Raw genomic sequence first — 72,089 nt, 5'->3', positions numbered from 1 at the left:
CTGCAAACAGTCCTTAACAGGTCGGGGGGGGGGGCTACTCGAATTATAACATAATACCTATTTGCCACATCAAAGACGAAATGGGGGGACTCGGGAACTAAATCTTGGTCTTAATCGACTCTTGGATCAACAATTGCTCAAAATTCTATGATCTGGAACTGACCATATCTAAAAAGGGGGTATCCGGAACTCATTATACACCCTACTTTAGCATGAAAGCGGCCATGGAAGCCCACTGAAACACAAACTTTATGGCCTATGGAACGGGAAAATTAGGAATTTCTATGGCTTTTTAAATTGGTGATGCTCTGGAACGGAAATTTAGGTACGGAACAGGTACCTTGTCGATCAGACCAGAACGTATGATTACAAGTTTCTGCTCACACTCGCAGTAAGTATATAGTTACTTACGCATCTTGTTCAAGATCAAAAGCATTGTAAAGGATGTTCAATGTCGGTAACAAAATCCACGAGATTTCCCAAAATAATTAGCTCGCGCTTCGCGCTCGCACTATCTAAATAGGGTCTATGAGATTACTATATAGTATGTTGCTTTATATAGCTTAGAAATTACTGTTCGGACTACCTATCCAAAAAACAAACCGAAATCAACTTTGAGCGAGCAATCCTGGAAAATATGGGTGAAAAAGAATGTCTCCCCCACTGGCAAAATCCGGATCCGCCCCTGCATATTGGTTGAATTAGCATGAAAACGGATCGACTGCTCCATCACAAGTGATGGATATAATCCGTATTCCCAACAGACGTTGATCCTAGCTATTTGATCTTAAATGCGACAGATCCTGGCCATCAGTTAGTTGACATTCAAGGAAATTCATTTTTTGTTCATCTAGCAGAGAAGTGCAACAGAGTAAGACGGATTATTTGAAGAAAGAGGGAGGAAGAGAGAGATGGAGAGAAAGAAGTTTAGGATATCGGAAAGAGGCAGTGTGTGAGAGAGAGAAGGTTAGTGAAATAGGTATAAAGGAAGGGGGATATAGAGGGGGGGGGAGAAATAGTGGAAAACTTAAGGAGACAAGGAGGGAAGGAAGGAGAGAGACAGAAAAGAAAGGTAGGTAGGTAAAGAAAGAAAGGTAGATAAATTGATAGATATAAATAGATAGATAAATAGACAGATAAATAGACCGATAGATATTATACATGTAGATAGATACTATAGATAGATAGATAGATAGATTCAGATGAATATAATATAGAATGAGGGGGGATGGGTGCAATCCTTCATGTGACCAGAGATGTATGTATTGTTCCCCCGTGAAATTTTCAAATTTCTTTTTTGTGTGGCCTATTTACACCTTAGCGTGATCGTTTGCTTTAGTGTATGTCCGTTGCTTCGTAATCTTTAGGATTTTACTTACTTTGCCATCCGTAGATAAATATTTCTTCCGGTCGTCATGGGATTACACAACACCCCTTTTCGAGGGAAAAATAGATTCATATTTCCCAACTTGTTATTTGTACTGGTAGATATTTCAAATATTATTCAAACACCGCAAGCCATGATTTGGTTTCTAGCTAAATATCAAAATTCAGAAACGAGGCTTCTCCTGCCTTGGTGTTTTCATGGACCTTGAAAGAGATTGTGTTACAGTCTAGATTCAAAATGAACCTAATGGTTTATTCTAAAATCGTTTGAACACTTATTTGGAGTATGTGTGTTGAAAGACAAAGGAAATCATATCCCTCATACTAATGCAACAAGAATCTTGCCGATTGATTGGTCGAAGTAAATCACACGATAAAATCTTCGGCCTTATGCCAAAAGGGCCTTAACTGCTTTTGGCCATTCCGAGATAATGGCGTTTATAAAGGTTTTGGCCTCTCTAATAATCAAAAGTTTGTGGTCGTTTTTTTGCTTTTGAAGCCAATTTCGATAAACGTGTTAAGTTATTAAGTTTTACATGAAATGTGTTAAATTTATTATAAAATATTCAGAACCCCTAAAATCGGGTTAAGGCCCTTTTGGCATAAGGCCGACGAAATTTACTTTTGCATATTGATTACCCTTATTGAGTTTTGCATTTGTGAGATCAATTAAGCAAGAGCCTTGGGAGATGTTTAAACTACTAGTACCTGTAGTCATCATTATGGATCAGTTCTCACTCTATCAGTCATCTGTTGTCGATATGTTGTGGGCCGGTCGTCACTTTTTTTTGTTATCGATCTGTTGTCGATCCTTGATTGATCTGTTGTCAATCTGTCTTGGGTCAGTTGATACTTTCTCATCGGGCTGTTGTTGGTCAGTCATCACACTTTCATTGGTCTGTTGTCGATGTATTTTGGGATGGTCATCACCTTGTCATTGGTATGTTTGTAGTCAGTCGTCACCCTGTCATTGGTTTGTAGTTGATTTGTTGTGGGTTGGTCGTCACCCTGTCATTGGTCTGTTGTCGATCTGTTGTGGGTTGGTCGTCACCCTGTCATTGGTCTGTTGTCGATCTGTTGTGGGTTGGTCGTCACCCTGTCATTGGTCTGTTGTCGATCTGTTGTGGGTTGGTCGTCACCCTGTCATTGGTCTGTTGTCGATCTGTTGTGGGTTGGTCGTCACCCTGTCATTGGTCTGTTATCGATCTGTTGTAGGTTGATCGTCATCCTGTCATCGGTCTGTTGTCGATCTGTTGTGGGGTGGTCGTCACCCTGTCATTGGTCTGTTATCGATCTGTTGTAGGTTGATCGTCATCATGTCATTGGTCTGTTGTCGATGTATTGGGGGTTGGTCTGTTGTGTCTTGGTCTGTTGTCGATCTGTTGTGGGTTGGTCGTCACCCTGTCATTGGTGTGTAGTCGATCTGTTGTGGGTTGGTCGTCACCCTGTCATTGTCCTGTTGTCGATCTGTTGTGGGTTGGTCGTCACCCTGTCATTGGCATGTTGGCGATGTGTTATTTGACGGTCGTCACTCCTACATTACTCTGTTGCCGATCTGTGGTCATGGTTGTTGGTGAGTTGTCAATCAGTCATTGGAGTGTTGTCGATGTGGTTCGGGTCTTTTGTCACCCTGTCACTGGAATGCTTTTATTCTGTTTTATATTAGTTAACCACAAATTGTTTATTGTGGGCTTCCAGATTGATTTCAAGTCAAATTTATGTTTTATGTTTAGTAGTGTCTGCATCAAGCGACTTATCAAAATCACCAAGAATCTCTGTCCAAAAGTGTTGTTATTCCAACTTTGCTACATTCCAATTATTTTGTCTATGAGGTAACGTTAGAATTGGTGATGACAAGCTGTTTGCAGGATTTTTTGCTTAAAAACATGACTTACTCTTTGACAATATGCCTGAAGTTATCCAATTGCTCTCTGTTTTGTACATCACTAAGTTCAAAATTAAAAGAGAACACATTATATTATTCCATTAACTATCCTGGGATATGTCCTCAGCATCAAAGTTATGATTGCCGTGACCTTATTATCGTAATATTGGAAATTCCAGACCCTTTTCGTGGCCAAATGAATCCGAAGGAACATCTAATATTTCTTGCTACAAGGAAAATGTACCAACAACCATCAACCATGGATGGAAATTTATGCATAGAACATAGACCTCGATGATTTCATTCTTAGTGTGGTGAATTCCATGGTTTCTCCCAGATGGATTGCCTTTCTGAATATTGATTGTATGGTATTGTATCACCTTACTGCGGTCCACATATCTTGGTTATTTTGTCAATTATATGGTGAACATGGAAGATGGAGAGGAGACAGAGAGATGGACAGACAGATGGAGGTAGAGAAATGAGGAGGGGTAAAGAGATGAACAGAAGAAGAGAGAGGGGAGGCAGAAAGAGATTGATATGGGGATATAGAAAGGAAGTTGCAGAGAGAGAAATATACACAGAGACGGGGAGAAGGGGAAAGAGAGAGAGGGGTGAGGGGGTAGAAAGATGGACACAGAGGGGGAGATATAGGAAGAGGGAGAGCAGGATGGACTGATAGGGGAGAGGCAGTCGAAAAAGGGAGAAACAAAGAAAGAGGGAGAAAGAGAAAGAGAGAGGGGGAGAGAAAGAGGTATACAGCATGAGAAATCTGGATTACAGATCTGGTTTGATGATACCCAGTCACTCGTAACGGACCGATGATATATCATGGGTAATAACGTAATTGTTTGTTTTTGTCTGGAGTCAGTTGTTGTGACAGTGACATGAACTCTTACACGAATTCAGAGCGGAAGAAAAGCATGAAGAAAGCTAGCGGTTTCGATGGTAAATTGCCAATTGCCAACTGGTCCACTCGCCACATGGTCTACTTTAGCCATGCCGTCCATCAGCGTGTCGTCTAACAACCATTTGGTTCAATTATCACTTCGTCTAAATCACCATTTCGTCTTTGACCATTTTGTCTCATAGCCAGTCGGTCGATTTATTTCCAATCATTTTGCACGATTAGACACTTATTTCAATTAGACCAACTGGAATATGGAGTAAATGGCTATTAGACCAACTGCTTATTACAAATGATGAGTGGACGGATTGGCGATTAGACCATATGGATAGTGGACTCACAGATGGTAGACCAAAATAATGATAGTAGACGAGTTGGTAATTGGACGAATTTGCATTGGACGAATTGGAAATAAACCTTTCCTAGCATGGCTCTATAGATGTGTTGTTAGTACTTCGGTCTTAAAAATGCATGGATATTGAATTTGTTTAATTAGAAATATGATGACCCAAAATCAAGTAATCTAAAAAAGTTTACACTATAATGAGTAAAGAGGGAGCACGGCTGTTATAGGTGTAAAATTATAGTGAATATGGTGTAAAATTTACCCAATGACGCATTAGAATTTACCCATAATACACACATTTTACCTAATTATTGGACAAAATTTTATTTAAAAAAGACATGCATGTTCCCTTCTTTACCCAATATTTGACAATGTTTTATTCGAGCTTTTTTTAGAGTTTAGGCCTATAAGGTCGATTACACTGCTGCCGATGATAAAAATGGCGATGATGGTATCAATAATAATTATAATGATAAAAATAACAATAATAATAATAAAAGTTATAAAAACAAAGACTGCAATAATCTTTAACAATAATAACCAACAATGGTCATTGATAATCATAGTAATGATAAGAATTGCTTGAAAGATATCAGCAATCACACAGTATTCATCAACAGTCACCAATCGGTTTAAAATATGCAGCAGTATAATAACCCTGAAACAAGAAAATAATTGTCTGCTCTTTAGTCTGTTAGTAACCAAGTAAAATATTGTTGGGTTTAAACCAATCCCTTGCACTGAACGCAACGTTTAGATAATGTAGGATATCAGATTTATCAAGCTTTTTTGAGAAAAAAAATAATAGGGTGGTACATTTTTGATAAAATATTTCGTCAATGTTCACATTAACGTGAAATATTTCGCCTCCGAAGAAGATTCTGCTAGGATCGAAAGCTTAGGCCCCTTTTGACTCTCTGAAATATTTTAAAACACACATTCGATTGTGTCTTGAGGAATTTCACTATTTTTTGGTCACACCAGCGAAGCCGACTCTTAATCGACTGATGGTATGTCATTGAAAATAATGTAATTGCTTTGATCGGTTTGGAGACGGTCTCGTCGGTGTGACCGCGACTTAAGAAGTGGTTATATCCGTGAACCGACGTCATGTCGTACATTCAAACCGGCGAAACCGACTCGAGACCGGCAAAAGCTATCATTCTATATCCAGTGGCACACTATTGCTTGGTTTGCAATCGGTTTCGTTGGTGTGAATGTGAAATTAGCATCGCTCGATATTGGATAACCAGAGCGAGACAAATTCATCACTTCAAAGGGACTTGAGCAAACATGGAATGTCAACGCAACATTCGCCTGCTCCAGATAGTTAAACCCCAAAAGTTATTAGAATTATGTATCTTGATTGAGTCAAGAAAATGGAGTTGTCGGGATGATAATCATCAACCCAATTTTAGGTGAGAAAAACAGTTAAAGACGGAATCGATGCGGTTAAAAGGAAGATTATCTCACACAAAATATGGTGAATGAATGGGAAAAGAGGATAGATGAAAAAGGAGGTTGCAAAAAGAGAGTATCAGTGAAAGAAAAGTTAAAGATCATGTGATAGACAGATTGATAGAGATGAATAATATTACAAACATAGAAACATTAAGATATAAAGATGGATAGATAGATGAATAGACAGTTAGATGGATAAATGGATGGATAGACGTACGGATAGATAGACATTATTTGATCAATAGATGAAGAGAGAGAGAAATTTGAGGAGAGAGGAGACTCGTATAGAAGCAAGAAGGAATAAGTGTGAATTAAAAAAACAAGAGATGGAGAGAAATTGATAGGGGAGAAAGAACAAGAGAGAGAGAGAAAGAGAAAGAGAAAGGTGAAGATAGGGGGGGGGGGGTGGGTTGCAGAAGATGATGAAGGAGAAGTTATTTTGTGGATTATGCCATTGTTCTCATTTGCTCTAGATGTATATTGGGTCAGACACCTAAGTAAGTACTTCTAACCTAGATAATGCTACGTAAAGTTCATGCTCAATTAGAGTTAGGGGCCACCCATGTTAAAAACCAGTTCGCATCATTTGCTGACGTTCATATCAAGTTAAGGGAAGGAACATCACTTTAAAGTTATTTCACATCTTCGTTAGATTATGTCAATGTTGAGGGGCCCGTTGCAGAAAGAGTTGCAATCAATCGCAACTCTAAAAATCACGCGCAACTTGATTTTCAACCAAGCAACAGCGCGTATTTGGGACTTGCGATTGATTTTTTGACTTGCGTTTAAATGCAACTCTTTCTGCAACGGACCACAGGACACTCAATTAGGAGACCATGAATTGTTAAATGATTTCATTTCTGTTGCTTGATGTTCAAACCAATCCTAGAGGCCACCTTTATTAATTACTTAAAATCGCATTCACATGCCCGTGTACATGTGTTACATCGTTCAAGATATTTATATGAGTGAGTTCAATTTTAGAACCCACATTTTTGTAAGTTCATTCATATCTACTGTAGATCATTTCAAGATGACACATTCTGTCAAGAGGACGTAAGATTTGAGGAATTTTCGAATATTCCATAAAAGCGGCTTGGAATTGAAAGAGGTAATCAACATGTAGGAATATATATGCATGAATATTCATTATTGTATTTTCTTTTATCATAAATGACCTTGTGAATCGCAAACTCTCCAAATATTGTGATACAAAATTAATGAACTTCGTTGAGGTTTTAAAACGAATAGAGTTATGTGTATGTGTGAGTATGGAATCTGTGGGTGTGTGTGTGTGCGTGTGTGTGTGTGTGTGTGTGTGCGTGATTTTTTGATAAGTTATTCGGATCACACAACGCTGTCCCTAGCCATGACCATGCACTGTTAAAAGATCGTTTCCCTTCACTGTATGGCGAACACAGTTCTCGGCTTAACCGAGTTTCATCCTTTAAAGGGGAAATTCACCCTGACAAAAAGTTTATTGTAAAAATAGCAGTAAAAATTAAAAAGATATTGCCGAAGGTTTGAGAAAAATTCATCAAATAATTAAAAAGTTATTAGAATTTCAATTATTTGATTTGTTTCGTCATATGCGAGCAGCATTCTTACATAGCGAATGGTAAAAAATCAATTAAATGTCATTTTCTCAGAAAATTGAAAATGGTTTTTACTGTACCTTTTGTAAATCATTTCACACCCGATCATGAATAGAAAACAAAATTAAGTCATACAGGAACCATACAAAATTTGACATTTATGCATTTTATATTACATAACACATGGGGCAGCTGCTCGTTTATGACGTCACAAATCCAAAACTTTGAACTCTAATAACTTTCTTACTCTTTAACGGATTTTCCTCAAACCTTCACCAATATTTTTTACTATATTTTCTGCTATTTTTACAGCAAAGTTTTCTTCAGGGTGAACTTCCCCTTTAACCATCAGCAGCAGACGACTTGAACCGATTACGGTTCTTGCAAAGAGGGGTGCGCTAACATAATTCCCTTTTTAAACACCTCATGTTCCATGTCTTCCATCATATGTCGCCATAGCAACAGGCCATTTCTTTTATTAGATTATCGTGTGTCTAGAGGCCTTGATGCGATAACACCTTTACCGACCGGGGCATTGATTGATCGAGATGTATGAAAAAACCGAAAATATATAACATTACAATGGTCCATCGACAAAGGATGCCGATAACATCATAATTCAAATAAAGCTGTACCATAAACAGAACGAAACAAAATTATTATGAATTACAGTATAACTCTCTTACTTGCTACAGGAAAGCTTCCTTTTACCACTTGAGGCAGTTTTCCCCCTTCACAGTCTATACTGGACTCTTACCACTCTTTGCGATATGATTTGGAACAAAATAATGTCACCGGCTTGCCCCTTCTCGGCATTTGAAGCGGGGATCTAGACTAGTTGTATGAATATCTACGAAGAGATCGATTTCTTCGCTACTTTCGAACTTCTTTCCAGTCACTTTTTCATTTATAAACATTGGACTTTTTACAAATTCTGTTCCGGAAAAATTGCACCTTAGTGAACCATGATTTACAAGGGTCTCTTTTGGACATTTTGACGAGTGAATCACAATTCCAACATTTTTTCCTAAAGTCATAGCAATTTGTCGATCTGTTACGAATTGAGGCAGATTTGGCATTTACTTAATCTAAGCTGACGTGTATGAGTGGAACAAATTTAGATTTTTATCGTCTGTTCAATTCAAAGCTATGTGAATAGTTATTCATATATTTTTTTTCCAAATTTGAAGGTGTTTTCCTTATTCGATTTCGGAGATTTAGAGCATCGTTTTAAAGTTGCGAAACAGTGCTGGTAAAACTACATGTAGACTAATCCATGCGATTATGACACTTTGGGTTTTAAATCGGCAGATGCTTTTTTCAATGTTTCGAAAAAAAGATAAAGATTTAGTGGACACACTTATCGTATTATGTAATATGTATTAACGTGAAATTGAAGAAATGTAAATGGTACGTGCTAGACGTTTAATTTGTCCCGAAGTGTTGAAAAGGTAATAAGATATCTGGCCTCCAAATGCAATTATCACGGTACAAGCTTCGATTATGATCAAATACTCTTGAAGATATTTCGCTTGCTTTATCGTACTCACTGTCTTTGTTAGAAACTTTTTTTCCAAGATTGTTTCAAAGATGGTGATATTTCACTGTATTTTCATCAATATTCATTGAGGATGAAAAATAGACTGAGGATGAAAATAGACTACATATTTTCTAGTTTGTGATCTCTGGGTAAAGCCAAAGTTTGCCGAAGGATGTTACATCATTCTTATCTGCATCTTTAAGCCATTTTTTTTTCAAATCATTTTCAGCTTTTCTTAATTGTCGCTTTCTACAATTCTTCTATCTGACAATCGCAGTCATCATCATGAGCATAATGAGATGATTATGATAGTCCTCATCATCGTCATTATCATCGCTATCATCATAATGATCGTCATCATCATTACCACATCTTCATTGCCATTTATACGACCATCGTTATCATCATCACCGCCGCCACCACCACCACCATCATCATCATCATCATCATCAATCATCCATATCGCTGTTATCGTCGTCATCATCTTTATCATAACCACCATTATCATCGTCGTCATCATAATCATCGTCATCCTCATTCCATCACCATTAACATCTCCCTCCTCCTCATCATTATTATAATCATCAGTTTCAATCGTCAGCTTCCTTTATCATTATAATCATCGTAATCATCGGCGTCATCATATTTATCATCAATATCAGAGCCCGTTCCAGGACCATCAACACCCTCCTCTTGCTCCCTATCATTATCATTACGACCACCACAACCACCACCATCATCATCATCATCATCATGTCATGTCAAGTTCATCGTCGCTCTCATAACTATTACTACGATCAACGTTGTCACAGAAATGAATTTGATGGATACCTGTACACTGATCCCTACTCAGTATACGTTTGATTCAGTCATTCACTCTGTCTTGTTTTATTTAGAACATATTGCCAGAGGTCGAGTGAGCCATCGAGTTGTCATGCATTTTCCATGGGGAGACATTACGAAGATGAACTGAACGGAAAAAAGAGGTAGATACAGAGGGGAACAGATAGAGAAATGGAGAGAAAGATAATGGGAGAGTTAGGTAGAGGAGAGAGGAAGGGGATGGATAAGTATAGAGGGATATGAGAGGTAGGGAGAGACGGGAGTGGAAGAGAGGAGATAGGGGAGTCGGGGAGTGTTAGAGAGAAAGGGGAGATGAGGAGGGACATAGAGAGAGAGAGAGAGAGAAACACAATAGGAGATAGAGAAATAGAGACAGAGAAAGCGTGACAGACAGGTAAGTAGGAAGAGAGAGAGTGAGAGGGGGGCATAAAAGAAACACAGTGACGTCAGGATCTACCCATTAGGTGTTGGGATTAGGAATAGCCTCAAACATTTGCGACTGACATAAAACGCCACACTTTGACAGTTGATATGAAATGACATAGGCGTCACCGGGAATGCGGTCATGTCCGAACCGATTGAAAGTAGTATGGCGTGAAGTCCGCAGTGAGAGAGAGAGAGTACCTTGATCCCACTGGCCGTGACAGTTGGCGGCGCTGCCAGAAAGGCGCAGGGTGCTGGGTCGTCCTCACCCTTCTCTAGGCTGTCTCATGTCCATCCTTTAAGTCCTGTAATTCACTAAAAAGCAATTTCTGAATCTGTACTTAAAATGTACTGTCTACAGTACTTGATTATATTTTTTAACTGTACTATTTTTTGCACTCAAGTGTCACCCCCTATCCCCTATCTCGCTGGTCATATGATGCCCTCGTTCATGCGTTTTCCTGCTCGCAATGCCCGGGGCTTAAGCCCCGGGTTTAGAAATAGCGATTATTTTTAGCAGATGAAAGCGGCAAGATTGACACAAGTGCAACGCCCTACGTTCTCTTCAATTGCCGAACTGGCCAGAAGAACGTCATTCGAGTAAAGGGAAAGAATGGGTTATTGACAGAATGTCAGTAGATGATTCAGTACTTGGAAATCCTAATTTAATTACGTCAACCATAATTATACATGATATTTGTAACATATTTCTTTGTATTCAATTGCAATATGTTCGTCGGTACATATCACAAATGAGCTTCTATATGGTTATGACTGTCAACTATCCTAGTTGTATAATGTAGGACGCTAATACTTGGCTGGAAGAAGTACAAGTTTTTGCTCCGCGACGCAGAAAAAAATCAAGAACACAGTTAATGTTTTGAAAATGCCTGTCATATGACAATTAACAGCTTGGAGGTCTTTGTCGAATATTGGTGAACCAGAACAGCAGTTTCATCCTAAGATCCGGAGCTGACGGAAATTGCTAATATTTTGTTTGTCCAGAGTCCAGGACGAAACTGCTGTTTTGCTTCAGCAATTTCCGACAAAGACTTTGTTGGTCATTATCGTGAATTGCATTTGGCAATACTTTTTATATGCCCTTTCATGCGTCTTTTTTCTCCTGCGCTGCCGCCGCAATTGATGCTTAGAATTCTAATGACGACACAAACTGTTACTATTTACTATAATGAACTGCCTAACATATGGATGCACTGCGCGAGGGTATGAGTGTTTGGTAGGTTGTCTGTCAAGGCCTAAGGCGAGGCTAGAGTTTAACACTACAAGATAAGTGGTGTTCTGGGATGCTACAATCCCGTCTTTCATCGTATGTCCGCCGGGTGTTGCTGGAGCGATGCCTGTCGATGTTCGACCGGTGACACAGCCTGTCATATGGGCATGTCCTCACAAATTGAGCGCTAATAATAGAAACAAGATTATCGATTTGATATTTGTGATTTGTGGCTCAGCGCCCAGGGGAGGTAAAGGAAAGGGATGGAGGAAGGAAGAGAGAGAGAGAGATAGTGGAAGGGGGAGGGGGATAAGAAATAAAAGTTAACCAGTGAAAAGCAACCACCAAATCAATCAATCAATCAATCAATCAATCAAATAATAATAATAATATAGGTACATTTACCCAGGGAAGCCGCTTCAGTTCCGAAAACTGTTCTCCCAGCGGGCCCTGCTATTATTATTATTACCCCGGCTTTAGCTGGGCGGCCTAGGCGCTCAAATTATTCAAGGAATTTCTTCCTACCGGGTACCCATTCATCTCACCTGGGTTGAGTGCAGCACAGTGTGGATAAATTTCTTGCTGAAGGAAATTACGCCATGGCTGGGATTCGAACCCCCAATTCGAATCAATCAATCAATCAATAAATCAATCAATCAATCAATCCATTATTCTATCCATCTGTCAACCATTTATTCACTACTAATTTAATCAATCCACATTATAATCTGTTCCAACCTGGTAACTGTTTCCCTGTATTAAATAAAATGAATCGGGAGTGCTCAAATTTGATGCAAAATAAATCCAAATCTGGTCAAGTGATCAAAATAGATTACCTAAACATAATGGTATCACCAAAGTGAATAATAAAAATAGGATTTGTATAGCGCACCTATCCACCTTGCTAGGTTGATAGGCGCTCCTATATTACCCCGGCTAATCTAATCTACCTATTCTGGTGCGCACACCTTTTTTGAGGAATTACTTCCTGTCGGTACTTATTTACCTCATCTTGGTCGAGTGCAGCAAAGTGTGGATAAATTTCTTGCTGACGGAAAACACGCCATGGCTAGGATTCGAACTCACGACCCTCTGTTTGAAAGGCGAGAGTCAGAACCACTAGACCACGACGCGCCCTCATACTGGCATATGAATACGCTATGCAAGGAGCAGCAACTTAACCCCCCTCAAACTATTACTACATGCATTAAAAAAATCGAAACGATGATGTACTATCCTCCATGCCATTCTTCCATCCGTATTATAGTAAGGGGAGGGGGGATAGGTCTTTGGTGGTAGGGTCAATGTATCGATAATAAGAGAAAACTTTCCATTTAAAAAAAAAAAGTCACCTGCGAAGTGCTATCATAGCCGTGCTCCACATAACCACCGTTTTCACATCTCGGTTTATCATGTTGATCTATTACCTCAGCACGTTCGCGTTTGCAACACTCGAGCTAATCACCAAACTCAGGAAGAAAATACTCTCCTGACAGATGTATACAATTTTAGGGTCTTGACTGTAAAACGATAAACATGATAAAAAATAAAAGGGGAACAAGACGGTTTGTTAGGACAGCAGTGGTTGCATGGTATTTAGTGCCGAAAGAATGGGACTTTCTTTTTTTCAATTCCATTAACTAGATCTTCTGAGCTTGAAGGAAGCCATGGTCACTTTGATCGCTTGAACGCGATGTGGAGAGATGAGGGTAGTGAGAACGATGCCTTAGGCGGTGTTGCAAGAAAATATCTGCAATCAATCGCAAATATTCTGTTTTAATTTTACAACTGATAGATCAACACTAATAATTATAGCAAATCCGATTAAGCGTTTTGTTTCAAGGAGCAGATGAGCAATAAATCACTAATTTGCAATTAACTACAAGACATATGATTGATTTGGGGACCAAAAATAGACTTGCAATTGATCGTAAGTTTCTTGCAATGCCCCATTAGACACCATTCTTACTACCCTCTCAAAACTAGTATACTGGAAACTAAGACACCGTTTTCACTACCTTTCTAAAATTTGTTTACTTGAAACTAGTTTAACGTGTAATGAAAATGATCGAAGCAACCTTGGAAGGTCGCGATGTAGTTTTCAAGATCGCTTTGCCTCGTTAAACTGGTGTTAGCGTAGGTGAGGACACAACCGTTCGTCGGGAAGCAATCGTCGCATATTTTAATTCACACACTGTATGTTGAATGCCTACGCTACGGTTTCAAATTTCGCGCGTAAAATGTTACCTTATTGAGAGCGTTCCCAATGGCAAGCCGTATTGATATATATTGTGATTTTGTGATATCACGAATTTGAATTACTGATATCACTAATTCGAATTACTGATATCACTAATTCGATTTAGTGATATCACTAATTCGATTTAGTGATATCACCAAATCGAATTAGTGATATCACTAATTCCCATATGTTTTTCACACAAATCCCTTTTTTGATATCAAGAAATAGAATTTGTGATATCACTAAATCGAATTAGTGATATCACAAATTCGAATTTGTGATATCACTAAATGAATTTGTGATATCAAAAATTCGAATTAGTGATATCAGGAATTGAATTTGTGATATCACGAATTCTATTTCGTGATATCAAAAAAGGGGTTTGTGTAGTAAATGAATAGAAATTAGTGATATCACTAATTCGAATTTGTGATATCACAAAATGAATTTGTGATATCACTAAATCGAATTAGTGATATCACTAAATCGAATTAGTGATATCACTAAATCGAATATGTGATATCACTAATTCCAATTTTTGATATCACAAATTCATTTAGTGATATCACTAATACGATTTTGTGATATCATTAATTCGACTTAGTGATATCACTAATTCGAATTAGTGATATCACAAAATCGAATTTGTGATATCACAAAATGTACAAACATTTAAACATTGATTTTACGCAGAATTTCACTTTTGTTTTCGAGCATTAGTATTGTGCTCAAATTCATTTTCTAATTGTCCATAAAACATGAAGAGATAATTAATGATGGATTGGCACATGAAGATTGTGGCAACGTGAGTGTAGTTTAGCGAGAGTGTGTAGTAGACGCGATGTCGAAAAAATAATAATATTTAAAAACAACAAATTGGCAACATATCACGAAATGAATTACTGATATGTTGCCAATTTTTGCACAATTAGCGTTCATTTTTTTTGTCTAATGTGCCACTCAAAACTAAATTTCAACCATAAAAATGCAAATAAAGTACAGGTTGTTCATTTTTTGTAATAAAAAAAAAACCCCAAAATATCATACGTCAAAAGAGAATACTGAATGATTACATAGAAATTGGCAACATATCCTTAATTTCATTCTTGATATGGTGCCAATCGATTTAAACGAATAAAGTGCAAAAAAAATAAAAATCAGAACTAAATTATTGCACTAATGTAAAGGTTTAGATCACAGGTTATTTTTTGCATCAATGTAATAAATACCAAGTGAATTAAAACGCTAAACTAGCGATAGAAACAGAGCTGAATTTGAGCACTAAAGTAAAGCTCAAAATACCACGTGAATTCTAGCACTAAAGTAAAGCTCAAAATACCACTTGAATTCTAGCACTAAAGTAAAGCTCAAAATACCACTTGAATTCTAGCACTAAAGTAAAGCTCAAAATACCACGTGAATTCTAGCACTAAAGTAAAGCTCAAAATACCACGTGAATTCTAGCACTGAGGTAAAGCTCGAAATCAAAGCGATATCTTTCACAACATGAGTGCTAAATTTCTTTTGTCATTTTGTGATATCACTAATTCGAATTAGTGATATCACTAAATCAAATTAGTGATATCACTAATTCGAATTAGTGATATCACTAATTCGAATTTTTGATATCACAAATTCATTTAGTGATATCACAAATTCGAATTTGTGATATCACTAATTCGATTTAGTGATATCACTAATTCGATTTAGTGATATCACAAATTCTATTTCTTGATATCAAAAAAGGGATTTGTGTGAAAAACATATGGGAATTAGTGATATCACTAAATCGAATTAGTGATATGCAGTACAAACAGTAAATCTTTTCAAAATGAACAATTTTTTGTTCATTTTCGATACAAAACAAAGAAATCAAATTCTTGGCATTTTTGTACCTAATTACCACAAATAGATATGCGCCACTTCAATTCTCTTTGATTTTTATGCTAAATCAACCATCAATGTATTTTCATTGCTAACTTTAACATGCTTTAAAAACCTGATCTGTGATCCCAAGAAACTTTTCTTTCATAACTTTGTCTTCACAAGCACCTTTCATTCTCTAAACACCGACTGCACCGACTGAATATCACACGTCAAAACCTTATGTTTCACATTAGACTACATACACCTCTCAACATTCACTTCGATCTCCATACGACACAATGGGGAATAGAGACACAATAAACTTCAGCTGTAGTAGATCAGAATAGAATATATTTATTCACAACATAATAAATAAATCATGATCCAATGGTAATTCTTCTTAAACATACATAATACCCTATCGAGGGGTAATTTCCTCCTAACGTGATATACAATTTATTGAAAGTAACAAAATATAAATTTATCTCATGGGTACGCTGCAAGGTATAAATTTATCCCATGTGTATGCTACAAGATATAAATTTATCCCATGTGTATGCTACAAGATATAAATTCATCTCACGGGTATGCTAGAAGATATAAATTTATCCCATGGGTACGCTACAAGATATAAGTTTATCTCATGGTATACTACAAGATATAAATTTATCCATGGGTACGCTGCAAGATATAAATTTAGCCCATGTGTATACTACAAGATATAAATTTATCTCATGGGTACGCTGCAAGATATAAATTTATCCCAAGTGTATGCTACAAGATATAAATTTATCTCATGTGTATACTACAAGGTATAAATTTATCTCACTGGTATGCTGCAAGATATAAATTTATCCCATGGGTATGCTACAGGATATAAATTTATCTCATGGGTACGCTGCAAGATATAAATTTATCCCATTGGTACACTACAAAGTATAAATTTATCTCACTGGTATGCTACAAGATATAAATTTATCTCATTGGTATGCTACAAGATATAAATTTATCTCATGGGTACGCTACAAGATATAAATTTATCTCATGGGTACGCTGGAAGATATAAATTTATCTCATGGGTATGCTGCAAGATATAAATTTATCCGATGGGTCCGCTGCAAGATATAAATTTATCAGATGGGTATGCTACAAGATATAAATTTATCTCATGGGTGTGCTACAAGATATAAATTTATCTCACTGGTATGCTACAAGATATAAATTTATCTCATTGGTATGCTGCAAGATATAAATTTATCTCATGGGTACGCTACAAGATATAAATTTATCCCATGGGTACGCTGCAAGATATAAATTTATCTCATGGGTGTGCTACAAGATATAAATTTATCTCATGGGTATGCTACAAGATATAAATTTATCTCATGGGTACGCTGCAAGATATAAATTTATCTCATGGGTATGCTACAAGATATAAATTTATCTCATGGGTATGCTACAAGATATAAATATATCTCATGGGTATGCTACAAGATATAAATTTATCCCATGGGTATGCTACAAGATATAAATTTATCCCATGGGTGTGCTGCAAGATATAAATTTATCTCATGGGTACGCTGCAAGATATAAATTTATCTCATGGGTATGCTACAAGATATAAATTTATCCGATGGGTATGCTACAAGATATAAATTTATCTCATTGGTATGCTACAAGATATAAATTTATCCGATGGGTATGCTACAAGATATAAATTTATCCCATGGGTACGCTGCAAGATATAAATTCATCTCATGGGTACGCTACAAGATATAAATTTATCTCATGGGTACGCTGCAAGATATAAATTTATCTCATGGGTGTGCTACAAGATATAAATTTATCCGATGGGTACGCTGCAAGATATAAATTTATCCCATGGGTATGCTACAAGATATAAATTTATCTCATGGGTGTGCTACAAGATATAAATTTATCTCATGGGTACGCTGCAAGATATAAATTTATCTCATGGGTGTGCTACAAGATATAAATTTATCTCATGGGTACGCTGCAAGATATAAATTTATCTCATGGGTGTGCTACAAGATATAAATTTATCTCATGGGTACGCTGCAAGATATAAATTTATCTCATGGGTGTGCTACAAGATATAAATTTATCTCATGGGTACGCTGCAAGATATAAATTTATCTCATGGGTGTGCTACAAGATATAAATTTATCCCATGGGTATGCTACAAGATATAAATTTATCTCATGGGTGTGCTACAAGATATAAATTTATCTCATGGGTACGCTGCAAGATATAAATTTATCTCATGGGTGTGCTACAAGATATAAATTTATCCGATGGGTATGCTACAAGATATAAATTTATCTCATGGGTATGCTGCAAGATATAAATTTATCTAATTGGTATGCTGCAAGATATAAATTTATCTCATGGGTATGCTACAAGATATAAATTTATCCGATGGGTATGCTACAAGATATAAATTTATCTCATGGGTATGCTACAAGATATAAATTTATCCGATGGGTATGCTACAAGATATAAATTTATCTCATGGGTGTGCTACAACATATAAATTTATCTCATGGGTACGCTGCAAGATATAAATTTATCCGATGGGTATGCTACAAGATATAAATTTATCCCATGGGTACGCTGCAAGATATAAATTTATCTCATGGGTACGCTACAAGATATAAATTTATCTCATGGGTGTGCTACAAGATATAAATTTATCTCATGGGTACACTACAAAGTATAAATTTATCTCACTGGTATGCTACAACATATAAATTTATCTCATGGGTACACTACAAGATATAAATTTATCTCATGGGTGTGCTACAAGATATAAATTTATCTCATGGGTACGCTGCAAGATATAAATTTATCTCATGGGTACACTAGAAGTTATAAATTTATCTTATGTGTATGCTACAAGATATAAATTTATCCCATTGGTATGCTACAAGATATAAATTTAGCCCATGTGTATGCTAAAAGATATAAATTTATCTCATGGGTACGCTACAAGATATTAATTTATCTCATGGGTATGCTACAAGATATAAACTTATCTCACTGGTATACTACAAGATATACATCTTATGGGTATGCTACAAGATACAAACTTATCTCACTGGTATACTACAAGATATAAATTTATCCCATGGGTATACTACAAGATATACATTTATCCCAAGGGTATGCTACAAGATATAAATTTATCTCATGGATTGGCTACAAGGTATAAATTTATCTCAAGGGTATTCCATTGTTTGTTAAAGGACAAGTCCACCCCAACAAAAACTTGATTTGAATTAAAAGAGAAAAATTCAACAAGCATAACACTGAAATGAGTTTCATCAAAATTGGACGTAAAATAAGAAAGTTATGGCATTTTAAAGTTTCGTTTCATTTCACAAAAACAGTTACATGCATATTTTGGTCGGTATGCAAATGAGAAACTGATGATATCACTCACTCACTACTTCTTTTGTTCCTTTGTATTTTATTATATGAAATATTTTTATTTTCTCGTCATTGTCATGTGAAATGAAGTTTCATTCCTCCCTGAAAACTTGGAATTACATTATTTTAACATTTTGTGCTACAGGCAAAGAGGTCCAGGTCCTAATTGTAAAAATTGAAATATTGCATAATTCTAAATATAAAAAACAAAAGAAATAGTGAGTGAATGACATCATCGACTCTCATTTAGATGTAACTGGCTCATTCATATAACTATTTGTTCAAAATAAGCGAAAGTTTGAAATGTCATAACTTTCTTATTTTACATCCGATTTTGATGACACTTTCAGCATTGTGCTTGTCTGATTTTTTTCTATTGATTCAAATCAACAATTTTCTGAGGAGGACTTGACCCTTAAGTCATAGGCAGATAGTCCTCTACGCATTCACAGATTACTAATTAGAGTACAGAGATATGATCTCAAAGTACATGTTCACTGCTGATACACTTTCACAAGCAGTAGATCCAAAAGCAGAATTGAATGATGAAACTGAATAAGATATCAGAGTCTATGTAGATATGATTGTACAAGCAAAATGCCAGTAACATCAAACAAAAAACAATAAATTATTGAAGAGACCAAAAAGGATGTAGAGCTTCATGAGTTGCTAGCCACCATCAGAAATGGTTGGCCAGAAAATATGCAACAATATCCAGCAAGAATCAAACAGTACTGGAACATCAGAAGTGAACTCTAGGAAGCAAATGGAATCATCTTCAAAGGTTCTAAAATAGTAGTTCGAACTTCCATGAGACAGTACATACTAAACCAAGTACACGAAGGTTGAAAAATGTAAGGCACGTTCAGGGAACTAATCTATAGGCCCAGAACCAATGCAGACGTAACTGAAATGGTCCAAAATTGTACATCATGCCTAATGTACAAACCAAAACAGGCTGAAAGCCTAAATCCTCAAACGTGCTCAATCGTCCTTGGAAAAAAGTTGCTGTAGATCTATTCACTTTGAACAAAAGAGAATATGGTCGTCGTCGTTGACTTCTACTCACAATTCATTGAAGTATGTACAATGACTTCGACTACAAGCAAGGCCATGATAAATCACATGAAAGCAATATTTGCTCGTCATGGTACACCATGTGAACTGATGTCGGATAATGGTCCTCAATTGCAAAAGAATGGAATATTCACCACACATCAAGTCCACATTATGTGTGGAGATCATATGATACTTAAAGACATGAAAAGTAATACAGGTCACAACGTGGTAGCATAAAGTCCGTCAATGATCGTTAACAAGTTGAGATAGCTACAGGCGTGATACGTCGCAGAAACAGACGTCACCTCAGGCCAGATCCTACACACCAAGCCGAGTCTATTCCACTACCAACACAGGATGACTTCGAGCTAGATGACAACACAGAAGCAGAACCCGCATCTGATGTTCGCACATCTTCATCACCATCCCGAACAACCAGAAGCGGACGAGTCGTTAACCCGCCAGATCGTTCAAACTCGTAGAGGAAAGTGAACTAAACAGAAAAAAACTTTTGTGTTTCTTTTTGTAAATAGGCATATGAGTTCAAAGATAACTTTAAAACTGTAAATGGTTTGAACTAGATTACAACCTCATGATAACTGCATGATTGCACGTGCATGATATGAATTTGCATGTTAAAGTTAATCAGCAATACGGGATTGAATTTATCGGTATCATAAAACTCAACTCAACAGATGTCTCTACTGGTTCAATGAATTGTCGCATCATGAACAGCAAAAAAGGAATACATGAACTGTTATGTTTTTATATGTTGAAATATGTGAAAGCGACAGTACTCCAGCTTTACGGGGCAGAATAATTCCCTAGTATTGTTGTAAGTGTACAGGTAATCTACCCTGTCACTCTGTAGTTTAAGGAGTATTATAAATGTGTATATAAACCTCTTTAAAGAAAGGGAGGTGTGGTGATAACTGATAAAGGTCTGCAAGCGTAGACTATACTATGATATTACACATTGACCACTTTTAGAGAAAACGCTATGGCTGCTACTAAGGTGACGCAGTAATGATTTGTTGTTGCAGATAACCTAATAAATGTCTGTTGTAAAAATGTTAAAAGGAATTGACTTCTGGCCTATATTGATAATGACATAATACATTTCAAAGCCTTTACATCTCTGTTTCTTTATTTATTCGTCAAAACATTACATGCTATAGGCAACACAATCTTATCTTATTTTACCTGGCTTGCACAAAGTTGGTTAACCCCTATAAGGGTGCGTTTATCCGCCACTTTTTTACCCTAGAATCATGATCTAAATCATGATTCAAATCAGGATTCTGCAGAATCACAATTGCGTTTAGTCGAAATTGAATATAATGATTAGAATCACATACATGCAACAGAAAAAAGGGGCGTTTGGAAAGACATTTCTGCAGAATCACGTAAGAAAATGTTCGAATAAACGATATCGTGATTACAATATGATTCAATGACCCCACTGTTGTGTCGGGCTACTTTCGGTTTTTGACTCTTACCAAGCTCAAGGTGCTCTATAGCTCATTGTTTGTTCATGATTATGTACTATGCATGTATTTCTTGTCATGTTCAAGTTCTGTGTTGGTCATCGAATCATCCACTACTTTTCAATTTTTGGTCATGTCTTCAACTTCAAGTTCTAGTAAATGAATTAACTGGACAGACAATGATCTCAGTTGTTGTTGAGTATACGGTACCAATATTAAATTGGATCTACGCTGAATTCACTTCCAAACACCATTTTGGATAAACCAACAAGATGAATAGAAGCATATGGACCCTATGATAGAAGTAAACCAAATGAGGTATAGACTGAATTCTGGAAGCAAAAGGGTTTTCGAGAGCCGAAACACGTGCGAAAAACTTCCTCTGTCAAACTGAGCACTAGTGATGTGCACTGGATTGGCCCGAATCTGAGGAGAAACAGCATTGGAATGAAGGTCGTCTAAACGCTGATTCTGTGATATTGTGATTCATGTTGTGTTCTTAATCATGATTCAAATCATGATTCTGGCTTGAGGTCGCATAAGTGAAGCCCAAGATATTGTGAGGACTAGATTTTCTGGTAAAAATGAGATCTATGACCTTCAACCAATGATCCAGAGACTCTAATATCTAATCAGTTCATTGTCCCTCCCTAATGAATACATAAAAAGAAAGTTCAAACTGAACCGTAAAGCAGTTCCAAAGTTATTGCGAGAATGAAAATAGGATTGACAGATATAGATGTACACATGTAGAGATGTTCAGACAGATGACCCAAGAAACACAATGTAGCATATCATATCCTCCAGTACTACGAGTATAGTTCTTCATGTTTTTCTCGAAGTTGGCGCTGCACTTCCTGGGGAAGCTTGTCTGTTCCAGTGAGATGAAATGGGTGTGTGATGGTGCTTGCTGATGGAATGGTCTGAATGTATGGTTCTTGTCCTTTTCTAGCTTTTCGGTACAATGGCGTCCATGCAGATGTTGCTGTCCCTGAAAACCAGTGTAATGTGATGCTCTCCTGCCCTATTGCGGTGACTTTCCCAACTTGTGGCCATTCATGCCTGTATTCTCTCAGATAGACCCCTATCATACAGTCGACTCTCAACTGAGGAGGAACTCTTTCAGGCCGTTGCTTAGGACCGATGTTAACCTGGTAAAGACACAACAAAGAAAGGGAAATAATTACTTCAAGTTAGAGTCTCTGTCCAAATAATTTCAAAAATATGATATTTAATATTATTTTGAATTGACAAAATATTTCAAATGTTTGTAATAAACTGCTCTTTATAAAATAAACCTTTATAAATGAGAACAGCCTCTCATAAACAAGTTTGAAAATCGACAGTTCATGTGTCAACCACATTAAGCATTATTTTTTTCTTTTTCATTTCATTTCATTTATTGGTTTTTGCAACATTTTTCATAACAAAATTCTGGACAAGAAAATACATATCTGAGACTTGACATCAAAATAATGAACAATAGTTTTGTATATAAATCCTCAAACATATCTTACATAAATGAAAATCATTAAGTGGTATTTCCTGTTACAATAAGTAGAATAGTTGCAAGTGTCGTCACAAAAGCAAAGCTTGAAAACGTAACAACCCTGGAAAATAGCCAAAATAATTAATGTCTACTGTCATTAAACGTCATTTGAGAGAGTATAACCAATTATGCATTTGAAAACATGAACATAATTACAATGATTTATATTTTCTTTCTAAACAAGCTTGAATAAATGCACCTTAAACTTTGAGTTCATGATCCATAAATCTGATCATTTCCCTTTATTCCCAAATAATATTTTGTATCTTCCAAAGTACAGTCCAGTAAGTATCATAATTGTGTCTACCCTAAACTGTGGTGACTTTGGACAAGGGGTTTACTTTGAACAGTTTTAACATCATTTCCATCTTTTTGCTGATGCTTTTTACGAAAATAATTTTTTTCATGTCATTTAACCTTTTACAAATTTTGCATACAAAAACAATTTCAGAACCCTGCCTCCCCCCCAAAAAAATAATGATAAATAAATACATTTAATGTCAACATGGTATACAGTAAATACAATTGAGGTAATGGATCCATCCAGGGGCGCAGCTAGGGGATGTGCACTCTGTCTCTATTTTTAGAGCCATCCATTCAACATGTGCATATTAATGTAAACTTCACCCTTTTATAACTTTTTAAGAAATTCTAAAAATGAATGAACAATGAAATACGTTAGAAATGGATATTGATTTGGATTTCATTTAATGTGTTCTTTTAAACAAATTAAAGAATAGTTATAGCATTATAAAGTATTTCTTACATTAAGCAAAAAATGTAACCACAAGTTTGAAGTAAATAAACTTACGGGTATAATGGGTGCCTGCTCATCATTTGAGAAAGCCACATTATTCTCTTCTCCATTTTCAGGTCGTTGTTGGATTGAAGCTTGTGAATCCTTGCCCATGAGAATGTCCAGCAGCATCCAAGTGTCATTTAAGTTATTGTCTAGAAGGAAGACAGAAAGTATCATTTCAAAATACAGTTTCAATTTCGTTTTAAAATGTTCCCTGATTATTTTAATGGCATAACAATATAAGCATATCTCATTATGTGTGTAAGGCCAAGAAAATGATAAAAAAGTGAACTCCTATACATGTAATGTATACAACTACTTGATATAATCAGAGTAATGAGAAACACATGCATACCAGACTATTTACTAAGTAAATATATGATTTTGTAAATTAGAAAGTACATGTGCATTAAAACTAAAATATCTAAACGTAAAATCACTATGCATCTACTGATCAAAATCTATTGTTTTGCCATTCACCTTTTTATACAATATCTGTCCAAGGATGCTCTTGGTACTTGACCCTAAAAAGACTGGTCTATTTAAAAGGTATTGAGGACTAGGGGGCCCATGATGCCCCCCCCCCCCTTCTGATCTCATCTGCCATTTGCGCGATCACGCCGGACTTTGGAACACACATACCTTACCACATAAACTACAAGATAATATAAGAAAATTCCAAAAATAATTTTTGTTTTATTTATCATGAATAAAACATGCAAATTTATTCATGAAAAATATTATTTGCGTATTTAACACCCATTTCACTTCAAATTTTCTTTTTTTGCAGACCTCATCTTTGTAATCTAATTTAAAGGTTTCCAAAAAGAAAACTTGTGAAAGCCAATTTTTACCTTGTGTATTTCTTTTTTTTTTTTTCTTATGTATTTCTTTGCTTTTTCATCTTTTTTAAAATTGTTATTCAATGGAAATCATTACAGACCATTTAACACAAAATTAAACCCTAAATTAATTAAGCAGACCAATAACAATAAAAAATAATAATCCTTTTACGAATTTCATCTCCCATAGACTTTGTACACAGAGTATAAAAATGAGCTATTTTCGGCATGTCTCGTAAAAAGCCATGTGACATCGCAATGCTATACCCATATTTTGCGAATTTGGTCTCAAAAGTTGAAGGTGACTTCAAAGAAAAAGTCATAAAATTTTGCGGCGCTATCTTTATGCATTTTGGAAATATCGAAGAAGAAGGGCTAAGAAGTTACAAACAGCTACATGTAAAAGCAAAGTAATTGGAAAGAGGTCTTTTTATGATTAACCAAATAAGTTCATTAGATAATTAAGTAAATATAAACAAACCATCACTGCATTCCAGAGAGCTTAAAAGCTCTTCCCATTCAGTAACTTCTACTTGGGTCAGGTAAGGTTTGTATTTGGGTAGATCTCGCCGAAGATTATTAAGATCAAGTTCAGCTGTAAACGGTTCTACAATGTGAGGTACTCCTTCTGGATGAGTCTTGATGATGTAATTTTCTCCTGTTGTGCACTGCCACTCAGAAGTATTACTCCATTTCTTTGTATGTAGTACAGCCTTTCCATTTTCATCCTTGGTTATTCTGAACTGGTGAGGGTGGCTGTGGTGAGACACTTTGTGCATGTTGGGTTGGAGCCAGTCACGTATGTTGAAAATTGAAGTTAATCTCTCTGATGTCGTGTTGGGTTTATTATACCCCTGTGTGATGTTGGTCATTAATGATGATAGGGTTGGAATGTTCTGCTTGGATGTGTGCACTGAAACTCTGCTAAATAGTTGATCCACGTCTTCATGTGTGTGTCCTTTCATAAGGAAGCCTATTTTTACCTGTAGTACCAAGAAAAAGGGTAAAAATCTAGTTAATCCCAATGCATATGATGAACAAGCATAAATGTACAGTAAAGGAGATTATAGGAAAATAATGAATTTGAAATATAATGCAAGCTAAATGCTACAATTTAAGTAAATTTTTAGTTAATTTAAGTTAATTTCTGCTATAGGAAATTTTAATAAGACATTTCTATGAAATATTTTATACACTTCAAATAAAAGTTGCATGTAACTATCGATCAATTCCAGCTTTGTATAAATCACAGAAACATTTCCTTTAACTGATATTACTATGCTGGTTTTAGAATAATTACTTTCATTCAAAACATGAAAAGTACTGTACAATGCCTTCAGCACCACTGACTTCATTTGTATACCTACAAAGTTTTGCAATAAAAAATTGATTTTTTTTTTATGGAAAGGAAGCAAACAACCTTTCATTAGTGCAGATCTCTTTAAGCAAAAAACGGTAAAACTGTCAAAATTCTTTCCACTTAAGTGACCACCACTTACTTTTGAAGTTTTATGGAAAATGATTTGTGCAGGACTTGGAAATAGTTATCTGTATAAAAGTAGGCATAAATTTTGAAGAACACATGGACTTAAGCTAAGAAGATCGATTTGAAGATATCTTTTACCTTTTTAACTTACTTCCTTGCCCAAAACACTCCGTAGAGCACCATTGCACCCTCCCCCCTCCCCATACATTGAGGCCTTGTGTGATATCTGCTTAACATGGAGCATGTGGCTCACATGAAATGACTTGGGATTGAATTTGTTTTCTTAATCATTCCAAACTTGGGGAAAATGTGGAAAAACAAATATTGAATGAATCATGAAATATGGTACCACTTTTAATGATAAAAACTTAGTGAAAGAATGCTGGAAATGTCTGAAATAAACTTTGGTTTACATTCTCCAGTTGGCATAAGAAAGGTATAGGTTGTGCTTACCCCAGGTTAAAATGTTAATTTGGGTGCCAAAGTTGTTACAAAATATGTATCTGTTTATTTCAATTTATGAGAAGAATGGCAAGAATTGTACTGCAGTCAGTTTTTCTTCACCTTTTTCTTTTACACAAGGTGAAAAATAAGCATTTCTGCACAAACCAATTACAAAAATGGACAGTGCTCACTCAAGTGTAACATTCTGTCAAAATTGTTTCTTTCAATAGTGTAGTAGGTTTCACGGTACACCATGTATCTTTCTTGGGCAAATGTTGGTCCTGAAAAGGAGATTGGGTGGTCCTTTTTTTGTTCTTCGCCATGGAAACCTTCAGAAGTTATATCATTTGTTTCTTTCATTTGATAGATGACACCTAAACCCAAGAATATATGTTAAAAAGTTATCCCCATGTGGTATATTTATCAATTTCCATGACTTTTTCAAAGTGTAACTTTTTTATTGATTCTCACTGTATAAATCCTATGTATTATTGTTATTAACACCTAACTTTATATCTTAAAAATCTTTCATCTCACCTTTCGAAATACATTCAGTTCCACTAGCAGAGCACAAAGTGCTATGACACACTGGTTTTTATTTTCCCTTCCGCAGTTGTCCATCTGCAGGTAGAGAACATCAGGCAGAGTTTTGTCGTATTTCCGTAGAATGTTGAGCAAGATATTGGTAGTCAAGTTTGAATCATGGGGGAATTCCTTCAGATCGACAAAGAGATGGGTTCCTCTTCCATGAACAAGAGCCCCAGTAATATGTGACTGTAATTTCCAAGCTGAGCTCGTTGACTTGGACTGTCGGTAAAATCGTGGGATGCTTGTTGCCTTCTGATCCATTCCATCAACGATTATACTCATATACTTGGTCGGTTCCCGTCGAGCCTTTTGTATATGTTTGTAGTATTTGTGTCTCTCATTTCTGACGGAAAAGCAAAACAAAGTAAAAAATTTAAGATGAATATTAAAGTGTAAATCCTGGGCAAAACAAAACATTTGAGAAATTTCTGAATTATTACTAATAAATTACTATTGTTTGGTTATCATCTAATACTCCCACAGCCCTTTTATAAGGGAGGGTTGTGTCTCGCTTAACATGCCCAACATCATAAAATTGAAAAATAAAAACATCTCAAAAAGATGACACGGAAGCAAGCTCTGTATTTATTTTTTGTCGGTATACCACCCAGGAAAGTTATAATCTTTTATCAGTTGCAATCAACTAAACATTACAAAATAAATGCTATGGATCCGGCTCAAACTAAATGAGTTATGGAACATTTTTAATGCACATCATTCACAATATTGGAAAAGATCAATGATAATTTTGAAAGTTCCAAATAGAAATGCACGTATTTATGCAAAAGACTAATCTTGATGAGAAAATGAGATACAAGGTAAGAGATGAATTGTGGAATATAAAAAAAAAGATATTCCACTTAGGGGATTATCATCAGATGAGCCTCGGACCTTGCACTTCAAACCCCCAGAATAATTCTTAATATGAAGATTTCTATAGACACGAAATTTGACATGTCTAAAGGACACAGATGCCCTCGCTTAACGCGATCAGAAATTCATTCAAACTTAACAGCGTGCAGGAACCAATAGGCAAATATGTAATGAATAAATTTAGACCTTTGACCTATAAAAGATTCACCCTTTCCGTAGTAATCTCTGACAGAAGATATGACAGTCAGGTCATCTGATGTGACCTGACTATATTTGGTGTCAGCTATTCAGACACCAAACATTTTTAATATCTGGTGAAAATTTCCGAGATTATCATGGGGAAAACAGCTTGCATATTTAATCAGCTGTGACCTTTGACCTGCGAGCTCTGAATTTATACTTAGCCTGTATTTTGTTGTCATCTACCTACACACCCACATTTTTTTTTAATCTGCTGAATATTTCATAGGTTATCATGCGGAAACCAACTCGCATATTTAATGAGTTGTGACCTTTGACATGCGGACTCTGAATTTCAACTTACATGTACCCTGTATTTGGGTGTCATCTACATGTACCTACACATGAAAGTTTTTATCTGTTGAGTATTTCTTGATTTTTTTGCGCGGAAACCAAGTGGGGAAACGAAAGGACGGACAGACAGCGTCAACGTTTAATACCCCCTCTGGACTTCCTCTGCAGGGGCATTAAAAAATGATGGTCATATCTTATGTTCATATCTATCTTGTTCAGAATAACAGTCAGAGGTGTTTCCTTACTTCTGTTGTTCTAGATGTATCTCTCGTTGTTGATACAGGGTCTGCCTTGCCACCTTGTCAGTTGTCTTCTCAATATTGGTCTTCAGTGTAGTGCAAATGTCACATTTCGAAAATCGGTTAACCTGTTTTTCAAAGAAACACAGAGATTATTAAATCCATTTATGTTGATGAATCCATTTACACGTACTTAAAGAAAGGGATTACATTGTTTGAACTAAACTAAGAAAGTAATAGAAAACGCTTCTGAACATTTTATTTGTGTACTTATCCAATGAAAATTGTAAAATGCATCATTATATTTTGTTTTACTAATGAAAAACAATCATGGTCCCCCCCAAAAAAAAAATCTATCCAGCAAAACACATCTAAATATTGTATCCTTCAAACCATATAAGGGCATACACATTCATACAAGCTAGTAAAAACATGACTTTGACATTCACCTTTGGAAGTATTTGACAGAGAAGGATAAAAATATGTACCTTTGGAATGCTAATATGTGACATTTCCTTCCTCCAAACATGGAAAAAACGTGACTTGCTGCACACCTCTGCACATTTGTTTTCCACTTCCTCCTTCATGAGTCTGTATATACTTTCTCTCGTAAGACATGATGGCAGGTGAATCTTTTGACATGTAGGTAACTTCTCTCCAAAGCGATTTGAAAAGTCTGAGAGCCAAGCAATTGAATTGAGTACTTTGGAAGACTGCATCCCAATACGATGATAGTTTGGTGCCATGTATCTCCTTACCCCATCTGCAAAACAAGTCGGAAATATTGCGCCTTGTAAGATAATGCAATTAATGTTTATGAAGTATCCCTTAACGAAAGAAAGCTTACTTGGATATAACTCAATTACACTCAATGTCTCAGTTATAAGCAAGTACGTTCTTTATCTTTTATTTTTCAATTAAAAGTTAACCTTTGATCAAAGCATTCAATCAGTAGTCTTTACGCCTTGAGCCTAAAATCCATTTAGCCCTAGCATACATTTCCTGAATAGGGTCTTTCTACCTGCGCTTTTTGCTGCAAGTAGATGACCGGTATTGGAAAAGTTATCGGTAAACACTACATGTAAAGCATATCCCAGATTTAATGGCAGTTTACATCAGTTCAGTTGGGTAAGTGTAAGAGGGCAATAAATTAAGGCATATTCATTTATGGAAGGCAACACTGTATATACATGTTTGCAGTATTTAATGTACACACTTACTTTCGAAATCACGTTGCACCTGCCACATCCTTGTTCTCTTAATACCAAGAGCAAGCCTCCAACCTCGTTGGCAAAGGTGTGTTGTTCCAATGTTGAACATGTATGTTATGAAACTGCCACTTGTTTCATGGTGTTCGTAAAGGTGTTGCAGAAGCCATTGCCTTTGCTCTGATTTGGACTTTGCAAGGAAGGAGGTACGAAATTTGAACACTTCACCTCTGGAAACTTTATGTAGACAGAATTTCTTACAACACTTCATCCGCAGGATGGCAGACAATTCAAGGCTTTCTTTATTTCGTTCTGGAAAAAATAACAGGAAAGAGAATATAATAGTGAATGAACCTTGGTCATGTGATATGAAACTCTAATAGGATGTTTAGTAATACTTGATTAACCTTATGGCCAAGTTTTATTAACCAGGTCCATATACTTTCTAAGTTATGACGTCATTTCAAAAACTTAACCTCAGGTTAAGATTTGATGTTGACGCCGCCGCCGCCGTCGGAAAAGCGGCGCCTATAGTCTCACTTTGCTTCGCAGGTGAGATAAAAATGGCCTGAATAAGAAAACTAGAATTTCATTTGTCATGCGAACAAATTAGGTGGTCTGTCGTAGCTAGGTAAATACTAGTAGATAAACAGACATAATTATTAAAACAAAAGAGTTGATATTAGATTGAAAGATAAATAGACAGTCAGATAGACATACATATTTGAACAGATACACATAAGAAAGATAGATAAATAGATAGTTGGATGGAGAGATAAATGATAAGTGGATAGATTAATAGAAGAAAGGTAGATAAATCATATCTTTAAATATAGATAGAAAGATAGATAAATAAATATAGATGAACAGATAAATACATATTAGATAGATATAGAGATAGAAAGATAGATAAATATATATAGATAGATAAAACGATTGATAAAACAAATGATGATGATGAGGATGATAACAATGACAAATAAGATGATGATGATGATAACAGTGATTATGATATTATAGATACACAGATCGACAGACAGAAAATATATTGATATATTTATTGATAAACAGTTATTATAACATATTAAATAGATGTAATAAAAAGATAGATATTAGATAGTCCGAAAAATAAACAGACATAATTATTCAAACAGATCAATAGACATTAGATTGAGAGATAAAGAGATAGGCATGCATGCATATTTAAACAGATATACAGATAGTCAGATAGATAGATATATGGATTGGAGGATATATAAAATATAGGTGAATAGATTGGTAAAAGATAGAGAAACATAAATAATTGAAAAATATAAATGTTTATTATAGTGAAAGATAAATAGATAGACAGACATACAGACAGACAGATAGATAGATAGATATATCATGTAGGTAGATACATGTAGATAGATTGACAGATAGATAAAAAGACTGACAGACATATAGATAGATCGATATAGAAAGATAGACATATTCAAACAGATAGATATATATTAGACAGAGAGATAGACAGACTGACAGACAGATATAGATAGATAGATAGAAATATAGATAGATTTATAACACAAATAGCAGATACATGTAGATTAACGGATATGATTAAATAGATATCATATGAAAAAAATTAATTATAATCTGTATTATTTTGCAATATGTTAAAGTTAATTCTTGGAATTCTTTTAACCCTAATTCTCCCGGGTGGGGGCCATAATGGCCCCCCCCCTCAACAATTTTCGCGATATATCTGCTGCGCGAAATTTTTTCACCTTGCAACTCACTGACTTTATACATTCAAGTCTCGCGCAAATTTTGAGACCAAAGTTGTGACGCCCGGGTACGCGGTTACGACATTACGCAACATTATGCAAGTGCATGTCAGACCCAAAATTGCTCATAAACGTGATTTCATGTACAAATCCAATGCAAATTGCGTATTTAGCCAAAATTCATGAATGTATCATTATTTCTACTTTTACTGATTTTAAACTTAATTAATTTTGCCTTGTTTATGATCAGAATTATGTCTGGAACAATTTCCATTGACAAAACAATAAAAAACAAAAAGTAAAAAAACAAAGAAATACATGTACATAAGAAATTCATAAAACAATAAAATACATAAGAAATTTTTTTCCAAACCAAAGTATTTTTGAATTACGATTGTTAAGAATGCTACAAAGAAAATTTTTTCCCAAAAATTAGCATTCTAGGAGCTTTATTTAGTGAATTAGAGCAAAAAGTATGATTTATGCATAAATGAGCATAATTAATTCATATAAGATAAAATCTCATTATTTTGGAAAATTTTACCATACAGCCTTGTAGATTACATCGCACACTACCAGCGTGCAAATTTTTGCGTCGCTCGCGCAATCGGCGGCCGAGATCTTAAGGGGGGGCCATAATGGCCCCCCCCCCCGGGAATGACAAGAATCAAAATACCTCGGGAGATTTAAGGATAAATGATCGTGCGTAAGAAAGGAAAAATAATGTTCACCCTCGGACTTGAACCACTGCCCACATGATCTAAGCTACAACATATCCACAATAGGGCAAAAATTGACCAATATTCATGGAGTTAGAGCCAAATTTGCATAATTATAATGACATCATAACAGGCAAAATGGATATTTTGACTTCCAACGCCATTTTGATGATGTCATAATATACGTTAGGGTCCAATGAGACATGAAATCATATGTAGGATTCATACTATATCGAAATATGAAAAAACCCAAAATAAATAACCACTGAGAAATTACATGTTTCAAAGTGAAAACAAGCAGTTTACTTCTGGTTGGTTAGTCTACTAACTATAATTGCTCTCCTACATACCTCCAAGACATGCCGGCGTGTATTACCTAACATCCCTAGGCATGCAGCCAAGTGAGACTTAAATCCCTTCTCTGTTCTGAAATGAGTTTTGATTTCTCCATGATTTTTGTCAATGAAAGGTCGCTTTGATTCAAGTATCATTTGCAGGTACATTTTTGTGGATTTTGAAAGGTCAAATTAAAATTACAAATGCTACAATGATTTGAAACAAAGTAACACTTACTTCTGCCCTTCATGTAGGATCCTATATGTCCATCACTGCAAACTGATGAATCTGAATCAATGAAATGTGCTCTTCGCCTTTTCCTACCACGAGTTACTGAAAAAAAAAATACATAAAGCTTTGAGGAAAATTATCACCAAGAATAATCAATGAAGTTCACAATGTGCAGCTGAATACTGATTTCATGCCTACAATAATTTATGACTTGAAGATACATTTAATCATAAGATGGGTTTAAATACAGTATGTAGGCTAGCTGATTGGTGAAATGACAATTGCTCCGCCTGCATCTGCTCTATTAACAATTTCTATGCAAAACTAGAGATGCTCGGAGGGTCACGCAGACGAGCACATGTATCCCCTGAACCCATTGCGTCATCCGTCATTGCAATATATAGAGCTCACACGGAAATTTGACAAATAAATACATCATTGCGACAATGACCCGACATATAGCATGCAGTTTCCCCAAGCCCATCTACCATCCACGGGTGGTCGAAAAGTGACTTATGGTTGCAGAGAAAGAGAGTCTTGCATGTAAACTTCAATGTTGACCTGAAATTGACCTCTGACCTTACCATGTGACCTCCGACTGCAGCATAACATGCAGGTACCCCAAATCCATCTACCATCCAAGTTTGGTTGAAAAGTGACTTACGGTTGCAAAGTTAGGTGTCATTTCAAATATCGATAATTTCAAAATTGCTCTAAAAACCCATGTTTAAAATTGCCTTGCAGTAGTTTCCTTTCATTTAAACTTTAATGTTGACCTGAAAATGACCTTTGACCTTACCATGTGACCTTTGCCCACACCAAAATGGATAGGTGGCTTCGCTAACCTTCATGCCTAATTTTAAGATGATCGGAGAAGAAATGCAGCTGATAGAGCGCTCACAAGGAAATCTCTGCGGCGGCGGACGCGGCGCGACGAGGCCAAATTCATAGTATCCTCCGAACTCTGTTCGGGGATACAATAAGATTAATCCTCCACCAATAATTGCTCCGGACGATTGCCCCGCCAACATTTATAGGTACTGAAGATGACACATCTACAGGGGCAAAGGATATTATGTCAGGTCACCTCAATAACATCACAAGGGGCATGTGATCCCACCAGACAAAACATCTCTCGAAAAATGAAAACCCACATGCCCAAATATCTAGTGATATCTCGAGCAATATATCGCTTTATCAATCAAATTTTAACAAAGTGCAAATAGAGTACCAGCGGTAAAATTCAGGCCTTCAGTTCCAGATCTGATTATTTCATGACACACTCAAAAAAACTTTCAATTTTTTTTTTATTTCAAGTTATTTTCTAGCACATAAAAAATCCTAAGCAAGCACATATTGGTCTAGAGTGCACTCATAATCAGATCATAATTGGTGTACATACAGGTTTAACAAAATTAATTGTACAAATTATGTTGGGGGGTAAATTTAGGTTTAAATATATATATTTAATTGCAGCTATATACAAGAGAATAGGAGGGCTGAATATTCAAACCTCAAAAATAATCATACCAATTTAAAGTTATCCTCCTTCACTGACTCTTCATAAATAAAAGATTTACATCACGATACATTTGTTGCTACAAAAAATATTGGGACCATTCCGAAAAACTTACCATCCTCATTTTTCCATTCTATTTCCGAAACAGCTCTGTTTTCTCCATCTGATTCTGAAACATATAGAGCAACAAAGTTCAGTATCCAATGTTAGATCATAATTCTAAGTGAAATATGGTAATGCCAACCAAATATTTCGTTCATGTATTTTTAATCCTATCTGGGCCAAGGTATTTTGGGAGTTCATACGACCGTCAACCACGCATTTGCGCCGAAAATTGGCACGTGTTGCCTGGAACATAATTTTGAAAATTGTTTGGTAATTTATTTCATGCAAATCACTATAAAGTGATTATGCTAATTTATGCGTAAATAGTATGTGAAATCATACTTTTTCCTCTAACTCCCTAAATAAAGCTCCAAATGTGCTAATTTTTGGTATAGAAACTCTTTGTGGTGTTCTCAGCAAGTGTACATAAAAAAATGCGATATCAAAACATTTTCTTATGTATTATATTGGGTTTTTTTGCAATTTCTTATGTATTTCTTTGTTTTTGACCTTTTTCTTCATTGTTTTTCAATGAAATTTGTTGGAGACTCTTCTAAAAATAAGAGCATAAAATAAATATGTCTAGACCAACAAAACTAAAAATAATCATGCATTTTCTATTGTTCATTTTTTTCAGACAATTTTTACATCAAGTTATGGCAGCAATTCAATCTTCAAGCCTAGCGATAATTTTTTATTACATGTAGTAATTATTCTGGTATTTGGGGCAGCAAGTCATGGGCAAGCATGGGTTTCTGACTCCAACTTTCATTCATTTCCATGGTTTGGGGGCAGATTTTTAAACTAGGCACTATTTGAACAATAATTTCCCCAGTTTACGGACAGTGACATGATAAATACATGTACTTTACCTTCATCAATGTTTTAATTGGTACGATCTTTTGCTTGTTAAGGCATATTACAAACTATGAATTTGACATGTCCAAAGGACACAGATGCCCCCGCTTAATGCGATTAGAAATTCAATCAATATGATTGAACTTAATATTGTGCAGATACCAATATGCATTATACATATATATACCCTTTTTGAATAATTGGTGATGCCGAAAAAATGACTCTACCGGGAATCGAACCTGAACCCCCAGCTTTGAACGCCGGTGCCTTAACCACTAGACCACAGAGATGGGTTAGTGGCTAGGGAGACCCCGATCCGATTGTCTGTCAGATAGACAGATTTTCAACACCATACCAATTATAATTTCCTTTGTCAGGTGAAGGTGGGTTTTGAACAATGACAAGCCGCCATGCCTCAGCTGGATCAAAGCTATTGATACAGTACACATATGGGAGAAAGTATACAAATGTGTAGAGTTATACACGTACAACAGCTTTGGCAACTCTTTAATTTAACCCGTCTCTGTGGTCTAGTGGTTAAGGCGCCAGCGGTCAAACCTGGGGGCCCGTGTTTGATTCCCGGCAGAGACATTTTTTAGGCATCACCAATTTTTCCAAAAGGGTAGATAGCTCTGGGGAACCTTGGCATAATTTCCTTCAGCAAGAAACTGATCCACAATGTGCTGCACTCAACCCAGGTGAGATAAATGGGTACCCGTAGGAAGTCATTCTTTAAAAAGCTGTGTGCGCTATGAGCGCCTAGCTTAGCCAGGTAATATAGGAGCGCCTTGAGCACCTAACAAGGTGGATATGTGCGCAGTATAAATACCCTATATTATTATTATTATTATTGATTTAAGCTACGCACACCTACCATTGTTTTCTTCATCGAATTTCTTTACAATATTCAAATAATATATATATATATATATATATAATGAATAAATTTAGACCACTGAACCAACTCGAATACATAAAGAGCTTTGACCTGCGCGGGCTCGGAATTCGAACTTAGCCTGTATTTTGGTGTCATCTCCCTACACAATAAATATTTTTTAAATAAATCAAATATTTTTCGAGTTATTTTACAGAAATCGTCTCTCATATTGAATGAGCTGACCTTTGACATGTGGACTCCGAATTCGAACTTAGTTTTATTTTGTGTCATCTACCTACACACCAACAATTTTTGAAAACCATTAAATATTTTTCGAGCCATTGCGCGAAACCAAGTGGGTGGGGGGAGCGGATGGACAGGGCAACACTTAATGCCCCCTCCAGACTTTGTCTGCAGGGGCATAAAAATGATGATTATTTGGAACAAAATCTAACCTTCATCACTGTGCCAGACTACTTCTGAAACAGCTCCTTCCTCTCCATCTGATTCTGAAGTGTAGAAAGATAAACAAATGGAAGGGCTAATAAACCTATGGAAAATATGTGATCGTCAACAATGAAATAATTAACAATACACCTTTACATGTAATCAAATGTGGTGCCTGTGATGCAAAAACAAAACTTTCAATACTTGTGAGTTTATCTAAATATCTGGTAAGCTAGGAAAATGGAAGAAAAGCTTGCAATATTGTAATTTTCACATACATTTGTAATTCCGAAGCTTCATTATTTCGAAGGTTCAGTTATTCTGAAGGTTCATATTTCCAAAGGTTCATAATTCTGAATGTTGTTAATCCGATAATGAAATAAGGTCCATAACTCCGAAGTTCATTAGTCTGAAAACGAAATGAGGTTCATAATTCCGAAGGTTCGTCATTCCGAAAACGATATGAGGTTTGTTAATTCGAAAAGGTTTGTATTTCCGAAAATGAAATTAATCTATCTGTTAAATATTTCATAAGTTATTATGCGGAAACCAACTCGCATATGTAATGAGCTGTGACCTTTGACAAGTAACTCAGAATTCGAACTTAGCCTGCATTTAGGTGTCATCTACCTACACACACAAATTTGAATATCTTTTGAGTTATTGCACAGAAACCAAGTGGGGAGATGGACAGACAGGGGCAATGTTTAATGTCCCCTCTAGACATCTGCGGGGGAATAAAAATGTAAATTCTATCAGTTAATTGTAAAACTTGAATAGTTGATCATTCTGGAGAAGACATATTATTCTTTATTATTTATAAGACTATTTTATTTCAAACAATACTTTACCTTCATCATTGTTCCAATCTACTTCCAAAACAGCTCTTTTTTCTCCATCTGATTCTGAAAAAAGTGAGATAAATTACATTCCAATTAGATGCATATTTTCATTTTGACATTTCAATGTTTTAATTGATACTATCTTTTGTTTGTTAAAGCATTTTGTAAAAAATAACCATTGTATCAAACAATATCTAACCTTTATCATTGTGCCAGTCTACTTCTGAAACAGGTCTTTCCTCTCCATCTAATTCTGAAAAGTGTAAAAAGATTAATTAAACTGTAGTACCTCTCATTGCACTTATATGATCATAATATCAAGAGGGTTGGCAAACACTGTACCACGTTCGATATCAATTTTAATTATTTTTCAAGTTATTGTGAGAATGAGATATTTGCAGGTACATGTATATATGACCTTTCATCATTATTTATTTGGCATAAAATTTACAAAATTATACAATGTAAAGACAAAACTATAATTCAAAATTGAGTAAATAAATATAAATGAGTAAAAATTGATGGAAAATAGAGTAAAAACCCAACTAATTACACATATCATATCCTTTGTCCAATTGCAATATTTACAATGCAATAAGTTACATGTACATAAATGTGATCAAAATACATGTACAGAAGAAATACACAAAGTAAATCACTAGCAAAATATCTTCTTAAATCAATATGGTGGTAGAGTTTGCTGCTTACATGAAAGAAGGGGTGTTCTGTTCTATTCTTTAGATGCACAGTAAATGTGCGATTACCAAATTTTTTTTATCCATTGAATTTTTCATGTAAGTTATCATGCTGAAACCAACTCGCATATAATGAGTTGTGACCTTTGACCTTCGGACTCCTAATTTGATCTTTGCCTGTATTTTAGTGTCATCTACCTACACACCAAAGTTTTTTTTAATCTGTGAAATATTTCATAAGTTATCTTGCGGAAATAAACTCGCATATTTAATGAGCTGTGTGACCTAAAACAGCACTGATTTTGAAAATAAATAGTGAGATACATGACACTCCAGTTACATGTGAATTTTCAATATGCCATCTCAATGTTTTAATTGATACTATCTTTTGTTTGTTAAAGCATATTGTAAACTACGGCACTGCACAGTGCCAGTCATGGAAAGTTCATTGACCTTTGACCTTATTCAAATTCAGCTCACATTTGAACTTGACCTTCAAGAGATGGACCTCTGTTATGAATTTGGCAATCTCACCTCGAGCTCAAAGCTATATAAGTTATTGGGTGTACAACACAGCACAGTGCCAGTCATGGAAAGTTCATTGACCTTTTTCAAATTCAGCTCACATTTGCACTTGACCGGCACCTTCAAGAGATGGACCTCTGTTATGAATTTGGCGATCTCACCTCGAGCTCGAAGCTATAGAAAGTTATTGGGTGTACAACACAGCAGAGTGCCAGTCATGGAAAGTTCATTGACCTTTGACCTTATTCAAATTCGACTCATATTCGAACTTGACCTGTGCCTTCAGGAGATGGACCTCTGGTATAAATTTGGTGATCCCACCTCAAAGCTATTGAAAGTTATTGGGTGTACAACACAATTGTTGACGATGACGACGACGTCGCCGACGCCGGAAATAGTGATATATCTCGCTCCACTACGCAGGCGAGTCAAAAATGTAAACTGTATCAGTTAATTGTAAAACTTGAATAGTTAATCATTCTCGAGAAGACATATTATTCCTTATTATTCTTAAGACTATTTTATTTCAAACAATACATGTACTTTACCTTCATCAATGTTCCAATCTACTTCTGAAACAGCTCTTTTTTCTCCATCTGATTCTGAAAAAAGTGAGATAAATTACACTCCATGTGAATTTTCATTTTGACATTTAAATAATTTCTATCTTTTGTTTGTTGAATCATATTGTAAAAAATAATCAATATTTCAAACAATATCTACTTCTGAAACAGCTCTTTCTCTCCATCTGATTCTGAAAACAACTAGCACATCAATGATGTGGAGCTCATCCAGCATCTCACAACAAAATTTAACACAATTCTAATTTCAGCCCAGTTGACACTGTAGTGAATTATATTGGTGACATAGATTGAGGATTCATAGAATTGAATTTGATGAAGAAATGACATAGAAGCATTAATTGTGATCTATGAATAAATTTCATATGAATTAGGTATTAATAATAAATTATCTAGTCAAATTTTCTTAACACTGTGTAGAACCTTGGTGAATCTCATGTAGCTCTCAGATGGAACAAAAATAATCAAAATTAATTAACAAATAAATAAGTAATTTTTGTGAGTTTTGAAAATATGAATAAATTAGCATATTTAATAAGTTTCAAAATTCTATGTTGAAATTTTGTATCACCACCTCGAGTTATCATGTAAAGCAAATAACATTGAAATTGATCAAAAAATCGAGAAAAACATTTTTTGTGATTTATGAATACATTTCGCATAAATTAGCATGAACAATTTTCTACTGAAAATTTCAAAATTCTGTGTAGAGTTTTGGAGGCCTCATGAAGATCTACCAGATGTAAGATAAAATATCAAAATCTGTCATCAAATAAAGAAGTAGAGGCATTTTCTGTGATTTATGAATAAGTTAGCATAAGTAATTTTCTACAGAAATTTCAAAATTCTATGTAGAATTTTGGTGAAACTCGTAAAGTTCTACAAGATGGAAGAAAAAAAAGTAAAAATCGGTCAACAATTAAAGAAGAAAAAGCATTTTATGTGAATTTTTAAAAATATGAATAAATTAATTTCGCATAAATTAGCATAAAAATTGTTCTAGTCAAAATCTCAAAATTCTGTGTAGAAGATTGGTGGACCTCATGAAGCTCTACCAGATGGAAGAAAATAAAATCAAAATCAGTCAACAAATAATGAAGAAGAAGTATTTATGCAAATTTTTAAAAATATATTTTGCATAAATTAGCATAAAAATTGTTCTGGTCAAAAATTTCAAAATTCTGTGTAGAAGTTTGGTGAACTTCATTAAGCTCTACCAGATCGAAGCAAAAGATTAATTGGTCAACCGAATTTTTAAAAATGTGTATAAATTAGCATATTTAATGAATTTTAAAATTCTGTGTAGAGGTTTTGAATCCCCCACCTAGTGCTATCATATAAAGCAAACAGAATTGAAATCGGACTTGAAATGGCGAAGAAGTAGCATTTTGAAATTGTGGACGGACAACAGACGACGGCATAAGCTCATCTTGCCCTTCGGGCCGAATGAGCTAAGAATTGGTTGATAAATTACACTCCCATTACATGTGAATTTCTGTTCTCTTCTTTGGAGAATATGACATGACATGTTACTTTGATCAATGTTAGAAACATCAATCCAATTTTTAATTTGATGCTGGAAGAGCAGCTACATGTATATTGGGAGCTATATGTACATGTACATGCAATTCCCTGTAGATGGTTGTCTATAGTACAGCTATACTGTACACTCAAGAGCCACTTGTAGAACAATAGAGCCAAGATGAATAGACTATCCACTGGCAGAGGATTAGTTAAGAAAACAGGATGGCAACTAATAAGAAGACAATAGAACAGGTGTACTTGTTAGGCCTAAAGCCCAAACACTTAACTACATGTACAATAGCTGCTACACATAGAGCTACATTTGTTTTCACTCTAAACACTGCTTGCAGATTATTAAAAATCAATGCACTTACATGTATATGTATCTGCTTGACACTACTGCCTGTTAATATAATTAACAGCTATTGAGGCCAAGTTTGTGGTGACACAATTAAAGCTTTTAAAACAAGTGTATATCATGCCTTTCCAAACTAAATTGATTAATGTACAGTGGAATACATTAAATAAAATTTTTACATGTGCACAACAGTAAATTGCCAATTTGTCTACTGCCAGTGTGCAACACTTCCCATTGGCTACCTTCACTTAGTCTCATGCCATTTTGTCCATCAACTTTAAACCTAACAATCATTTCATCAAAAAATCTGTTGGACTAAAGTTAACTTGTCTAATTATCAGTGGAATGCCAGTTAACATAATACATGTTCAAAGTTAAACTTAATTGATCACTAATAACCAATTTTTAGTATTCAGATAAAAGTTATTTATATACTATGTAACCATTTTTTCTTTCTTTGCTTACAGCCATGAATCCCCCTGATATTCCTGGATATATACTCCAATTATCATATAACCAAGGTTTCAATGGAAACCTTCAAAGATCATCTTATCATATATAATCATCACCAGCACAATGAGCCAAAAACTTAGACGGAGCTAGATTTGGTGTATTAGTGTAAAACTCAAAAAAAAGTTGCGAGTGAGCAGATAATTTGACAAAATATTAAGAAAAAAATATATTTCACAATTCTATCTTTCCTTTTTTTTCTATTGGTCTTGGCAAGAGCACCCCACCCCCCCCCATCTGCACAAAGTGTTGATCATCAACTTCTACTTTTTTAGTTTTGTCAGGTAGTAAGTGAAAATAATAAATACAGTAATATAGTTTCCGTGTAAAATTGGTAAATGTAGCTTTACCAAGTACATTGTGTAAATCTACAGTAATTTGTTTCTTTTCTTGTTTTTATTTCTGTATCTAAATAATAAATATGAAATGTGACTTAATGATATGCCATATATATAAAATAATCAATAACATAAACAATAGTCATATTACACAATGAATACAAAACAACGATGTGAGCATAAACTTTACTTATTGAGTAAAAATAATTAATGAACGCAGGAGACCGGCATTGTGAGCAGATAAGCTTGAAATTTATAGCGGAATCATAAAAAGGTTTCTTTTAACATTTGAATGTTATTCAAAAATGTGGTACACAATACCCATAACAGTGGCCAACACACCGTGGGCCTACCTGATTGAAGTTCTGCTTCACTTGTTTGGAGCTGAAATCTTGAATGACCTGCCTTCACTTGCCTCTTCAAATTGAACACTTCAAGTCCTACCTAAAATGAATATGTAAAAAATAGCATTGGTTATTCAATTCAATTTCAATTTATTTGCTCATAAAAATCCATACATTATAAGAAACATCTACAGAAACAGAATTCCAGAGTTGTGGTCCTTGAAATAAAACTGAGTTTTTAAAAGATGAGCGTCTTGGCTTAGATAGATGAAAATCCTTTGCATTTCTTGTGTTGTATCCATGGAAATCACTATTGAACTTAAAGAATGTTTTGATATAATCTGGCAAGAGGTTATTTTTACATAAATACATAAATATAAGAATTTGAAATGCATGAATATCATAAAATTTTAAAACATCAATTCAACAAATAGATGGTTCGTATGGGCAAGATAAGGAGCATGAGACATGATTCTTATTGCACGTTTTTGTAAAATATATAATCTATAAATGTGAATGCTACTTGCCCTTCCCCATGCTAGAATACCATAATTGAGGTATGGATATATAATGGCATAATACATCAGTTTTAAAATCTCCTTGGGACATGATCTTAATCTATACATAATCCCTATATTTATGGCAAGCTTATTGCACAGATTATCAATATGATTTTTCAATGTAAACTTATTATCTATTGTTATTCCTAAAAAATGTAATGACGATACACTCTTAATATCTGTATCGCACATTCTAATTGAAAGACTATCTGGTAAACATAAATTACTAAAAATCATATAATTGGTTTTGGCAAGATTAATTATCATTTTTTTTGCATAAAACCACTCAGATATTAATTCCAGTTCAGAATTTATTACCTACAGTATAAGAAGAATAATTGCAGCTTACAACTTAGACTTATACTGCATCACTCACTGTGCATCCATAAACCTAGTCACAGATTTCACAATGATTTAGACATCAGTAATGATCAAAATTAGACAAGAATAACTGTTGTTTCTGGGGATTTGCTTAACAATTCCCGCCATTTATTGGTGAGTGGAGCCAAGATAAAATTCAGCGGAACAACCAAAATACTGAGTCTGAAGCTCTTGGTTTATTTTTAAGTGTAAATTTGTAATAAACTTCAGTGACTTTTTTTCAGAATGCTTGTAAGTTTGACAACTTCCAAGGATTTATATGGTGTAAGCATGTTAGGCATATCTGCTTATGTGGGTGAGGCCTACCCATAACAAAAATATTTGACTGTACAAAGCATGAAATATTTTCTTTCTTCATCATCATTCTTTTCAGGGGCTAAGGATAAGCCTATCTTTAAGAGCATGATTACAATCCATTAAAGGGATACTCCAGGCTCAAATGTTATATCTAAGTAAAAAGAGTAAAATTCACAAAGCAAAATGCTGAAAATTTCATCAAAATCGGATAACAAAAACGCGCGCACATGTTTGTTGAGATATGCAGCTTAACCTTTATTCAAAACGTGCTAGGATTATCCAGTCTGCACTCACATCGCATTATTAATGTAGGAACTTTCTTTTTCATGATTTACAAAACATGCGCATTTTAAGGTCTGAAATCTCAAAAAAATCTCAATTGTTTAGTTTTTATACCTATACCGTTTATTTAAAAAAGTGCTGAGAATTTTCCAACTTTGACAATTTCTTAAGGTCAGAATGTAAAAAGATGTTCGCATTATCTAAATGTTTAAATATGTATCACCTTAGTGAGTATAACTGTAACAGGTCCCTTTTCAATCAAGCTAGAACCCATAATAAAAATTTCTGTTCGCGCTTCGCCCTCGCAGTAATTATCTAGTTACATTATCTAATACACAAACATTGCCATAATGTTAAATTTTCAGGACAAAATACATGAAAATTCAAAAAATGTAAAGCTCACGCTATTCAAATAGGGCTTATGAGATTATGACATTTCTTAATGTTGTTTCATGAAAATAAAGCTAAGAGATGACTGTTGGGCCCATCAGCATTATGCCCCCCCCCCCCCTTTCATGACCAAGAAAATGGGGAGAAAAGGGATAAGTGTGTAATATAGGTCTAAAATTTTATGTCAAAGTCTATCACAAACTTGATTTTTTAATTTTGTAATTACAATGTTGACATTTTTGCTCGCAACTTCTAATTTATTTATGCGATATGTCGAATCAAGCCCTCAAAATTTTGGGCTCATTACGCCACCGAGACAACCCCTTCAAAGAAACAAACAAAAAGGGCACAAAAATCAACTTTTCGACTCTTTGAGCAGCGGATCGAGGAAAAATGGGTGAAAAAAAAAATTCAAGCCACCCTCCCCTATTTGCTGGAGCTGGATCCGCCCCTGCTACCCTCCCACCTGGCCCAAACATGCCTGTTTTACTATAATAGTACAGACCTAGATCTATTCTAACTTAGAATTTAGATCTAGGCCTAAAGATAGTTAGACCAGGGGAGCGTTTCATGAAACTTTGAAAGAACTTGGAAGTTGTTGTAAGTTTTATCCGACAAGTCCCATTTTATCAGACAGTTACTATAGTAACAGTGCCTCTCAGCCAATCAGAATTAAAGAAAGTTGTCAGATCTTACAACTTGTCAGACAAAATGTTGATGAAACGGTCCCCTGATCTGCAATAATTAATAGGCCAATGTATACTATTAGTATTACAATGTATTTGTGGCTTCATACCTCGTTATCATCAGTGACGTCTTCTGACTGACTGACGATGTTGGTGATCGTAGATGATGCTGATTGTCCATGTCCAAGACTATGCTCATCATCATCGGAACTAGTGTTGGACTCTGAGTCAGAGCTCAGGCAGAGCCTAAGACCAGTCTCGGACGCGGACTCTGACTCGGTGCCGGTGTCAGTCGTTGCGGGGTCTGTAAAATACAGCGCTTCAAACAGCTGCCGTGCTTCGTCACCGTCGTATATTCGTTTTCTCTTCATAGACATTGCTATCATTTGTTGTAACAAACAACGCAGTTAACCATCTTCACCAAGAAAAAAATAGCTTGACATGAGCTGGATCAAAATAAATCTAAGAAAATGGGAGGGTGCCAATTAAGCAGCTCCAGGCCGGCTACACGTGGTTTTGTTTACAAACAAATGTACCGGTAGCTGTGCGCACTAAACCCAGGCTGTACCATAGAGTTATGGGTCATTCCACGGGGTTGGGGCAACAGCACTTTTTTGTGTTCCTTATGAATTGTTAGCTTTATCCTGAAAATGTGTTTGGTGTTTTGATGTTGCAATGTGGTTTTGTTGGAAGGCAGTTATGTAAGCAATTACTTGATGCAGAAATAAAAATGTTGAACTGCAAGTATTATTGATGGTGAGACTTTAAATGATGATGTCCAGACTCTTTTTTTGGGTACCAAGTGTGACATCCAAAATGGTCATTTTCAGTTGAAGATATCTAATCAAAAGATAGACTTAGTCAAATTCAAATGGCCATAATTGATAAAGCAACATTTGTTTAATAACAAAACAGTAATGGGATAGCAAATGAAAAGAGACTTCATATCATAAATCATTCCTACAAATCGGCATACCACCGTTACATGCGATGTCCTCGTTTATTTTTTCTGTAACGGCGGTAATGTGGTTTATATCTAAAAATCAGAAATCATTTTTTCCAAAATTATGTGTCAGAAATAAAGGGCAGGAAGTAAGCAACTGTTAATCAAAAGATTAGCTTTGAAAACCTATGGTAATGTCATCTAAATTAATCGAGAGTCGCCGATGTTTTGGGCGATGTCCGGGCCAAATTTGTAACGGTGGATCACATTTCATCGCGTATGTAAGAAGGAGACACCGGAGAAGAGACCGTCGTTGTATCAGACGGACGGGTTGTTAGCCGAAATCACCATGCACATGAACAGCTATGATAGCGGGTGTTTTGAAGCATTGCAATTGGGAATGTTCCTGCAATGTCTGTGTAACGGTGGATTGGATATCCACGATGTTTTCCCTTTCAAAGCGACGTAAGTACGGAGATTTATCCCGATACTCGTATTTTGAAACTAGTTAAACCATATCTTTAAAATATGGAACTGTATTACCATGCAGAAAGTGTTTTTAAGTTTGAAAAATCTCGCTAATTTTCTATCATCTTTCACTTCGGTCCCACATGTAGCTTCTCGTGTAAGTGAAATATGTGATTGAGACATTGTCGTGTTTGTTCCAGATTTGCTGAATGGTTCCAAAGAAAATAATGCTTTTATTACTGTGATTCCGTGCAAACATGTTTTGAATGGTAGCTGACATGATTCAATCGTAATTTAGTTGATTTTTTTACACAAAAATATGTTGATTCAATAGGCCAATGGATACTCAGAAACAGCTCTTTCACTGATGATCATGACGGTGACATCTCAAATTTGGTACAAATTTTCTCCTTGTTTAAATTGGCTCCTACTGATTCTAGGTAATATGGGTATTAAAGACCTGATGATCAAATTTGAATTTGCAAAAAAAAATGAGAATTTAGAACCAGTGGCGGCGCCACGGGGGAGGCAGACCCCCCCCCCCAAAAAAAAAAAAATTTTTTTTTTTTTTTTTTTTTTGCTCGTCAGCTGATCCCAGCCCGAAAGGAGGGGGGAGGGGCAAAATAATTTTTCTGTTACTACCCCCCCCTACACATAGTAGATGGGCTTTGTGTATGATGAAGCATGGGAATAATTCAATTACTAGTAATTCTTAGCTATAGGCTTAACCTTCCCAAAACTTAATCTTGTTGAATGTTGGTATACTTTTCAGCACTCATTCTTTTTCCCTCAGTTCTTTCTCCGTTTTTTCAATTGTATATTTTTATTTCTATATATTCAGTTGTTAAGGATTTTTTTCAACCGTATTTTAATTTATATTTATTCAATTGTTAGGAGAGGGGGTGGGTATTTGTTTTATCAGAAAGCAAAAGCCTTTGTGATTGTTTTCAATGTGATTTTTTTTATTGCAATATAACGACATTTTAAAAACATGTACAAGCGAAGAAAAGAAAAAGTGACACAATCGAGTTTGTTTCACAAGAGTTTATTTGCTGTATCAGAAGGTAAATTGCAGATTTGAATTCCATTAATTCATTTAATTCCAATAAAACATAAATATATTATGTAATTGCTTGAACAATTAAACTTCATAGTTGAAAATTAAATAGGATGGTCATACAAAACTAAATGGAATTGTCGAGATAACCACCCTTGATTATAATGCAGAATAAAATTAGATTAAATTCATCCATTGAGAAACAAAATTAAAGTAAAGATAATTTATGAAAAGGTACCGGTAATGGGCAAGTAATTGTATTGTGAAAACAAAGTAGAACACAAGAAAGCAAATACAAAAACCTTGTATAAAACAACTTTATATTTAATTTATGAACTAGGAAATGATGAATTCTAATTGCTATGAAAAAAATACAAAGTGAGGGTGTATTTTGCAAGAACAGATCAGATTCCTTGTCATTGCCCTAGTAATCCACCCCCCTTACTTTAATGAGAAAATGTCAAGACATGTACATGAGTAAATGATTTCATATAATAATATAAAATATCGTGGAAACAATCCAGCAAGTTTTGTTGATTAAAATGTAATAATTTGAATTGTGTAAAAAAATAGTCAAACTTCCAAATACTATTTTTCTCAAATAACTACAGGTAGCCTCTTTCGAAGGTAAAAATGTATATCTTCAGTACATGAAGTGTCAATCTGGTGACCTGTACTCCTGGCCTGATGGCGAGGCACAATTCTACCTCTATCTATTTTGTGACATTGACAGAGTCCTCTTCCACACAGTTGTCATTGGGTCACCGATCATCTTGAAGTTCATAAACTTGTAACCTGAATGCAGAGAGAAATATTGCATGTTATTTCTTATTGTCAGGTTTAGTGTACAGTGTAATACTTTTTTTTGCATTTGCCAGTAAGAAGTTTACCATAGAGTTTTTAACCAAAGGAAAAGATTGTAGTTTGCAGTGTTATTCTTGAACATTTATTAGAATAGCTTAGTAGAAATAATACATTTTACTTTCTTGTTCACAACTCTATGTTCAAACAACAGGTGTAAGTTTTTTATTCAATTTGTCCACTAAGTACTTTACAATTGTCCTTTTGGCATGCTGGAACTTACTGTTTTATCCAATGCATTTATTCCAGTGAAGACATGATTATATTTTAATTAATGTCACTTAGAACTACATTACCATGTAACTGAGGTAAAATAAGTTACATGTAGAGTAAACAAATTGAACAAGTTATATGTGTAAGGTATTAATGCATTGTCCATGAATTGCATGCCAACTTTGTGTTGTTTTGTCTTGAAAAACCATACATGTAGCTTAGAAGAACTAAACTAGTACCTTTTCCCTACATCTTTTTCACCCGAGTATTGTATCAAAGGTATCAAAATTATAATCGTGTACATGTATGAATAAAAAAAAAACATTTTACCTGTTCATTGATGCATTTTAGAAGCTTGCCTGTAGATGTTGTATTTCTACACTTGAGTAAGATGAGTTAACTCGCATTAGTGTGTTGATACTAAAAGAATGGCAAGTACATGTAATACTATTCAATATGATCATTACAAGGACATGATGTCCATGTAACGGAGGTATGTACATTTGAAAGTAATACCGTGAAGGAGATATTTTAAAGTAATAAAGATTTGGAGATCATAAGCTAGCACTCTTGTTTTTTTCCGCTTTAGACAGAAACATTTGTTTCCAGAGATAGACGGAAGTGGAACCTTGAGGATTACCTTAGTATTATTTGAAATATAAATTTATCAATAATTTTGTACATTTTTCCTTGTTTGAACTCTAATTTAAATTGCTTTTATTTGCAAAGAATTTGACATGAAAAATGTTTTTAAGTATAATCAATTGATCTTGTGCAAATATTCTAAGGCATGAAGTGGAATTTGGTGTTTAATGGCCATTAATGGACCTTAACTTAGCAATGCTTCAAAGTATACCTCTGTTACTGAGACATGATGTCCATGTAACGGTGGTATGTACATTTGAAAGTAATATCTTGAAGGAGTTATTTTAAAGTAAAAAGAATTGGAGATCATAAGATAGCACTGTTTTGTTTTTTCCATTTAGGCAGAAACGTAAATGTTTCCAGAGGTAGACGGAAGTGGAAACTTGAGGATTATCGTAGTATGATTTTAAATATAATTTGTCAATAATTTTGTACATTTTTCCTTGTTTAAACTCTAATTTAATTTGCTTTTATTTGCAAAGAATTTGACATGCAAAATGTTTTCTTTAGTGTAATCAATTGATCTTGTGCAAATATTCTAAGGCATGAAGTGGAATTTGGTGTGTAATGGCCATTAATGGACATTAACTTAACATTGCTTCTAAGTATACCTCTGTTACTGAGACATGATGTCCATGTAACGGTGGTAACACCAAAAATAGAAGGTTATGCCAGAAAGAGTAGTTTATTTTGTCCAAAGAGAATATTCCATTCTGTTGAGGCATGACTTCTCTCAACTATTTAGTTCTACATGCCATCATAAATTCAATTTTCTAGACTGGTGAGAAAAAAGAACGACACAGAACATGGCACTGGTATACACACAGAGCATCAAGTTCCATTTATTGATGCTAAATCTTTCAAAATATATATGCCATGTTGAAAAGTGTGGAATAAAATGACTAACAATGTTGTTAGCAAAATATTTATCAAGAGTAATGGAGATCAACCCCTTTATTTTGACAGTGGGAGAGCATAGTCTTAGTAAGGATGATAAATGATGTCCATGTAACGGTGGTATTTTGTCAAATCTTATTTCTCAGTTTACTCCAATATGCAGGGTGGTATGAAATGCCTGTAAGTGGATTTAGTTGAAGGATTGTCCCATGAAACATATAAGAAATAAAACATTTCATTTATTACATTTCTATTTTTTGACCCTGATGTCACAATTTTTGCCCCAACCCCATGGAATGACCCTTATATAAACCTAAATACGTATTTAACTTTATGGGCTGTACCCATACCCATTGATCGGTCATGGTTATACACACAGGTGCTTAACGCACGTGGCTTTTGTATACAAACAAACCAACGATACACACAAATGGCTTTTTGTGGTAGATCGCATTCTTTTGTGTTCGTTGACCAAAGTATAGGCCCGGGGTATAGGCCAGCTGTATCTCACCTTGTGGGGGGGGATTGAGAATTTTTCTATAGTGGTTTATTACATAATTGCTGCTTATGGGTAGAGTTATATTGATCTTTCCAGGCGTTTTTTTTGTTCAAGAGTGATATTCTCAAAATTAAAAGGTACGTATAGGGGCCGCTGAGCAGTACGTTTTCAAAGTGGGGAGGGGGGGGGGTGACCATGCTATAAATCACAATCATATGGTAATTTTTACGTTTTTGTACACGATTTTGGGAAAAAAAACGTGGGGCTGGAGCCCCCAGCCCCCCCCCCCCCCCCCCCCCTCCGCGGCCCCTGTACATGGCAGGAAAAAATATTACGAGGAATGGTGTGACCAGTGAGAATTTCTAAAAAAGTGACATCTAGCATTTAGAGCACCGTGACATCCAAATAAAAGTACAACATTGTTTTAGTGCAACGATCACTGCCCTGAGTGTCGATTTGCCCTGCCCTTTTTGATAAAATGAAATATTTATAAATCCATTGCAAAAGAATGTGTTTAATAAAACATCTGAAAGTGCTACAGAGAAACCATCAAACGTGGCAAAATAATGCTATTTAAACATATGAAAATTGTCATTTTTTCGATGTGCTTCATTTTTTTTGCAAAATTCTTGTAACAGTTTCATAACACTTGTTTTAAAGTAATAACAATTTTTCGAATAACAGATTAAAGGCTTTAAAGCTACTGAAATCCTTCAATTTAATTGGATGATAGTTACTTGTAGAATTATCATAGCAAGTCGTTATAAAACGGGACCCTGTATATGCACCCAGGCGCGCCGAATTCTTTTTGACACTCAAATCCATCTCGTCTTCTGAAAGATGGATGGACAGTCCTGACTCTTGTCTAAACTATTTGTTTTCATAAGTTAAGCCTCAATCAGGGAGTAAATAGCGACAGAGCAATTTTCTATATAAAAAATATGCCAAAAATTTACTAAAATTCTGAGCACTTTTGACAAAACACAGTTGACTATTATAATATTCGTGCTGGTTGAAGTATACTAGCAATACTAGGGAGGTTAGTTTGGCAAAAAAAGTTGCAAGCGCTTAGTCTATACTACTAGTACTTGCAGGAGATCGTCGCCTTCCTATAGTCTCGCACCCTGCATTTAGATGTCATGTGGCGAGGGAGCAACCGAACGAGAAAGAAACTTTCGAATTTGAATAACATATAAAAGCCTTGATTTTAGAGCAGTTGACGACATGGAAATAGAATAATGCATTTGTCAATACACACGCGAACACGGCCTATATCTATTTTTTCTCTTTGTGGTCGATTTTTTTTTCGGGGGGGGGGGGGCTTTGGGGACTGAAGCCCCCCCTAAAATCGCGTCTGTATTGTTGTTGATTGATTTTTAATGGCGTTCTCATTAAAAAAGAGAGAGAGAAATATCCGCCGCAAGATTATGTGGTGATAAAAATGACGAAAATTTTTACATGGGAAGGGGACTCGAGGCGGTATACAGATCAGTCACATCATGGACACATCAACACATTTTCCCGGTCGGCTATTCGAAGAGCTATTTTTGGGTACAAGTATGTGTCTTGTAAGGATCCCGGATTGAAATTTGAATACTATATGAGCATATTCTTCTCATTGGTATTATGAGCACAGGAAATACCAGAGGAAATTCAAAAATTAAGTGATCTTGATATTCGCACGTATATGTATTTATACACAATCAATCATTGCAAGCGCAACTTTAGCACAACCCATATTTTGTTTAAATCTTATATACCGATCTAAAAACTATTGAGTTTACAGTTTGAGTTTGTACTGTTTGTACAGAATAACGAACATGATAGACAGTGGCGTAATTACGGGGGGGCATGGGGGGCACGTGCCCCCCCAATCGGCTGACAAAAAAAAGGAGAGAAGAAGAAAAAGAGGGAGAAAGGAAGAGAAACGTAGTGGGAAAGAAGACCTTACTGTTCATTATAATGTTATATTATATCATAATTATGTTATGTTATATTACATAAGAAACATTTTTTTCATAACTTTATAAGACATAATTTGCTCAGGGCCTATGTCTTCATTGTTCCTGGTGCTCGCATTTTCTGTATAATACCGAGAAATATAATCATGCTATACTAAAACCTCCCGTTTGCAAGTCAATATACACCAAACTGCCAAATACATTTCCTCGCACTTCGAGTTTAATATTATTGTTTTATGTACAATAGTATGCTTCTTTTTCATGACTACTTATAGTGATTGCCCCATTTTAAGGTCTTACTATAAAACATTTCCTGTCCGTGCTCACGTTCGCAGTAATGGATTGGTGAAATATGAATTCCTAGAATCAGTCCTTAAAATGTCCCTTTTTCTAATCTGAATATCAAAAATTTTCAGCTCGCGCTTCGCGCTCGCATCATTTGGTTAGTAAACTATGTATGGTCTTCGTGGATTTCTACGAACAAGCCTTAAAAAGCCCCTCTTCAGTTCTGAATTTCCTAAATTTTCAGCTCGCTCTTCGCGCTCGCAAGATTTGATTAGTGAGATGGGTATGTTAATCATGATGCTTTATGTGCATGTTTAGATGCAATCCTAACAAAATAAGCAAGCGCTTATTGACACTCGCATTAGATTACTACGGTGAGATGTGTATAATCTTAATGGATTCCTAGAATATAGTCCTTAAAATCTTTCTATTTGGAGGTCAATATTTACAAAAAATTCAGCTCGCGCTTCGCGCTCGCATTATTTAGCGAGACACGTACGTATCATAATAACAAAAGATTAATTACAATGTCCTTTTTTAGGTCTGAATACAAAAAATTTTAAGCTCGCGCTTCGCGTTCGCATTATTTGACCAGTGAGAGACATTTCCGTTTGATGGCACTGTCCTTAAAATGTCTCTAATAGGTCAGAATACCCAGCAACTGGGCGCGCTTCGCGCGCTCACTTAGTGACTCAAAATTTTTGCTGGTGCCCCCCCCCCAATGCCATGACCCACGGTACGCCACTGATGATAGATGTAACATGAATTGAGCTCAAAGATCGAGAGAGCCAATTAAACAATGTTAGAAGCAAACGTTGAAAAAGAACAATTCGTAATTATGAAAAAGATATTCATATATTTTCTTTACACCCATGTACATTTTATATTTCTGACAAAAATATTCTATTCTCATGCATAACCGGGGAGGGGAAAATGGGTCCGTTAGGACAAAAAAGTGTGGGAAAGGGGCTTTAGTGTACCTAAGCGGGGGGGGGGCAGACTGCCCCCTGACGAGTAAAAACTGATCCCTGACGACCTAAGACAGTGGAGGGTGACTTTTTTTGCTTGCCAATTTTATTCTGCCCTTTACTTGCGGTTGAAGACCTTTTTTCCTCTTTTTTTTTGCTTGGCAAGTTTTTTTTGTGGGTGAATTTGCCCCCCCCGGCCCCCTTGGAAAATCCTAGGTAGGTACTGGAAAGGGGAAGGCAATTTTGATAGTTTTCCCGCGTGGAGCCGCTGGAGCGCGAAGCAAAGTTTGTGTATGAAAGAGAAAAATGTTTCGTTTAGGTTTTAATTATTTTTGGACAAAATAAAGATTTTTTTTAAATTTTTTTTGGGGGGGCGTCCACACCGTGTTTGTCTCTATTCTCCTGCGTGTATTATTTTCCATATATAGTGAGCGCGCCCTAGAATTCTGGTAGGTGTTGAACGCATAGGCGGCGGAAGCGGGGGGTGGGACGTGTCCCCCCCTAAATTTGAGGAGGGGGGACGGTCCCCCCCCCCTAAATTTGTTGTTGATGACTTTTTTTTTTTTTTTTGCTTGTCAATTTATTTTCGTACGTCCCCCTAAAATTTTTGGGAACTTTTTTTTTTGGTTCTCCAAAAATTTTTGGTTGTCCCCTCCTAAATTTTTTGGCTTCCGCCACCAATGGTTGAACGTGGAAAAATGTAGCCAAACGACCTATATTTGTTAACTCTCCTTTTTTGCTTGTCAAAATTGAATTAAAAATAACTCATATCAATAGCAAACCCTCTCTTTTTTACTTGTCATTTTTTCGGGAAAAGAATAACCATGCAGCTATAGGCAAAGTCGTGATCAAAGTTTTACCAGCCCGCGGCGTGGCCTGGTCTGGCCCAGAACGTTATATGATTTCTTGCTCCTCATGCACCGGTCCAATATACTGTTACATAGCTGGCCAGGTGGGCCTGGCGCTGGTCTCTTGCTGATAGCGCCAATAGCCCGAAGTAGCACGCGCCATTCAAACGCGACTAAACATGAGGCTGGCTATACAGTCTTGACCTGAAAGCCGAGCTCCGGGGGGGGGGGGGGGGGGGCTTTGCGGACAGTTAGTGCCCCTGCCTTTTTTAGTCAATATGTGCCCATTGAAAGAGTCTATAGGATTTTTTTTATTTGGAATATCATTTAAACACATACAAATTTAAGTGAGCCAAATAAATGACCAGATATGTTTGACTCGATCCAAACCTGTTTTTTTTTTATTCCTTCTTCCGCTTTTCAAAGTTGAGGCAAGACAAAATTACCATGCATTCTATATAAATTGGGGGTCATGCCTCCTAATACATTCCCCCAATCTGTACGCCAGATTAATGTAATTACTGGATCATTCATGATCTGTGGCGCATCCCCGGGGTGGGGGGGGGGGTGGCACATAGTATATAATGGTATGTGCCGCGGAGGGGACCCCCATTTTTACACTCAAATTTCCGTTCCAAGGCATAACATTTTTGTCTTATTGAGAAAAAGAACAAAGAAATCCGCTCCAAACACTGCCAAAGCTTCGCATATTTTTGTTACGCCGTTCCGGTCGCATTTATCCGCTTATAATAATTTCTTCTTTCCCACTACGTTTCTCCCCTTTCTTCCTCTTTTCTCTTTTCTCCATTTTTTCTTTTTTTTTTGGGGGGGGCAGCCGATGAGGGGGGGGGGGTGTAGTTTCGCCACCGTTCCTGATCTTACAATGGCTGGGGCTATAAATTGAGACTAATGTTTATGAAAACATTTGCGATCATGAAAAATAAGAAAAATCTAGGGACTGGATATTATGACATGCATGCAGGGACATCAGGACTGTCTGTGCCATGCCCATGATTGATAGAATAGAAAAGTAATCAGATTTTGATGAAAATTTTAGCGTTTTGCTACGATTGGGTACCTATAGAGCACACATGACTAATACACAATACAGAACATAATAAATGCATAAATATCTAAAAGGATAGATATTTTCCTAAATTAGCACGGGGGAAATTGATGTAGGATTTTTTTTATTTAAAGGCCTAGGCGATTGCAGGCCAGATCCCCACACTTTGCACCCGGTACCAGCGTAGATTATATAGTAAAGGTAATTAGTGTCCATCCAATGGCAATGCGTCATTTCGGATTATGCTAATAAGCCAGCCCGACGTACGCTGGTCAAACGCGCGCTGTTCAAATGATCGATCGGTTTGTCATATATCCATTCGTACAGCTAAAGTTTACGCACCGTGATTTCGTCTCGACTATAAAATAGTTTCAAATTCAGACACCGATTTGCCACAATTATTGTTACTATAACGAGTCGCCAAATTTTTATTAGTGGATTGATTGTTGAATAATTTGATTACCGTAGTGTAACTGTGTTACCTGAACAAGTACAACTTACAAGTTCTACGACTACGCTCGGGATCGCGAGGCCGAGGCCCAGGTGTATCGTCTTGGCTCTAACTAAGCCTCTAGACAATTTGTTTGTAAACAATGGAACAAGACCGTTCAGCCAAGGCCACCAGCACGTGGAGGCTCGGGAAATCAGGCGGGGCCGGGGGGTCGTCGTCTGACTGCAACTCCAGCGCCGGTTCATCAGGGAGTGAAGGCACTGATGGTGTTTTTGTTTTTGTCAATGGAAGAAGAGCTCAGTCGAAGCGGACGGGGAAGGTGTTTGGACAGCTCACAGGGATCAAGAGGAACTCTGATGTCTTTGAGGTAAGTCGGAGAGGGACTCAATAAAATTCTCAGGTCTGGACAGACCGATGATTATCCGATGAATTTTTTCTAGGCTAGGGCTAGATCGAGCTCTAAGTCTTACGTTAGGCCTGCACCTTTAAGTTTAATATTTTATTCCTAATTTCATTTAGGCCTATGTAGATCTAGTAGATTGGGCCTAGTTTGGACACTAGAACTATTGAAAGGATGGACTTTTTATCTCACTCCCTCACTCTCTCTGAGTCTCTCTCTTACTCATTCTGATATGAAATTGAAAAGTGATAATTTCATCAGGATTTATAGAATTAGAATGGCCATTTTATTGGAATCTGTATGAAATCCCTTTTTTGTAGTTGTTACCATAAATGCATTTGTTTAAATTAATGTATACATGTACAAGATTAATTGCATTTTACCTATCAATTGATCATTTACCCCTTCCCTTGTTTTTAAGAGGTAATACTAGCAAAATGATATTGGTTGTGAGCTAGTATTTATACTTGAAAAACAAAACAAAAAAGTTTACATGTACATTTAAATTGATATTGTCAATTGAATATAGAATGATTCATTGCAATATTAAAAAAAATGAGGAGCCATATATTTTCTTTAAATCTAAAACAATTTTTTTTTAGTATTAGAAGCTTCTAATCAGCTATGTGTGAAATTTGTCATGTCTGACAGAATTTTCTTAGAGATCATGTCCAACTCAGAAAAATGTTGATTGAAAAAAAATCAAACAAGCACAATAATGAAAGTGTCATCAAAATTGGATGTAAAATAAGAAAGTTATGACATTTCAAAGTTTCGCTTATTTTGAACAAAATAGTTATATGAACGAGCCAGGTAAATCCAAATGAGAAATTTGATGATATCACTCACACACTATTTCTTTTGTTTTTTATTGTTTGTATTGTACAATATTTCAATTTTAATGAATTTGATGATTAGGACCCCCTTGCCTGAAGCACAAAATGTTAAAATAATGGAATTCGATCCATGTGTTCAGAAAGGAATTTCATATTTCGTATGATAAAATACAAAAGAAAAAGTGAGTGAGTGATGTCATCAGTTCCCTCATTTGTATACTGACCGAGATGTGCATATAACTGTTTTGTGAAATGAAGCAAAACTTAAAAATGTCATAACTTTCTTATTTTACATACAATTTTGATGATGAATATTTCAGTGTTATGCTTGATGAAATTTTCTCTTTTTATTCAAATGAAGTTTTGTTGGGGTGGATTTGTCCTTTAATTCTTAATGTTATTTCTCTTTTCTATCACATGGATTGCGAGATGGTCTTCCTACATGTACCAAACAATAAAATTTATGATTTTCGCAGTTTGCCCCCAGTAATATTTTCGTTCTGTCAATATGATTATTATTTGGGACATGTCTGTTTCCATAACAACAATATCAAAGATCATTTCAAAATAATTGATTTGATTACTTCTGTAATCATTGCACCATGAATTATTACATTGTACATGATTTTAGTACCCCAAATGTAATTCAATTGAAATGTCCATTTTTCTTTGCCCCTACCTTTAATTATTTTAATTCATTAATTACCATGTTTGGATTGCTCATGAAATTTCCCTTCCGATGATATATAACTTTTGTAAACTAAACAACCCCAAAGAGAGCTGTCGCATAAAAGTCTAATTATGCGACTGGCAGTGGAATTGCCCACATAGGGAATATGTTTTACTCAGAATAGAATGTTGATAGTCAGAGAGATATGCCTGATCATCCAATTTTCTCTTATTTCAACAGATGAGAACTTCAGATGGAGCATCACTTAAGATGCCAGTCGGTGACCTAGACACAGATTCTTTAGGTGAGGAGTTTGGTGTGGATCTGGACAATCTCGAGGGGAATTTGCAACCTCTTCTCCATTCAACACCATACCTGAAGAAAAGAAGCAACTACCAACAGCGGAAGCGTGTGAAATCATCCAGGAATGCTTCCAAACCTGATAACAAGTATAAAGGTATGAACATCAAAATTGATATTAATTAAACTTCGAGCAGAACTAAATAAATTCATGTAACAAATCAATATTTTAAGTGTGATTAATTCTTTTTTTTTCAATGGGGTCATTTTAATTTAAAGGTATTGTTTAACTTTGTGAGCAGCCGATTTACAAAATTCTCAAACCAAGATGAAACATTTGTACAAGTGCATGTATTAGAACTAATAAACCCTGAAAACAACCGTTATTGAGAATGAAAAGCCAAAACTACAAGGCAAACCTTGATTTTGTAAATGGGCGTCTTATAGACACAGTACACATAAGTGTATGGGATGAAATTAAGATGGTGTTTCCGGTCACTTTATATTTCAATTTTTGAAGCACTAAATAATCATTTCGAACGCAATTTTTTCTGGGCTTCATTTTTGGAACATATCACAGACACAGGTGACAAGTATGACCTTCTAGCTCAGATTTTTTTAAAAGTCAAACCAATGTTGACCAATCACTTTAAATCAGATTATTTCTAGTACTTACTGATGCCCGCCCCCCCCCCCCTTTCTCTCTCTTCATGCTCTTTGCTAAACTCAAAAGAGTCTTGGAGATTCTCGAAAGCTCAAAACCAGCTGCTGTGAGGCCTTACAGTAATTTGTTATTTCATGATTAGCAACATTTTGCCTACATATTTTAATCCTGTTTGCAAATTCATATAAAAACCCAAATCAACGTTTTGAAAAACGAAAAATTTTGTTTGATATTTCTAACATGTTATTTGAATAAGAATTAGCTGATAAAAAATGTGGGAAAGACAAAGGAATTTGCAACAGCAACATGTGTACATGTTAGTGCAATATCCACAAAACGTATTGAGATATCATTATCAGGAAATCTAAATTTCTCTTTTGTTCACTCCACACTTGAAAAAAGGCATTCAAAAGCATGTTATGAGTATGGTTTGATTACAACGGTTGTTGTCTATTCCTAGATCTGGCTTTGTATATTTGCTTGTGTTTGATAGAAAGTATTTAACAAAGAATTGTTAATATTATTCATTTATCTTTAAATTCAGGATGCATTCATACTTACTGATGCCCGCCCCCCCCCCCCTTTCTCTCTCTTCATGCTCTTTGCTAAACTCAAAAGAGTCTTGGAGATTCTCGAAAGCTCAAAACCAGCTGCTTTGAGGCCTTACAGTAATTTGTTATTTCATGATTAGCAACATTTTGCCTACATATTTTAATCCTGTTTGCAAATTCATATAAAAACCCAAATCAACGTTTTGAAAAACGAAAAATTTTGTTTGATATTTCTAACATGTTATTTGAATAAGAATTAGCTGATAAAAAATGTGGGAAAGACAAAGGAATTTGCAACAGCAACATGTGTACATGTTAGTGCAATATCCACAAAACGTATTGAGATATCATTATCAGGAAATCTAAATTTCTCTTTTGTTCACTCCACACTTGAAAAAAGGCATTCAAAAGCATGTTATGAGTATGGTTTGATTACAACGGTTGTTGTCTATTCCTAGATCTGGCTTTGTATATTTGCTTGTGTTTGATAGAAAGTATTTAACAAAGAATTGTTAATATTATTCATTTATCTTTAAATTCAGGATGCATTCAAGTACCCATCTCCTTGATACGAAAGGCACCACCTGGCTATACCCTAGTCACAAGTAACCCTGCAAAAGTCGAGTCTTTTAAATCAGAACTGAGAGCAAACCCACACCATCATATTCCAGTTCTACCTGTGATGGTGCACGATGAACATTGGATGAAGGAAAACGGAGAGGATGCTGAATACTTCTTACTAGGTGGCTACAGCTTGTGGGAGGCAATCGTAGACCTGGCTGACAATGAAAGGTAACCACTTTAGTGTTTATCAGTGTTTATATGTAGAAATATTGTTGCCGACAGTAGGCCTATACTCCAAGAACATAAAGATAAAAGATTTGCATACACTGTGTGTGAAGCTTTACCTCTTTTGAAAGAGCTATGCTTAAAAAAAGGCATAATTACCATGATTTCTCAATTTTAGGCTTCTCACTATAAATTTAATTTTACGTATACTCTTGTACATATTCAGATTTTTTCAGTACTCAACTCTAGCCAGACTAGGATGGTTTTTTCCCCTTTTCTGGGGGGGGGGGGGGTAACACAAGCACCACACAAATTTGCTTAATGGTAGTGTGCGATATAATCTGCAAGGTTGTGGTTAACTCTTCAAAATAAAACAACAATTTATTTTAATGAATTTATTCTGCTTATTTGTGTATTAATCATGCTTTTTGTTTTAATTCACTAAAATAAATTTCTTATGTATTTCATTTTGTTATAAATTTGTTTTGTGCTTTATGCAATAAATGTCAGCATAATTATGCTAAAATCAATTTGTTTCAGTTAATGAAAGTTAGAATAATCATATCTTAATATAAGATGAGATAACTCATTGCATTTACTGTGTACACAAAATCAAGTTTTAGAGCGATTTTGGGTCTACATGCTACAAAATGATGAATAACATCAGAAATTTGGTCTCAAAAGATGCTTGAGTCTTGAAAGTATAAAGTCAGTGTATGCATTCTTTTTAAAGTTAAACCTTTTTTATCTCAATGAATATTGCACTAGGTTTGCTCACTACAACAGATGCATGGTCAACGTTCATGCTGGACTTAGTGAAGTTGAGGCTCTGGAAGTGGGTGCTACTTTTCAGCAACACCAAAGTCTGTTAAGAGATGAAGTTCCAGACCTTGAAGGAAAGGTGAAGATGTGTCGTAGGCTTTTATTCACATTGCACGACTTAGATGAAGATTTGGATGAACCACCGTCTACCGTCAAAGATGACTGGAGGAAGCAGGCTGCTGCTGCTCTTGGTTGCATGTCATCACCATCTGTTGATGTGAGTTATTTTTTTCATGTAGAGAAATTAATTGAAAAATGCAATGTAACAGTAATTAAAATAAAAACCTCTCAGTCTAAAGGTTATCATGTATTAAATGTCGCATAGTTTTTTTTTCTTAATATCATGTAGTTCATGTGACAAATGTGAGGCCGTAATACACAAAGGTGGTTTTGAAAACCCATGTTAGAGTCCATGGTTTATGTAGATTTCCTGTATAATTTACGCTTAATTTAGCACTATCGGGTGCTTGTATAAAAAAATCCAATAGTGATGCACGCTTCAAGTTGACGCCTGTTACCATGTTTACATATGCTATGTTATTCATGAGTCCACTGTTTGAAGAGTGGACTCATTATTCAAAACAGTAGACTCATGCATAAAATATAGCGTGGATAACCATGGCAACAGGAGTAATTTTTTAATGGTAGAATAAGCATAATTCATACAGGAAATCTGCATAAACCATGGACTCAACCGTGGGTTTTCAAAACCACCTTTGTGAATTTGGGTCTTTAAGTATGATTAGTAGACCTAAGTTACATACTTTCTTTACAAGCAAATTAAAACTATGATAATTTGAATATGTGAACAGATTGTCTTATTCTAATTATTGGTATAGTTTTTAAAAATAATAACCAAAGAAGAAAATATCACAACTCACTAAAACAAAATTCCAGCCCTTACCAAACAAGTACATCTTCTTTTTTTAGAGGATATTTAATGCAGTAAATTGTGACATTAATAGAGTTTTCTGCTTCATTTTGGTTACAGGGAAGGAAGCCGCTGGAACCATTATTTCAGCTCGCTCTTTACAGCAGACGCTGTTACTCCAAGTTAACAAGGCTGTTTGCGATTCATTTGGAGAACACAGGGAAACCAATGAAGATATCTGTAAGTTCATGAGGCAATTAGATGATTTCACTTTGTCACTAGAGACTAAAATTTCTGAAAGTACAGTCTTTTATGTTGTAATTAGGAAACTTTTTTTACCTCGGTCAACCTTGGGGGTAATCTAAGGATTTTCTTGTTGATTCAATAATCTCTCGTGAATTCACAATTGATAACACTGTAACGGTTGAAACAGTATACATTATTTCTTTTCTTTGTATGTTTTTTGTCTGTTAGATATTCTTACAGCTGCAAGGAATGACGGAAAGTGAGCGTTTCAACCTCTTGTCGAGACTGGTGGCTGGAGAGCTGCAGCCGAAAGAAATAAAGGGGGAGGCCCTCAAGATAAAGCGTATGGCACTACTCCAGCGAACGATGAAGACACTTACTAAATCAAAAACCTGGGAAGAGTGTGTGGAGCGCTATCCAGTGCACACTCAAAACTCTGCACTAGAGCAGTTTCTTGGTAGGTTAAATGCAATGGTACTTACATCATGTATTCCATGAATAGTTGAAAAATTGTTAATGTTCAGGATCAGTGGCAAAAGTATAATTGGTAAAAGGTAAAATGAATGAAAGTGAGTACATGTAGGGATGCTCCGGGCTGGATATACTCATAAATCAATAGAGTAAAATTCACAGAACAAAATGCTGAAAATTTTGTCAAAATCGGATAACAAATAAAGTTATTGAATTTAAAAGATTTGCATTATTCTGGTGAAACCGTTCGAGGCATGTCTTCATTAATATACATTAGGTCTTAGTGTTAATGATATCCCCACTTATTCTTTTGTATTTTATTATATGAAATTAGGTTCATTCAAAATATTTCTACCAAGAACTAAAACAACAACTGATTAAGTGCATAAGTTATATCTTGCTGCAACTTTTTTCATCATAATGGAATACATCATTTACACATTTATATGAAAACAATTATGATTTCATGTAATAACATGAAAAAAGGAAAGTCAAGTGGGGATGTGAGATCAGCCTACTTATTGAATATTCATGAAGACATGTCGACTCTAGAACTGTTTTACCAGAAGATTGCAAATCTTTAATATTCGTTTTTTGTCATCCAATTTCGATCGAATTTTCAGCATTTTGCTCTGTGAATTTTACTCTTATATCTTCAGCCCGGAGTATCTCTTTAAATAAAGTCACATTGTTGATCCTTAATGTACTTAAACATATAAATGTCTGGCACTTTGTGGTATTCCATTGATGCTTGATGTGATTGCAGTGTCACATTATGTTTTTCTTGTGCTAAGGCCACAGTCATTCAACAGTTAGCTTGGGGTGGGAGGGACTGCGACATAAATGAGGTCATAATAAGCAGATGTTAGCTTTACTTGCTCCGACTTGAAAGAAGGTAGAACTTAATTTAATTTCATGTCACATGCTCATTTCTTGCACTGAGTCAGTATCAATGTATTTTTTCAGGAAAGGACATGAGGAAGTCAATTCCACAAGAATTTGTGAACTACATCCGAGAGGCGGAGGAGACTATGGAAGGAGAGTACACAAGTTTGGAAGAACTACAGACAAGTCCTGTAGTTCTTACTGTAATCGAAGCGGTGAGCAATTGTTTTTTAAATGATCTTGTCCAATAAACACGAAAATTCAGAACAAGTGTAAAGTGCTTCCTGGCTTGCAGTACAAGAATCATTGTCCTGGCCACACCCCCCCCCCCAAAAAAAACACACCCTAAACATTGGATAGGAATTCAGTATTGAACACTTTTTAAGGAATTAAATGATTTGAAACAAATTGATAATTTCGATGACAGTTATGGTGTCTATTCAGTTTTGATTGCAAGATGCATAAACAAAACAATTCTTTTGCAGCCAACCACATACTATTACCCCTCTCCCCTCCGGATATTGTATTTTAATTTTTCTCTTATTTTGCTTTTTCCTATCATAGAAATCAACAAAGGGATTGAAACAGCATGTAAAGAAGGTGAAGGAAGCAACTAGTCAACTGGCAGCATTGACTGAAAACATAACAACCGCTGCTGAGTGGATATCACACATGAAAAGAAGTGGTTTTAAGATAGTTTCAGAATCAGTTGTTGTAAACGATTCAAATGGTAAATAAATCTGATATATTTTTAGAAATATGTTAATGCATACTCATTTTACATACATGTTTTTTTATGAAATCAAAACATTCTGTTGCAGTAATGAAGAATACTATGTCTCTTGTTAGTTATGGTGTATTTGGAATTCTATACTTATGATTATGATAATTATGGAGTAATGAGAAATGCCTACTTGCACAATTTTTCTGTTCAAAGAATTCACAATAAATAATATTTGAAATAAGAGTATCCCATGTGAAACACTGCACTGTTTGATTTAAAAGCCAATGTGTTAAGTTTGCATTTTGGCAAGGCCAAAGCTAAGGCCATGTCTGTGAATATTCCCAATTTTTTTTTTCTTGCAAGTTTCTTATACATGTTGCAATTCAAGGCCTGCTTTTTTGGTCTTAACCGCATTGTCTGCATAATTGTACAAATTATACAAGTACTATTTCTTCCCATACAGCTCGGCATTTGATTGTTGGAGGACAACAGGATGTGCCTGGACTCCCAAAAGTTATACAGGAGAGTTCATGTTACAGAATACTCCTGGAGACTTACACCAAACCACAGGATGAAGTTGCATGTTTCGTCCAAAATACAGGTGAGTTACCACTCTAAAACGAAATATTGGTGCATTTCATTCATGCAATAGACCAAGTTGTCATAGAGGTCTGATGTGAGATATATATATATGTGTGTGTGTGTGAAGTTACACATGTACTACAGCTTTGGCAACTCTTTTATTTGGGGGCGTAGCTTAAATCAAGGTTCCCAAGAGCTATCTACCCTTTGGAAAATTTGGTGATGCTGAAAAAATGTCTCTGCCAGGAAACGAACCCGGGCCACCAGCTTTGAACGCCGGTGCCTTAACAACCCGCTGCTTCCATTCACGAGTGGATACCATGCGCGACCATGGGGTCTCGAAAAGCACCCTAAACACGTAATTTCCATATTCTGAAAATGCACCCCTTAACAAGTATTTGCGTGTGAAACCCTACCCTTAACAAGTATTGGAAACAAAACGATACTCTTGGCAAATATTTCCTGAAATGAACCCCTAAACAAGTACAGGAATGTTTTATAGTACGGGTCCTTCGGTCGTCGGCTTTACCTTATTTGGTTTAGTACGACCCCACCTTCTACACCTCGCGCAAATCGGACTCTAAACACGAAGTGTTGGAGCAAAAAGGACATCTTTTATAAAACATTTTAATTTTGTTTTATCATCCCCGCAAATTCGACCCTAAACACGTAATTTTCCTAGCGAAATAGATACCCTTTTTTCATTATTTTTGTGTTTTTGACACCCTTATCACGTTACGTACGTAACGTGCCTTATCGTGAAAAGGACATCCTTTTAACATGTTTTTTTGGTCACGCATGGTATCCACTCATCAATGTAAGTGCCCCCCCCCCCCCCCCGGGCTTAACCACTAGACCACAGAGACGGGTTAGTGGCTAGGCGACCCTGATCCGATTGACCGTCAGACAGATTTCGAAAAAGGAAATTATAACTGGTATGGGTGTCGAAAATCTGTCTGACGGTCAATCGGATCGGGTCGCCCTAGCCACTAACCCGTCTCTGTGGTCTAGTGGTTAAGGCACTGGCGTTCAAAGCTGGGGGCCCGGGTTCAATACCCAGCAGAGACATTTTTTCGGCATCACCAATTTTTCCAAAGGGTAGATAGCTCTGGGGAACCTTGATTTAAGCTATGCCTACCATTGTTCTCTTCATCCCTTTCTTTCACACTATATATATACATATATATATATATATATATACATATTTATGTACAGTATATATATATTTATTTACTCTTGTAGAAAATTAATATATCCAGTAAATGGGGGCTGAAGCTTGTTTGTTTTAGATTTGTAAAAGAAAGCTGTTATCGCATTGTATTTTTCAAGACATTTTTCTTTGGAAAACAAATTCACAAATAGTTACACCAGGGTCCCGTAACACAAAGGTTAGCGACTGATCGTACGCTTCATTTTCACGACTGATTGTGCATTGTAGTCAATGGAATCAATTGTAGGAAAATGTGCTACGATCATTGCTAAGTTCTGTGTTACATGCCCCAGATTATGAGTCTAAAACATTAGGGACAGTTTTATATCTCCATGTCAGACTAAAAAACACAATTTTGGGTTAAATTTGCAAATACTTTTTTCAGCTTACATCATGTAGGTGCAATTTCTTTGCTTTTATTGATTAAAACCAGTCAATATTATGCTATTTACAATGAGGAAAGTTATGGTATGCATGATAAATAATCGAATATTGATTAGAGATTGGGATACAACCAAATATATTGTAATTTGATTTTGATATCGCATTTCCAGTTATTTTGTTGAGAATACTACTAATTGGAAAATATAAGAATGATGCTTATTTTAAGATTTTTCACAAATTTAAAGAAAAATGTGAATCTAATAATCATGATTAATGAAAATGCATTTTCTTCATTGCTTTGCAGGTACTTTTGACGATGAAGCAAGATCAATGGAGAGAGTATCGAGGAGGCTCTGTTGGTTCCTTGGAGACTCAAGTCGTGAAGAATCCCTTCCTTCAAATTATAGTTCAGATGACTATGAATTTATAGAGTAATTATAACTACCAGGTAGTCAGGGTTGAATTTTCGCTTGGCATGCATGCTCATTGTTTTGAAAGTTAACATGATTTTACAGACATTTGACCATTGATTCTTTAAACCATGAAAAACATAATTAGCCTCAAAATTAGTGTAGAATCCAAGGTTTTTGAAAAGCTTCTGTCCTTACTTTTGATAGTGGTCAATTTCATTTTCAGGCACCAGTCTTATGAAGAGACATCATAGCAACCAGTTTAGATGCTCAGGAATGCTATTTAGGGGACAATGACATGAATATCTTGTAGCATACACGTGAGATAAATTTATTTATATATTTCTATCTTGCAGCGTACCCATGAGATAAATTTATATCTTGTAGCATACCCATGAGATAAATTTATATCTTGTAGCATACCCATGAGATAAATTTATATCTTGTAGCATACCCATGAGATAAATTTATATCTTGTAGCATACCAATGGGATAAATTTATATCTTGTAGCGTACCCATGAGATAAATTTATATCTTGTAGCATACCCATGAGATAAATTTATATCTTGTAGCATACCCATGAGATAAATTTATATCTTGTAGCGTACCCATGAGATAAATTTATATCTTGTAGCGTACCCAGGAGATAAATTTATATCTTGTAGCATACCTTGAGATAAATTTATATCTTGTAGCATACCCATGAGATAAATTTATATCTTGTAGCATCCCATGAGATAAATTTATATCTTGTAGCGTACCCATGAGATAAATTTATATCTTGTAGCATACCTTGAGATAAATTTATATCTTGTAGCATACCCATGAGATAAATTTATATCTTGTAGCATACCAATGGGATAAATTTATATCTTGTAGCATACCCATGAGATAAATTTATATCTTGTAGTGTACCCATGAGATAAATTTATATCTTGTAGCATACCTTGAGATAAATTTATATCTTGTAGCATACCCATGAGATAAATTTATATCTTGTAGCATACCAATGGGATAAATTTATATCTTGTAGCATACCCATGAGATAAATTTATATCTTGTAGCGTACCCATGAGATAAATTTATATCTTGTAGCATACACATGGGATAAATTTATATCTTGTAGCATACCCATGGGATAAATTTATATCTTGTAGCATACCAATGAGATAAATTTATATCTTGTAGCATACCAGTGAGATGAATTTATACTTTGTAGCGTACCAATGGGATAAATTTATATCTTGCAGCGTACTAATGAGATAAATTTATATCTTGTAGCGTACCCATGAGATAAATTTATATCTTGTAGCGTACCCAGGAGATAAATTTATATCTTGTAGTGTACCCATGAGATAAATTTATATCTTGTAGCATACCCATGAGATAAATTTATATCTTGTAGCATACCTTGAGATAAATTTATATCTTGTAACATACCAGTGAGATAAATTTATACCTTGTAGCTTACCAATGGGATAAATTTATATCTTGTAGCATACCCATGAGATAAATTTATATCTTGTAGCGTACCCAGGAGATAAATTTATATCTTGTAGCATACCTTGAGATAAATTTATATCTTGTAGCATACCAGTGAGATAAATTTATACCTTGTAGCTTACCAATGGGATAAATTTATATCTTGTAGCATACCCATGAGATAAATTTATATCTTGCAGCGTACACATGGGATAAATTTATATCTTGTAGCACACCCATGAGATAAATTTATATCTTGTAGCATACCCATGAGATAAATTTATATCTTGCAGCGTACCCATGAGATAAATTGATATCTTCCAGCGTACCCATGAGATAAATTTATATCTTGTAGCATACCCATGAGATAAATTTATATCTTGTAGCATATCCATGAGATAAATTTATATCTTGTAGCATAACAATGAGATAAATTTATATCTTGTAGCATACCAGTGAGATGAATTTATACTTTGTAGCGTACCAATGGGATAAATTTATATCTTGCAGCGTACCAATGAGATAAATTTATATCTTGTAGCGTACCCATGAGATAAATTTATATCTTGTAGCGTACACATGGGATAAATTTATATCTTGTAGCATATCCATGAGATGAATTTATATCTTGTAGCATACCAATGAGATAAATTTATATCTTGTAGCATACCAGTGAGATGAATTTATACTTTGTAGCGTACCAATGGGATAAATTTATATCTTGCAGCGTACCAATGAGATAAATTTATATCTTGCAGCGTACCCAGGAGATAAATTTATATCTTGTAGCATACACATGGGATAAATTTATATCTTGTAGCGTACCCAGGAGATAAATTTATATCTTGTAGTGTACCCATGAGATAAATTTATATCTTGTAGCATACCCATGAGATAAATTTATATCTTGTAGCATACCAGTGAGATAAATTTATACCTTGTAGCGTACCAATGGGATAAATTTATATCTTGTAGCATACACATGAGATAAATTTATATCTTGTAGCGTACCCATGGGATAAATTTATATCTTGTAGCATACCCATGAGATAAATTTATATCTTGCAGCGTACCCATGAGATAAATTTATATCTTGTAGCATACACATGGGATAAATTTATATCTTGTAGCGTACCCATGGGATAAATTTATATCTTGTAGCATACCCATGAGATAAATTTATATCTTGCAGCGTACCCATGAGATAAATTTATATCTTGTAGCATACACATGGGATAAATTTATATCTTGTAGCATACCCATGAGATAAATTTATATCTTGTAGCATACCCATGAGATAAATTTATATCTTGTAGCATACACATGGGATAAATTTATATCTTGTAGCATACCCATGGGATAAATTTATACCTTGTAGCGTACCCATGAGATAAATTTACATTTTGTGACTTTTAATAAATTGTATATCACATTAGGAGGAAATACCCCCTCGATAGGGTATTATGTATGTTTAAGAAGAATTGCCATTGGATCATGATTTATTTATTATGTTGTGAATAAATATATTCTATTCTGATCTACTACAGCTGAAGTTTATTGTTTCTCTATTCCCCATTGTGTCGTATGGAGATCGAAGTGAATGTTGAGAGGTGTATGTAGTCTAATGTGAAACATAAGGTTTTGACGTGTGATATTCAGTCGGTGCAGTCGGTGTTTAGAGAATGAAAGGTGCTTGTGAAGACAAAGTTATGAAAGAAAAGTTTCTTGGGATCACAGATCAGGTTTTTAAAGCATGTTAAAGTTAGCAATGAAAATACATTGATGGTTGATTTAACATAAAAATCAAAGAGAATTGAAGTGGCGCATATCTATTTGTGGTAATTAGGTACAAAAATGCCAAGAATTTGATTTCTTTGTTTTGTATCGAAAATGAACAAAAAATTGTTCATTTTGAAAAGATTTACTGTTTAGATCGAATTAGTGATATCAGTAATTCGAATTAGTGATATCAGTAATTCGAATTCGTGATATCACAAAATCACAATATATATCAATACGGCTTGCCATAAGAGCGTTCCCAGAGCAACAAGACCGCTTTACGTGAAGTGGTTTTGAAAATCACTTTCGACTGATCAAACGGGAACGCTAGCAAAGCGACCTTCTAAACAAGTTTCCTGAACCGGTTGCAAGTGAACTAGTTTTAGAAAGTACAATGAGAACGGCCTGCTTCCGGTTCCGGCACACAATACGTACATTAAAAATGACCTATGATTCCTTTGTCAAACTCACCTTTGCAATGCTTATTGGGTGGACTTGAATTGAGGAGAATCAGCTTTGATTATAAAACGCTGAACGCTCTCTCACAGTAAACATAAACATTTTCGTATATATGTTTTATTTGATTTGATAATTTCTTGGTCCGAAAATACCATATCCAAATTATTATTTCATGCATTTTGTACTTATTTTGAATCATTCCATTCTTGTATATTCGTAATTATGTTGCTTTATTTTAATAAAACATAAAATAATTGTGGCACTTCGTAAACCCAATTATGAGTGTAATCGTTATTTATTTTAACCCCAAATATCGAAGAGAATAACAAATATCAAGCAAATATAGGAGTTGAAATATGCTTCTAGCTGAAGGGAATCGATCAGCATTTCCATTTAAGAGTCGGGACTATCCCTTTTTTAAAGTGATCAATCTGTGCGCCTCACTCAATTCATTTTTCTTTCGGCAAGCCCTATTAATTTTGTCGTTGATGATAAAATTAATAATTGTGACCTCCGTCATTTACTAAAATTTGAAATAAAAATGGTTATTTAAAGTATAGTGCTGCCGAAGATTCATAAACTTGGGACTCAAAATAGGACATTGCATTTTCTTATCATAGTTCTACTACCCGAATTCACATCGGACTACTATTAGATGTCGCAGCCATTTCGCGTAACCCCGGTAGGATCAGATCAGTTATCCACACCAGATTTACTTTTAGAAGATATCGCTGAAAGATATTCAAGGAATTCGAAAGATCAGACAGCAGACATGCAGATAATTAGGAAAAATGATATCGCGTGGGTAGATCTTTCCCAAATGGTACATCGATAATTCCAATCAGATCGATTTGACGAACTCCTTACACGTCTACCCAGGTAGTGTCAACCAATACAGACTCGATCAAGAAATAGTTCTAGAGTAATTTGGTCAGGG

The 72,089-nt window shown here is 35.4% G+C and overlaps 2 protein-coding genes and 1 long non-coding RNA gene across 3 annotated transcripts; 1 reads left to right on the top strand and 2 right to left on the bottom strand.

Moving 5' to 3' along the window:
- Positions 1-22,530: 22,530 nt before the first annotated feature.
- On the bottom strand, positions 22,531-46,023 carry LOC121425955. The gene is made up of 15 exons (XM_041622083.1): positions 45,565-46,023; positions 42,868-42,958; positions 39,752-39,805; positions 38,183-38,236; positions 37,993-38,046; positions 37,150-37,203; positions 34,970-35,023; positions 33,342-33,437; positions 30,296-30,595; positions 29,564-29,838; positions 29,082-29,203; positions 27,379-27,772; positions 25,393-25,894; positions 24,082-24,221; positions 22,531-22,872 (listed from the first exon to the last, which is right to left on the bottom strand). The coding sequence occupies exons 1-15, from the start codon at positions 45,838-45,840 to the stop codon at positions 22,531-22,533; spliced, it is 2,808 nt and encodes a 935-aa protein (XP_041478017.1). The 5' UTR covers positions 45,841-46,023.
- Positions 46,024-48,344: 2,321 nt separating this feature from the next.
- LOC121426237 lies at positions 48,345-50,844 on the bottom strand. The gene is made up of 2 exons (XR_005971583.1): positions 49,327-50,844; positions 48,345-48,717 (listed from the first exon to the last, which is right to left on the bottom strand). It is a non-coding gene; the product is annotated as an uncharacterized LOC121426237 (long non-coding RNA).
- A 5,145-nt stretch (positions 50,845-55,989) lies between these two features.
- On the top strand, positions 55,990-67,806 carry LOC121425854. Its single transcript, XM_041621934.1, has 10 exons — positions 55,990-56,983; positions 58,763-58,979; positions 60,580-60,829; positions 61,595-61,865; positions 62,640-62,759; positions 62,994-63,222; positions 64,203-64,336; positions 64,686-64,851; positions 65,309-65,446; positions 67,326-67,806. The coding sequence occupies exons 1-10, from the start codon at positions 56,759-56,761 to the stop codon at positions 67,454-67,456; spliced, it is 1,881 nt and encodes a 626-aa protein (XP_041477868.1). The 5' UTR covers positions 55,990-56,758; the 3' UTR covers positions 67,457-67,806.
- Positions 67,807-72,089: the final 4,283 nt, after the last annotated feature.

Source organism: Lytechinus variegatus, chromosome 13 (genome assembly GCF_018143015.1).
Source record: "Lytechinus variegatus isolate NC3 chromosome 13, Lvar_3.0, whole genome shotgun sequence".
Lineage (NCBI taxonomy): Eukaryota > Metazoa > Echinodermata > Echinoidea > Temnopleuroida > Toxopneustidae > Lytechinus > Lytechinus variegatus.
This window is presented reverse-complemented; position numbering and strand designations above follow the sequence as displayed.

Excerpts from the sequence above, each read along its gene's own strand:
- LOC121425955 (XM_041622083.1), bottom strand. The coding sequence starts at position 45,840 with ATGATAGCAATGTCTATGAAGAGAAAACGAATATACGACGGTGACGAA. Across the intron at positions 25,895-27,378 it reads AACTGAATGTATTTCGAAAG|GTAAAAATAGGCTTCCTTAT; the intron begins GTGAGATGAAAG and ends TTGGTACTACAG. Across the intron at positions 24,222-25,392 it reads CTCTCTGGAATGCAGTGATG|ACAATAACTTAAATGACACT; the intron begins GTTTGTTTATAT and ends TCTTCCTTCTAG.
- LOC121425854 (XM_041621934.1), top strand. The coding sequence starts at position 56,759 with ATGGAACAAGACCGTTCAGCCAAGGCCACCAGCACGTGGAGGCTCGGG. Across the intron at positions 60,830-61,594 it reads GACCTGGCTGACAATGAAAG|GTTTGCTCACTACAACAGAT; the intron begins GTAACCACTTTA and ends ATATTGCACTAG. Across the intron at positions 65,447-67,325 it reads ATGTTTCGTCCAAAATACAG|GTACTTTTGACGATGAAGCA; the intron begins GTGAGTTACCAC and ends ATTGCTTTGCAG.